This window comes from Vombatus ursinus, unplaced genomic scaffold (assembly GCF_900497805.2).
Source record: "Vombatus ursinus unplaced genomic scaffold, bare-nosed wombat genome assembly UNPS02007855.1, whole genome shotgun sequence".
Lineage (NCBI taxonomy): Eukaryota > Metazoa > Chordata > Mammalia > Diprotodontia > Vombatidae > Vombatus > Vombatus ursinus.
The window spans coordinates 279475-348384 of NW_020947633.1; the positions used below are offsets into that span (position 1 = coordinate 279475).

At 35.8% G+C, this 68910-nt stretch overlaps 5 protein-coding genes and 1 pseudogene across 5 annotated transcripts; all 6 read left to right on the forward strand.

Moving 5' to 3' along the window:
• The first annotated feature begins 1019 nt into the window (after nt 1–1019).
• LOC114034057 (olfactory receptor 480-like) lies at nt 1020–4468 on the forward strand. Its single transcript, XM_027849673.1, has 2 exons — nt 1020–1036; nt 3541–4468. Exons 1-2 carry the CDS (start codon nt 1020–1022, stop codon nt 4466–4468), a joined length of 945 nt encoding a protein of 314 aa, XP_027705474.1.
• A 10621-nt stretch (nt 4469–15089) lies between these two features.
• Nucleotides 15090–16016, forward strand: LOC114034063 (olfactory receptor 508-like; the record flags this gene model as incomplete). The annotated part of the gene is made up of 1 exon (XM_027849679.1): nt 15090–16016. A coding segment is annotated over exon 1 (927 nt), but the record flags the coding sequence as incomplete, so codon positions are not given.
• Nucleotides 16017–17494: 1478 nt separating this feature from the next.
• LOC114034047 (olfactory receptor 508-like) lies at nt 17495–26966 on the forward strand. The gene is made up of 2 exons (XM_027849665.1): nt 17495–17539; nt 25995–26966. Exons 1-2 carry the CDS (start codon nt 17495–17497, stop codon nt 26964–26966), a joined length of 1017 nt encoding a protein of 338 aa, XP_027705466.1.
• Nucleotides 26967–37599: 10633 nt separating this feature from the next.
• LOC114034054 (olfactory receptor 508-like) lies at nt 37600–38544 on the forward strand. The gene has a single exon (XM_027849669.1). The coding sequence runs from the start codon at nt 37606–37608 to the stop codon at nt 38542–38544; it is 939 nt and encodes a 312-aa protein (XP_027705470.1). The 5' UTR covers nt 37600–37605.
• A 13292-nt stretch (nt 38545–51836) lies between these two features.
• Nucleotides 51837–52780, forward strand: LOC114034048 (annotated as a pseudogene).
• An 11041-nt stretch (nt 52781–63821) lies between these two features.
• LOC114034065 (olfactory receptor 480-like) lies at nt 63822–64766 on the forward strand. The gene has a single exon (XM_027849681.1). The coding sequence runs from the start codon at nt 63828–63830 to the stop codon at nt 64764–64766; it is 939 nt and encodes a 312-aa protein (XP_027705482.1). The 5' UTR covers nt 63822–63827.
• Nucleotides 64767–68910: the final 4144 nt, after the last annotated feature.

A 68910-nucleotide genomic window follows, 5' to 3' on the forward strand; every position in this document is an offset into this window, starting at 1 on the left:
AAGATATATTTTTCTCTGCTTACTATGCACGGAGCCTTGTCCTAAGCATTGGGGATAGAAAGGGAAAATACAAGCAAAACAGTCCCTAAACTCAGGGAGCTTCCATTCCATTGGAGAGAAAGGGATAAGACATTTACTCAAATAAGTAAATAGAAGATAAGTTGAGAAGGGACAGACTTTTGGAAACTAGGCTTCCCATAAGTGGTGACCCACTATCTGAGCCACAAAGGAAGACTGAGGTTCTAAGAAGCAGAGATGATGTAGGCCATTTGGAGCATGGAGGATGGCCTGTGCAGAGGGCCAGAGATGTGGGTAGAATTCTGAATCTGGGGAATGAGCAGTAGGCCAGCTGGGCTGGAATATAAAGTACATGTCTAAGAGCAAAGTGAAATAAATCTGAAGAGATAGGCTGGACTCAAATGGTGTAAGACTCTAAATATCAAGGGGAAAAATTATTATTTTTTACTCAAGGCAATAAAGGATCCATTCAAGGCTTGAGAAAGCAAGTAACTTGATTAGCCAAGTGCTTTAGGAAGACCATTTTTGTAGGTTTTTAGAGGTAGTTTAGAGGAAAGAGAGACTGAACTTCTACTGAAGAGGCTTTTGCAATAATCCAAGTGAGAGGAGACGCAAACCTGAGTTAGAGCAATGGCTATTTAAGAGGACATGAGAGGATATGAGATACATGTTGTAGATGAAGAAGTGGCAAGACTTGTCAGCTGACTGGTTAGGAAATGGAAGATGGAGAGAAGAATAGAGATAGATTTCAGGATCACAAACTAGGCTTCTTGGAAGGATGACGAGACCCTCAACAGAAACAAGAAATTATCTAGATAAGTTGTTTTAGGTTGAAGGTTGGTGATAAGATGATTCCTCTGCTGAACTTGTTGAACTTCACATGCATTTGAGACAACTAGCTACAAATGTCTAACTATTGGTGATGTGTGGATTGGAGTTGAGGGCTGGATGTACTGATTTAGGATTCATTTGGATGGAGATGTTAGTAGTAGTGGAAGCTAATGAGTTCATTGAGAAGGTATAGAAGAAGAGGAGAGAGTCTAGGACAGAACCTGAGGGAACATTTATGATTCAGAGACAGCACAGGGATAATAGTCTGCCAAAGGAGGCTGAGAAGGAAAGGTCAGACAGGTAGGAGGAATACCAGGAGGGCCAGTGTCATGAAAATTCATGAGGGAAAAGTATCCAATAAGAGTAGGTGGTCCATGCTGTAACATGCAGCAAAGAGGCCAAGAATCAATCAATCAACAAGTATTTCATAAGTACCTACTGTTTTTAGCCACTTTCCTTGGTGCTAATGATAGAAATACAAAGTCTGTAACAATCCTTTCCACCTATAAATTTAAATGAAGATTACAAAAACATCATAATTTGGACATTATTGGTAACTTTTCAGAGGATAGTTGTGGTGGAGTGACACAGTGAGAAACCAGATTAAAATTCTTTAACAACTGAGTGGCGGGGGGACAGAAGTGGACCCAACAAAGGTAGATTTTTCCCCCCTGTGAGCTGATAGGGAAAGAGCAGAGATGTAGCATGATAACTTCAAAGACTGTCAGGGTCAGAAATAGGTTTTAAAGGATTGGATTGATCTGAGCACATTTATAGGAAGAAAGGAAAAAGCCTATAGATAAAAAGATTGAAGATTATAGGGTAGTTTTTCAATGGGGGAAGCTGAAGGTTGAAATAAGAAGGATAGGAGCAATGGGACAAGTAGAGGAATTGGTCCTGGAGAAAAGGACTCTCTGTTTTTCAGAGATTGTTGCAGAGACAATAGGGGATGATATTGAGTAATATTGAATTGTAGAAGAGGAAAGAAAAGGGGTCTCAGAGAGGAAGGTTTCCTTTGTCACAAAAGGAAGTTGCAAAGTCCTTTCTTGAGAGGAAAATGGGAAGTAAAAGGTGTTGAAAAATTGCCTGATCACTCTACAAATTTTTACTAAGTTAAGGCATTCTCTCTTCTTGTGGTCACAAAGAAAAAGTTGAACCATAGAGCTATAAATGTGTGTTATAGACAGTCTTCTCTGAGATAAACAGTATCTCAATATTTTGTATCATTTTTACTGGACTGAGAAGAGAAGAAAAATGAGTTTACAGTTGGGAGTAATAAAAAACATTTCAGGAAAAAGTAACATTTAAGACAATTTCTTGCACTTGGAACTTAGCAAAGATGAACAAATGTAAACATTTCAAGGTAGTTTGGTCTTTAAAAGAAATGTCACATTTATCCATACATATACATATGTGTGTGTGTGTAGATTTGAAGGTCTACTTCCTTTATTCTTTTCTGCCTTTTGAAAATGGTTTATTCTTGTTCCCTTCATGCACTCATGTCTGTCACCATGTCCATCACTACTTCTCTTGCTACTCACAGAGGAAACCTCCCTCGTAAGAGATCTGTATAATCAAAGAAACTAAATCAACAGATTCACCATGTCTGAGAATCCATACCTCATTCTGTGCCTCTGGCCCATCACTTTTCTGCCAAGAAGCAGTAGATAATATTTCCTCATCAGTGTTATGACATAATTTGTCGCTCATGTCTTCCAACTTCTGAGATCTTTCAAAGTGGTTTCCCCTCTCATATTTATTGTGATTTTCATATAAATTGTTGTTCTAGTTCTACTGAGTTCACTCTGCATCAGTTTATTAAAGTGTTTCCATATTACTCCAAAGCAATGTTTTTCATCACTTCTTATGGCACATAAAATTGCCACTACTTTCCTATACCACAATTTACTCACATATTCTGCAATTGAAGGATGCAATAAGTAAACAGGATATAATTACAGCAGATTGAGCAAGTGTTTTCCATTTTTACTCCAAGAAATAGCAGTATATCCATGGGAAATTTTCCATAGTATTTCAGGCTAGCAATATCTAGCTTAATGATTCCTCTTTGCAGAAATGCTAAGTTTTAGGAGCAAAATACAATGAGAAGACTCTGAATTGAGATTTTCCATTCCTCTTCTCTTGTGATTTTAGAAAATAAAGGTGCTCTTGGAAACCAGGACTTTCCTCATTGTCAATTACCATGAGGTGGATAAAATCTTCAGATGGAGAAAGTGGTCCTGTGAGAGGTGAAGGGACATAGAGCAGACTCTATTTCTTTGGAGGGGGCTTACAATGATGGTTAGTTGACAGAACATCATTTACACATTTGGATATAGTCTCTGTATATAGTTAAGAAAGGTTTCAATGATGTGACTAAACAATCCTCTTCACTCTGATAGCCTTTTTCAAATTCTTACAATGGTAAAATCGGCAAATCATATAGTAAGTTTGGCCCAGGGCAAAAATTTGGAGGCAAAAAGTATATTCATCTCTCCTTTTCTTATGGGCACATTGCCATGATGAATAGGAGCAAAGTAGGATAGCATGATAGTAGGATGGGCATGTAGGAGGTGGCCAGTGAATGTTTCCTGAATACATCAATGGACATATCCAAATCTTAGTCCTGCATTCTATTTTAATCTCCTTTTCTTCTGTCTAACAGGTTCTCTTTCCAGGGCAGATGTCTAGCAATAACTGCACTGCTGTGACTGAATTCATTATTTTGGGGTTAACAGATGATCCAACCCTTCGTGTCATCCTCTTTGTGGTATTTCTGGGTGTCTACGCTGTCACCTTAATTGGTAACCTGAGCATAATCACATTGATCAGAAAGAGCTCCCAACTTCACACCCCAATGTACCATTTCCTCAGCCACTTGGCATTTGTGGACATTGGATATTCCTCATCTGTCACACCTGTTATGCTCAAGAACTTCCTTGTGGACAAAACCATAGTGCCTACTGGAGGCTGTGTGGCCCAGCTGTTCTTTGGAGGCATCTTTGGGACCACTGAGTGCTTCCTGCTGGCTGTGATGGCCTATGATCGGTATATGGCCATCTGTAACCCTCTATTCTACTCCACCAACATGTCTACTAGGGTCTCCACTGTGTTACTCATCACATCCTACCTGGGTGGTTCTGTGAATGCTTGGGTCTTCATTGGTTGCTTATTGAATCTGTCCTTCTGTGGACCCAATAAGATCAATCACTTTTTCTGTGATTATTCACCACTTTTGAAACTTTCCTACTCCCAAAATGATCTTGCTGAAATTCTTCCTGCTGCCTCTGCTGGGTCAATAATTATGATTACAATGTTAATTATCCTAATCTCTTATGTATGCATCCTCTTCTCTGTCCTGAAGATAAGGTCCACTGAGGGGAGATCCAAAGCTTTCTCAACTTGCACCTCCCACCTCACAGCAGTCACTCTCTTCTATGGCACCCTTACCTTCATATATGTGATACCTAAGTCCAGTTACTCAACAGATGAGAATAAAGTGGTGTCTGTTTTCTACATTGTAATCATCCCTATGTTGAACCCCTTGATCTACAGTCTAAGGAACAACGAAGTAAAAGGGGTCCTGCGAAAACTTTTGAGTAGGAAACATCCTTTTTAATGAATTCAACTCAATACAACAAGTATTTATTAAGTACATACTATGTCCCAGGCATTGTGTTATGTTTCAGGGATATGAGGAAAAGATGAAACATTCCATTCCTTTAAGGATCTAATATTCTACTGACATAATGTTGTACCAACAATTAGGCTTTAGAAAAAATATATTTTCATTTTGATGGGTTAAATTTGTGAATTTAAATGTTGATTGCAAAAGTCTGAAAATGCATGCAGTGTTCCACAAACAAAGATCTCTGACCTCTGCAAAGGTGTATGGAAAAGTATCTGATTGATCTTCTTGGGTCCATGATTTTTTTTTTAATCTTGCCGCACTCATTTTCTATTGATTTGTGGGAGTTGTTCTTTCAATTTCCATTATTATGTTCATTATGAGTGTTGCGTTCTTGGCTCTACTGTCATGATTCTTTAACAGATTATGTGAATCTTTTCTATGTTCTTGTATTAATCATATTTGTTGTTTCTTATGGCACAGTCATATTCTGTTATGTTCATGTGCCACAATCTGTTCAGCTATTCCTCAGTCACTGGTCATCTGCTTTGTTTCTACTTACTTGCTACCACAAAAGTGGTGGTGTAAATGTTTTTGTGCATGTGTAAACTTTCCTTTTATCAATGACAACCTTTCGTCATGACACACCTGAAAAAATGTATTATTTTTCCTCTGGGATAGCTCTTTGTGAGATGTGAAGAGGGAGAGATAATAGAAGAAATTTAGGTCATGAAAAAACAAAATAAATCAATAAAGAATCATTTAAAAAATAAAAATTTCCTCAACCTGACCCCTTTTGACCTGTTCAGTCTTGCACTGTATTCCGTCCATGCAGTGTCCAATCTAGCTACAGTGGACTATCTACTTTCCCCACACCTGACACTCCTGTCTTCTGTGTCTTTACGCTGGCTGTCTCACAGGCCTGAGATGCTTTGCTCCCCCACCTCTGCCACTTAGTTTTATGGAATTTCCTCAAAATAACTCAAATCCCACTTTGTACAAAAAGTCTTTCTGGGCCTGTCAAGATAATAGGAACTACCTCTCTAAGATGACCTTCCATCTACTCTGCCTATAATTTGTATGAGTAGCTGGCTACTTACGTGCTGTCTCTCCCAATAGAATGTGAGCTCCTGGAAGGCTGGTGCTTTTGCTTACCAATTTATGGCATAGAGTCTGGTATATAATAAGCCCTGAAAATCCTTGTTGACTGACCACCATCTCAGCTCTCCTCCTCTAGATGCCCTCCCTATTCTCAGTATTTTCTTTTGGTGAGGCAATTGGGTTTAAGTGACTTCTCCAGAGTCACACACTGCTAATGAGTGTTATGTGTATGAGGCTGAGTTTGAACTCAGGTCCTCTTGACTCCAGGGCCAGTGCTCTATCCACTGCACCACCTGGCTGCTCCAATATTTTCTTAAAATAAGGAGACCAGAGCTGAAAACAGTATTTCATATCTGGTCTTGTCGAGGCAGAAATCAGTGAAATTATCAGCTTCCTAATTTTGGATTCCTGCTTCTCTTAATTCAGTCTAAATTTCTACTAGTGTTTCTGGTTGATATGATGCACTACTCAAAAATGATTACTTTTCCCACTTGCTTTGTAATCTTTATCTTTTTCAAGCACTAGTTCAACATTTAACTTTAATTATAATTCTGTGTCATTTATTTTGTGGTATAGTTCTACCTTTTACCCAACCTGATATCATTTGGTAAATAATCACATTGTAGTATAAACTGATCATAATCAATTGCATAGAATAATTTACCATCAGACAATACTAGTCCTTCTTTCTCTCTTTTTTTCATAAATTCCCATTATACTATTGTATGGTTCACATAGGCTCTTAAGGTACTCATCCAATTCTCACACACAAACTAATAAGTCAGGGCCCATAGAGCAAGTCTGTCTATATTTTCCTTCAGGATTCTATGGGATGACCTTAAGGAATTGTGCTTTTTTTCTAATACTATCAGCTTGAGCCCCTGTCCCCATTTCAATGTGTTTTCCCAATATTAATCTGTAGTACCAATTAATATGTCCCCAAAATCATCATTTGATGTGATATCTGGTTTTCCAATGTCATTTAACCAATCATCATCAATTAGCTTTATAAAGATATATTTACTAAGAAGATATAGCACAACCATAAGTTTGAAGCACATGCCAATGGACCATCACTATAGTGTTGCCTATATCACCCCGTCCCTGGAAGAATAGGTTCAAACTTAAAGAAGTTACCACAGAGCTATGGCTGCACCAATTCACTTCCAAATGTAGTATAGTTAATGCATAGTCTCTTCTTTGTTTATAGTATCTGAGCTCCTAACTGTGAAATCAAGGGTTTTAATTTATACTTAGTGCTCCACTGGTGGTCTGGAACTGGTTGCCCATGGACTCAAGTACAAACTGACACATCCAAACTTACAGAATTTTGCTCTTCTAACCTTTTGACACTCACATGGTCTCAACTTTCTATAATAGTTCTCCGTCTAACAAGTGAGAATAGAAACAACAAATGCAGAAGCAACCAGAAGGCCATGTGTGCATGGATTAATGCCAACTTGAGTGGAGAGATGAGGCCACTGACTCTATTTGGAATGTTAGAATTTTCCTGACTGGGGACTTGGAGAAATACTGAATGAAGTTATAATATTCTTATCTAATACACTTTCTGAAGCTAAAAAGGAAGAAACTACACAGTCCTTTGGAGACAAAAAAGTGATATAATTGGCTTAGAATGACTTAATTTTTGTTACAGATGTTACCTGAGGTTGGTGACTGGAGCTTTAGGAGAATAACCTGACATGCTTTTCAGGAATAAGGACAGTATTGTTTTGATTATCAGTCCAGATCAGGTTAGTGAGGAGGTGGAGTGGGATATATTGGAGATATATGTTGTGAAAGTACTCCTGAGACTAACATGTCTGTTTTCCAAGAGTTACCTTACTGTATAAATGTAGGGGACATAGATTAAGGCTGTTTGCTGAAAGGTGTTCACTGAACCTACAGTGAGCCAAATGTCTCCCTCACTCCCAGACACCTTTGCTGGTGTGTGCTCACTGATCTTGCTGAGCAGTACACCTCAAACCAGTTTAAATCAGCCTTGAGGTCAACTGATGCTGCAAAACATCTTTCTTTTGTGTCCCATCAGTTCCTGGAAAGGATTGTCCATTCTCCAACCCTTCATGGTTTTCAAGCATAATTTGCCTCTGCTCCTCCTGTGCTGGGGGTTCTTTTGTAATTTGGATTTAGGGTGCTGACATGCATGTCTTCTTTTCCTTTTAGTGAATAATTTTGTTCTGACTCAACCAGAACTCCCCTACATTTGAGGGGTGGGTTTTGCATATTAACAATATGGTGGCAAGGTGGCTCTTGAAGACATGTCCAGACAGCAGTTGGGGCATAACTGGAGTTGACTTGGCCTGATATAGTGAAACAACTGAGGCACTTATTATTTTATACTGAGGTAGAAACTTCTTAAGTAGGAGAGATAGTAATAGTGAGTAGGGTTTATTGTAATCACTTGAATGTTGAGTTCAGAGCTTTCTTTGAAAACTTTTGTAACCACAAATGTTGTAAACTGAAAGTTTAACAATTTTTTTGTCTTTATAACTTCTGAAAAAATCTTGAATGGGCTATGTTCTTATCCCTGAACTCAAACCATAACAAGTATAAAACAATACAAGATTCTTCCCAGGTCACCTTTAAAATAATTATTATCACCTGCTGACCAAGAGATAACAGTTACATCCCATGGTCACTAAACATATTTCATCCTTAGACTAATTTTGAAAAAAATGCTCATTGTAAGTCTTCTGTCCAACTAACTGTAACATGTTTCTAAATCCACAAAGTTGAATGTATGCCAAGGCTGAGTCTCCACTGTTGGCCAATGTTGAATTCAAACAGACTCTTCACAATCTTGGTTATGCATTCCCTGGCCCATTATCACTCCTAAGCCTTGGAGGCCTGTTGTGCAACAAAATGTTGATGACAAATAATTTAATGAGAAAATATTTTCTCTGTTTAGAGAAGAATAATTCAGGTTCAAATTGCATTGCAAGTAAAGTTTTGTCCTATGGCAAAGACTAGTCCTTGTATTAACATGTCTATAGCAGGCAAAAGAGTAGCAATGTATGAATAAACAAGGGATAAAGAGCATTATGGGATATAAAATGGATAGTTATTACATAAAATTAAAAAGATTTTGCACAAACAAAATCAATGAAGCCAAGATTAGAAGGAAAGCAGAAAACTGAGGGAAAATTTTGCAGCAAGTTTTTCTGATAAAGGCCTCGTTTTTCTTTTTTTTCTCTTTTTTTATTAATTTATTTTGATTTATCAATAATCACTTCCATATGCTTTTGAGTTTAAAATTTTTCTCCCCCTTCTTCCCCACCACCCTCCACAATACAGCACACAATCTGATATAGGCTATACATTTACATTCATATTAAACATATTTTCACATTAGTGATGTTGTAAGTAAAAATCAAAACCAATAGGAGGAACCATCAGAAAGAGGAAACAAAACTCAACAGAAGAGAAAAAAAATAGCAATTCGACTTCCATAGTTCTTTCTTTGGCTGTGGATAGCATTTTCCATCACAAGGCCTCTGGAGGTGTCTTAGATCCTTGTATTGCCAGGAAGGGTTGAGTTTATCATTATTAGTCATCACACAACATGGTTGTTATTGTGTACAATGTTCTCTTGCTTCTGCTCACTTCACTCAGCATCAGACCATACAAGTCTTTCCAAGGACCTCATTTTTCAATAGCTATGTGACCTTGGGCAAGTCACTTAACCCTGATTACCTTGCAAAAAATGAAAAAAAAATTGTAAAAAAACCACAATTGATTAGAGAAATTAAATTAAATTAAAACAACTCTGAAGTGCCACCTCACAGCCATCAGATTGAATATTATAAAAGAAAAAAAATGATGAGTGTTTAAAGGGATGTGAGAAAATTGGGACACTAATGTACTATTGGTAGAATTGTGAAGTTATTCAACATTTATGGATAGCAATGTTAAGCTAAGTCCAAAGGCTATCAAACTGTGCATACCTTTTGAATTAGAAATACAACTACTAGATCTGTACTCCAAAGAGATTAAAGAAAAAGAAATATATATATATATATTTGTATGAAAATATTTATAGCAGCTTTGCTTGTGGTGAGCAAGAATTGTAAATTCAAGGGATGACCATCAATTGGGAATAGCTGAATAAATTGTGGTATATGATTGTGATGGAATACTATTGTGCTCTATGAAATGAGGAGCAGGATGCTTGTAGAAAAACCTAGGAAGACTTTAATGAACTCATGCAAAGTAAAGTAAGCAGAACCAGGAGACCATTGCACACCATAATGGCAATATTGAACAATGACCAACTGTGAATGACTTTGCTATTTTCAGCAATACAATGATGCTAGACAATTCTGAAGAACTTATGATGAAAAATGCTATTCACCTCCAGAGAAAGAACTGATGGAATCTGAATGCAGATTAAAGCATAGTTTTTTACTTTCTTTCTCATTCTCGGTTTTTTTGGTGTGCATTTTCTTTTGCACCATTGCTAATTTGTAAATGATTTGCATGGCTACATATATATTACCTATAACAAATTACTTGCCTTCTCAATCAGGGGAAAGGGAAAGATGGGAGAGAGAAAATGTGGAATTCAAAATTAAAATAAATTTTTAAAATTATTAACATGAAATCAAGAATAAATAGATTAGAAAAAATAAAAATTAGTTGTAATTTATGTAATTCTTTTACAATGAATGAGACAGTAGGGAAATATTACTAATGACTCAATAAGCCTATCTAATTTTAAATTAGGTTATTTCAATGTGAAGGTGAGCATAGATGAGAAGAGTGAAAAACATATTGGGAAACATGGCTCAAGAGTAAGAAATGAAAGAGTACAAAGGCTTATGATATAATTGTGAAGTTCATAGAACATGTGTCATGTAACAGAAAAAATACTACATCTGGAGTAGCACCTTTGGATCTGAGCAAGCCACTGAATGGCAATCTAAGCTTCAGATACAGTGCATCAACCAATTGAACAAGAAGAAAAGCCCCTAGAAAGCTCTAGCCCTAAGAATCCACCTTATTTTCTCTGAAAATTTGCAGATTTACTCACATGTCCTAGACTTTACCAACCTTTATATTTTTCTACTATCTGCTTAGGTTCTTGTCTATGGTTTTGGATATTCCAAGAACTCATAATTTGTCTGGCTCAAGGGTCCCTACATACTGGATTCTCCATCTTGATTTCCTCCTTAGCTTGATCCTCCCTCCAAAAAATTCACTCAAATAAAATTATATTTAATATACTGAAAGTAAAATACAAATATATCACTGAGGTCTAAAGCAGTTGAATACACATGCTCCAACTGGTGCTTTGGTGTTCTGTAACTGAATAAACTAACACATCTGAAATTTTTTATGAGGAAGTTCTTTCAAAAGTCTCTGTTTCAAAGACAGAAAGGATAAGACCATATCATCTTACCAAGCTTCAGAACTTCTTTTCCCTTTCATGACCAGGAATGAATGATCCTTATCTCCTGGCCCTCAGCTGACTCACAGCATATGTCAATTGTCCTACGGAAAATTTATGTGTCATATATCATACATGCTCTTATATTCCAGGGAAATGATATCAGGAGCCTTGAAATATTGTCTATACTGCTTTCACACATGGATGATTGCCCTTACTGTGAGTAGTAACTCTATTCCAGGATCTGTAATTTCTACTAAACTAAATTTCATAGATTGTATTTTCAGTCTCAGTTGTATATATGTGTAATTAGTATGGTTGGGGCCTGACTCAAACTGAATCAGGTGAGGTGATGAGGACCAGTTTTCATACTTGGTCAACATTATCAAAATCACAATTGCCATATTTTAATCCTAAAACATTTTTTGAGAGCTTCCATAGTGGATCATACTATGTTGCTATCCAATCTTGTTTTCAATTTTTTAAAAATCCTAGATAAACACAGACGAAGAAAAATAAATGAAGGCCTTTGAGAATTTAGAAAACTCAGACAACTCATCTGCATGTTTGTAATTTTCTCAATCCCAGTGGATTTCAAATGGCATTTTAATAATGTAGGCTACATTTGGAGTTAAGGTGCTCAAGGGCTTACATACCAAATGCTACTAGACTCAACATTAATATGGAGCTGCCATGCAAAGATAATTATTTGGAATCTCAAGTTATCACCTTCTTACATCAATAGGTACCACTGCTGTTCTTGGTTTGGCCATAACAACACTAAGATATAATTTTTGATTTGTATCTCATTTCAAAGGAGCCTATCTATTCTGATTTCAATTTTATATGGGACTTTAAAGTATCTCTCTGTTTCTCCGTCTCTCACTCTGTGTCTGTGTCTGTCTGTGTCACTCTTTAAGATTGACTCCTGATTTAAGTCTTCATGTTTCTGGTCCCTTGTAGTACCATATAAAGTCAAAGATTTGGAGGTAAGGTATATGCATGGAGCATTATTACAGCAAATTAATAAATAAAATTCTAAACTCCCACAGCTCATATTGTGTATCCTGAAACATCACTAAAAACAGTAAGTACCTGATAGAATATGATAAGAACACCTTCAGTAAAGATATCTGTGTATACATCAGTACATTTGTTTCAAGTATTACTTTTCCCCCACTTCTCAAATTGAGGCTTTGATAGGAGTAATTTCAGTGACATATTTGTTGATTGATATAGTGGAAAGAGAATTAAAATTGAAGTCAAGAGAGATGTCTGGGTCTTACTAGCTATGACTGTGATAACAGATAAATGACTGAACCTCAGTGAGCTTCATTTATCTCATAGATGAGATAAAAATATTTTTCTCCAAAAATTGTGAGAGGAAAGTAATATATGAAATTTAAATTGTGGCATTTAGTTCTTACAATTCCTGTAACCTGATTATTATGATTGTGTTACCAGTATAAATGAGACTTGAGGTTTTCAAAAATAAAATGTTGCCTTTCATTCAATTAATATTTTGATATGCCCACTGTGCACAGGGCCCCGTCCTAGTTACTGGGGATACAAAAAATGCAAAAGTCCTTAAACTCAGAGAGCTTACATTCTATTGGATACAAAGGGATAAAATATTTTCACAGACAAGTAAGTGCAAATGAGGAGGGACAGAACTTTAGAAACTAAGTTTCCTGTCAGAGGCGACCCAATAGCTGAGACATGAAGGAAGCTTGAGATTCTAAGCAAAGATGTGGTAGGACATTTCAAACATGGAGGATGTCCTGTCTAAAGGTACCTTGATAGGGATAGAATTCTGAATCTGGGGAAGAAGCAGTAGACCAGTTGTGCTGGAATATAGAGTACATGTCTGAGAGCAAAGTGAAATAAATCTGAAGAGGGAGGTTAGATTCAGATTATGCAGGACTCTAAATATCAAGTTGAAGAAGTTATTTTGTCCTCAGGGCAATAAAAGATCTGTTCAAGGCTTGAGCAAACAAGTGACATGGTCAACCATGTGCTTTAGGAAGACCATTTTTGTAGGTTTTTAGAGGACAATTTAGAGGAAGGAGAAGCTGGACTTCTAACTAGGGGGCTTCAGAGGGAGTACAAACCTGAGTTAGGGTGGTGGCTGTGAGTGTACCTAAGAAGAGATGTGATATATGTGGTTGATATCGAAGTGGCAAGATTTGACAACTGACAAATTGGGATGGAAAGATATAGAGAAGAGTAGAGATTAATTTCAGGATCTAAAGGTCAAGAATATGAAATGAACTAATGAAAAAACGTAAAGGAAGGAAGTTTCACAACATCAGATATTAAACTATAGTACAAGGCAGTAATTATCAAAACTATCTGGTAGAGGCTATGAATAGAAAAGTAGGTCACTGGAATAGAGTAGACATAGAATTTACATCAGCAAATAACTATATTAGCCTTCTGTTTGACAAATGTAAGGACTTAAGAATTGAGAATAAGAATTAATTACATTGTAAAACTTGTTAGGAAAACTGGAAAACAGTCTGGTAGAAATTGGGAATACACCAATATCTTACACAATTTACCAAGATAAGAAGTGTTATAATGACATTCTTTCTGAGTATCTTGATATTTTATACTCTTTCTTACTGTAATTAGAAGAGAAGAAAAATGAGTTCAGAGTTGAGAGTAATAAGAACATTCCAGGAAAGAGTAATATTTAAGATAATTTCTTTTATTTGGAACTTGCAAAGCATCAAGAAATGCAAACATTTCAAGGTAGTTCAGTTTTTAAAGGAAAAATTATACATATGTATATGTATGTATGTGTATATATATGGATGTGTATGTATATATATATGTATATATATAATTCCAGTTGTACCTCCCTTGTGTCTTTTTTTTTCATTTTGGAATGCAAATGTTGTTGTTCCTTCCCTCCCTTGTTTTCTATCACTACTCACTTAGCTACCTCTCCTGACTCAGTAGAAGCCGTCCCTTGTAAGTGATATGTATAGTCAAAGAACACAAATCAACAGACTCCCCATGTCTGAGAATGCAGGTGTCATTCTGTACCTCTAGTCCATCACCTCTCTGCCAAGAAGTGATAGGTATTACTTTCTCATTATTCTTTTCAGGAAGTGATTTGTCACTATTTTGGTCCAAGTTCTCAGGTCTTTGAAAGTAGTTTCCTCTCTCACGATTGTTATAGTCATCACATAAATTGCTCTTCAAGATCTGCTGAGTTCACTCTGCATCAGTTAATAAAAGCATTTCCATATTACTCCAAAGCAGTCATAGCCATCACTTCTTATGGCACCTAAAATTGTCACTAATTTCCTACATTACAGTTTGCTCAGCTATTCTGCAATTGAAGGATGCAACAAATAAACAGAATAGGGTTATAGCAGGGTGAGCAAGTGCTTCCCATTGTTTTACATAGAAACAGCAGAGGTTCCCATGGGAAATTTCCCATAGTCCTTCAGGCTAGCAATATCTAGTCTAATGATAACCTTTTGCAGTAATACCGAGTTGTAGGAGCAAAATACCATGAGAAGACTTAGAATCCAGATTCCCCATTCCTTCTCTTTGTGCTTTTGGGGCACAAGGATCATCTTTGAAACTAGGACTTTCCTCATAGTCAATTAGCATGAGGCAGATAACATCTTCATCTGTGAAAAGTGGTCCTTTGAGACATCAGGAATCACAAAGCAGACTCAGTTTCTTTGCAAGGGGTTAACAATGGTAGTTGGTTGGCTGAACAGCATTTACACATTTGGATATAGTCTGCACATATCATAGAAAGGTTCCTATGTTGGGAATTCAGCTATTTTCTATACCCTTATGGGTTTTTTCACTTGTTAAAATGGAAAAATTGGCAAATTATAGAGTATTGTTAGTTCACAGGAAAAAATTTGGCAGAAACAATTTTATTCATCTCTACTTTGCTTATAGGCACCCTTCCAAGGTGCATTGGAGCAAAGTATTGGAGTAAGATAATAGAAAGAGCATGTAAGAGATGGCCAGTGAACGTTTCCTGAGTACACCAATAGACATATCCAAATCTTAGTCCTCTATTTAATTTTAATCTCCTTTTCTTCTGCTTAATAGGCACCCCTTCCAAGACAGATGTCTGACAATAATTGCACTGCTGTGACAGAATTCATAATTTTAGGGTTAACAGATGATCCAACCCTTCGTGTCATCCTTTTTGTGATATTTGTAGGTGTCTATTCTGTCACCTTACTTGGTAACCTTACCATAATCATATTGATCAGAAATAGCTCCCAACTTCACACTCCAATGTACCTTTTCCTCAGCCACTTGGCTTTTGTGGATATGGGATATTCCTCATCTGTCACACCTGTTATGCTCAAGAACTTCCTTATGGACAAAATCACAATCCCTCTGGAAGGCTGTGTGGCCCAAATGTCTTCTGGAGGCACCTTTGGTACAGCTGAGTGCTTCCTGTTGGCTGTGATGGCCTATGATCGCTATGTGGCCATCTGTAGACCCCTACTCTACTCTACCAACATGTCTACTAGGCTCTGCACTCTTTTGCTCATCATATCCTACCTAGGTGGCTGTGTAAATACTTGGATTGCTACTGGTTGCTTATTGAACCGGTCCTTCTGTGGACCCAATAAGATAAATCACTTTTTCTGTGATTATTCACCACTTTTAAAGCTTTCCTACTCTGAAGATAATTTTTCTGAAATTCTTCCTGCTGCCTGTACTGGGTTAGTGATTGTGATCACAGTGTTAATTATCCTAATATCTTATGTATACATCCTCTTCTCTGTCCTGAAGATAAGGTCCACTGAGGGGAGATCCAAAGCATTCTCAACTTGTACCTCCCACCTCACAGTAGTCACTCTGTTCTATAGGACCATTACATTCATATATGTGATGCCTAAGTCCAGGTATACTACGGATGAGAATAAAGTGGTGTCTGTTTTCTACATTGTAATGATACCCATGTTGAATCCCCTGATCTACAGTCTAAGAAACAATGAAGTAAAAGGGGCCCTGAGAAAATTCATGAGTAAGAAATATCTTTTTTTCATTAATTCAACTCAATAAATATTATTAAGTACATACTATGTCCCGGACACTGTGATAGGTTTAGGGACATAACAACAGAAATGAAAATGTCTTTTTTTCATAAAGATCTAATCTTTTAATATATATAATGGTTAAAATTGAGTGACACAAATTAATGGGTTTTAGAAAAATATATTTTCATTTTGGTGGGTTAAATTTATGAATTTAAAGGTTGATTGCAAAGGTCTGAAAATACATGTGATGTTCTGCAAACATGGACCTCCCACCTCTGCAAAGGAGTATGGATACGTATCTTCTCACTGCTCCTTTGGAACCATGATTGTTTTTTGGAATTTTATAATACTCATTGTCTATTGATTTGTCGGGATTGTTCTTTCCATTTACATTGCTATAGTCACGGTGCTGTGTTCTTGGCTTTTCTATCATTACTCTGTAACAAATCATGTAAATATTTTCTATTTTTCTGTATTAATCATGTTTGTTGGGTTTTTACAACACAATAATTTTCCTTTATGTTGAAGGCATTCTGGAAAGATGGTGGAGTAGGTCAGAAATTTCCAGGCTCTTGAGCTTTTCTCCAGAAACGGACAGAAAATTGCCATGAAATGGATGTAGAGCAGCAAAAGTATAGAAGGGTAAAAGAGCTGTCCTCCTAAAGACAACTTGAGGGGACCTCAGAAAAGACAGGATCTCCAGGCTCTGAGGTTTGGCCTGAGTGAAGCATAGTCACCTCTAGGCTCACTGTGCTCAATCAACTAACAATAGGCCATGGAACAACTAGGTCAGGAAGCAGACTAGGCCTCAGGAAATTTCAGCTGACTAACTTTTACCTCATAGCCTCGGGGACTTTCACCTCATGAACTTTTACCTCATAAACTTTCATCTAAGGAACAGCAAATTGTTGAATATGGGAAGACTTGAAGGACTCCCTTTCTCTGGTTGTTTCCAGATGCTAGGCCTAGGAGTGCTGAACAGAAGTGATCCCAGGCCGTGGCTATAGATGAAAAGGAGTGAGCACATGCTCAGCAAGTGCAGTGCCAGTACCTTAGAGAACAAAAACATTTTTAGCACAGCATGACTGGGGTCACTAACTATACCTTATGGGAGGAGAAGAGTCCCTGAGGTTGAGCCTCTGAACAGAATTCTGAAAATAACAGTAGAGAAGACCTGAGCCCTAAGACAACATTATCCACAATTTAGGATTAAAACTTGATTATAATAATAAGCTGCTAAAAATAAAATAAAATAAAATAAAAATAAAAATGAATAAGCAAAGGAAAAAGAACCCAACCATAGATAGCTACTTTGGTGTAAAAGAAGATCTGTGTTCATATTCAACAGTGTTAAAAGGAACAATTATGTCATAAAAATGAGGTGTGAAAGGAAGAACTAATACAGAAGAAGCAGGTGGGAGTGGAGGGCTAGTAACATTGGAATCATACTCTCATGTGGGTTGAAGGGGGAGCAACATGTACAGCTGCAGGAGCGTAGAAGTCTTCCGAACTTGTAGAGAGGTGAGAAAACTGGAGTAAAGGGTAGAGAAGGAATTTTTAGAAGGATATATAAGTTAAGATTTAGGAGGATGGGGGGAGAAGATAAGGAAGGAAATTTTGTAGAGGTATTTGGATTTAAGATTAAGAAAGCGATGGGGGAGAAGATAAGGAAGGAACTCTTAGAGGAGTGGGTAAAATAAGGAATAAGAGGGTAAGAGGAGAAGATAAGGTAACAGGGATTGGGCAAAAAAGAGAAGCTGAGAAGGAAAATAGTGAGTAAAAATAAAATGGAGGGAAATTCACAAATAGTAATTACAACTTTAAATGTGAATAAGATAAAGTTGCCCATAAAATGGAAATGGATAGCAGAATTGATTAAAAACAGAATTCAACAATATGTTCACAAGAAATACATTTAAGAATAAGAGATACACACAGAGCTAAAATGGAGGGTTGGAGTAGAATATATTATGCTTCAGATGATGCAAAAAAGGTAGGGATAGCAAAGAACTTTATCAAATCTATAAGAATATGAGCCATTCCCCAATGGTCAAAGTATACAAATAGGCTGTTTTCCAATTAAGTAATCAAAACAATTTATAGACATATCAAAAATGCTTTAAATCATCATTGATTAGAGAAATGCAAATCAAAACAACCTTGAGATATCTTTTTATACCTACCAGATCAGCTAAAATGACTGAAGAGGAAAGCAACAAATGTTGGAAGGGATGTGGAAAAATTGGGACACTGATACGTTGTTGATGGAATTGTGAACTAATCCAACCATTTTGGAGAGCAATTTGGAATTAAGCTCAAAGAATTATTAAACAGTCTATACACTTTGACCCAGCAATATCGCTACTAGGTCTATTTCCAAAGATGATTAAGGGAAAAGGAAAAGAACCTATATGTTCTAAAGTGTTTATAGCAGCTCTCTCCATGATGGCAAAGAATAGAAATTGAAAAGATGTCTATCAATTGGTGAATGGCTGAACAAGTTGTGGTATATGATTATGATATAATGGTACTGTGCTCTAAGAGATTATGAGCTCAGTGATCTTAGAAAAATATGGAAAGACTTGCACAAAATAATGAAGAGTGAAATGAGCAGAACCAAGGGAACATTATATACATTAACAGAAATATTATTTTAAGAATGACTTTGAGTGAATAAGTCACTTTGACTATTATAAATACCCAAATTAACTATAAAGGACACATGAAGAAAGATGCTATCTGCATCTAGAAAAATAACTGATAAATAGAAATATGTACAGAATAATTTTACATACATACTTACATACATATATATACATACATATACATATGTATATATATATACCCATTGGTGTCTAATGGTAGCCATATCTGGGGGGAGGGAAGAAAAAAAGTAAAAAAAAGAAGAAAAATGACAGGATAACTTTATTGAATATTTAAAAGGAATGACAAGTTGTACTAATAGATTTGCAGTTTCATGTGAAATCATCTTTTTTATTTTACCTGTTATGGAAATGCTTGTTTTTTTAATAAATTAAAAATAAAATAAATAAAAAATATTCCATTATGTTCATGTGACGTAATTTGTTCAGCCTTTCCTTAATCACTAGCCATCTGCTTTGTTTCTAGTTCTTTACTACTACAAAATTGATGCTATAAATATTTTGGTGTATATGGGGAATTTCCTTTTATGAATAACTACCTTTGTGGCACAATACACCTGAAAAAAAATGTCTTCTTTCTCCTATTGGATAGCTCTCTGGGAAGGATGAGGAGAGAGAGATGTTAGAAGAAATTTAGATCATGAAAAATAAAAGAAATCAATAAAGAATCATTTAAAAAAGAAAAATTTCTTCAACCTGGCTACTTCCTACCTTTACAATCTTACACTTTACTCCCATTCATGCAATTGTACAATCCAGCTACCAGACTCTCTGCCTTTCAACACACATGACACTCCATCTTCTGTGTCTTTACACTGATTGTCTCACAAGCCTGAAATGCTTCGCTTCCTCACCTCTTCCACCTAGTTTCCTGAGATTTCCTCAAGACAACTCAATGCCCACTTTCTTCAAGAAGTCTTTCCTGACTTAACTTCCTCTCTAAGATGACCTCCCATCTATTTGGCCTATAATTTGTATGTACCTGGTTATTTACATGGTGTCTCTCCAAATGGAATGTGAGCTCCTGAAAAGCAGGGACTATTTTATTTTTGTTTTTGTTGTTTTTATTTTTCTTTGATTACAAATAATAGCATAGATCCTGGCATATACTAGGCCTTTAAAATCCTTGTTGACTGACCACCACTCCTCCAGCTATTCTCCAGATTTTCAATATTTTGCTAAAATGAAGCCAGGCCTGAACATGATCTGGTCTGATCAAGGCAGAATCCAGGCAAATTATCAGCTTCCTGATTTTTGATCCTATTCTTCTCTTAATGCAGCCTAAATTTCTATTAGGTCTACTACCTGACATGGTGCACTCTGCAAAAATGATTACCTTTCCCATTGCTTTGTAATTTTAATTTTTTCAAACTAGTTTAACACTTGACTTTGATTGTAGTTCTGCATTGTCTATTCTGTACTGTAGTTCTACTCTCTCTAACCTTTTACTCAATATGATATTATTTGGGAAATCACTTCTTTGTATAATCTGATCATAGTCACCTCACAGAATAATTTGAAATCTGACCATTTGTCTCTTTCTCTTTTTTCTTCATAATTTCCCTTTACATTATTGTGCAGTTCATACATTGTCTTGGGGGTACTTATCCAACCTCACACACACATTCATGAGTCAGGACCCAAAGAGCAAGGCTGCCCTCACATGTGGACTCCAGTATCCAAACCTCTGGCATTTGACTCTTCTTACCTTTTGAAACTCACATGGTCTCAGCCTTCTCTAACAGTCCTTTCACCTAAGAAAAAGTCATAATAGACACAACAAAGTAGGAGCAATCACAGGGCCAAGTGCGCATGGATTCATAGCAACCTGGGTGGAGAGATGAGGCCACTGACTCAGTGTCTGGAATGTTGGCAATTTTGCTAGTTGGAGGCTTGGAGAAACAGTGACTGAACTTACAACTTTTCATCTAAAAAACTCTTTAAAGCTGAAAAAGAAGGAACCATACAGACCTTTGGGGACAACAAATCATACTATAGTCTTAAAATGATTTAATTTTTGTTACAAACATTGCAAAGAGATGGTGAGTGGAGTTTTAGGAGCATAAACTGAAACATTTTGAGGAGCAAGAGCAGTACTGTTCTCCCTATGGTTCCAGATAAGGCAAGTGAGCAGGTGGAATGGAGTATGATGGAGGTATGTATGGTGGCAAGGTAGCTCTTGAGGAGATGGCCAGGCAATGATGTGAGGAATATCTGGAGCTGGTTTGGCCTGATATAGTGGAAGAACTGAGGCACTTACTATTTTATACTCAAATGGAAACCCTTACTAGGAAAAATATTAATGTTGAGTAAAGTTTATTATAATTTTGTTAACTTGAATGTTGAGTTCAGTTTTCTTTGAAAACTTCCGTAAAACTTTTTTAAAAACTTTTTTATGTTGCATGGTGAAAGTTCAACAACTTTTCTCTAACTTGTGAAAACAAATGCTGAATGGACTATGTTCTTACCAGTGAACTCAATCCACAACAAGTATTCAAAATGATTATTAGCACCTGTATTGAGGATACTGCCCACCAAGATATAAGTTACATTCCACAGTCATTAAATATATTTCATCCTTAGGCTAATTATGAGAAAATACTCACTGAAGGCTTTCCTTCCAATTTACTGTAACATATTTCTAAATCTGCAGAGGCAGTTGAGTATATGACAAGGCTGAGTTGCCACTCTTCATTATGGTACACAAAATGGATAATTTTTATCACACAAAATTAATTTTTTGCATAAAAATACCCAATGCAGCCAAGATTAGAAGGAAAAGCAAAAAACGAAAAAAAATTTAAAGCAAATTTCTCTGATGAAGGCCCCATTTTTCAAATATATAGAAAACTTAATCAAATTTGTAAGTGTGAGTCAGTCCCCAGTTGATAAATGGTCCAAGGATATGATCAGGCAGCTTTCAGAGGAAGAAATCAAAGCTATCTAGAGTCACATGAAAAAAATGCTCTAAATCACAATTGGTTAGAGAAATGCAAATTAAACCAATTCTGAGGTACCACTTCATAGCTATAAGACTGAATATTATGAAAGAAAAGAAAAAATGACAATGTTGGAGGGAATGTGGGAAAATTGGAACACTAATGTTGTGAAGTGATCCAAACATTCTGGATAGCAATGTAGAACTATACCAAAGGAGTATCAAACTGCATACCCATTGATTCAACAATACCACTATTAGGTCTATACCCCAAAGAAATCAAAGAAAAAAAGAAAGGACCAATACCAAGCTCCAAAACCTCTTTTCCCTTCCATGACCACAGAGTGAATAATCCATATCTCCTTATCTCTGGCTGTCAGCTGACTCACAGAATATGTCAACTGTCTTATGGCAAATCTCTGGCATATATCATAAATATATATTATACTCCAGAGAAATTTTATCAGGAACCTTGAAAAGATTGTGAATACTGTCTTTGCACATGGATGATTATCCTCACTGTGAATAGTACCTCTGATCCAGGATCTGCAGTTTCTGCTAAACTTAGTTTCATAGATGGTGTTTTCAACCTCAATTGTGCATATGTGTAATCAGTATGGGTCATAGCCTGACCAAAATGAACCTGGTGAAGTTATGGGGACCAGTTTTCATATCTAGTCAACATGGTCACATCCACAATTGCCACATGGTGATCACAGAACAATTTTTGAGAGCTTCCATGACAGATCATACTGGTTTGGCTATGTTGCTATCCAATCTTGTTTTTCACTTTTTCAAAATCCTGGATAAACATAGACAAAGGAAAATAAAAGAAGGCCTTTGAGAATTTAGAGAATTTCTCACACAACTCATCTGTGTGTTTGTAATTTTCTCAATCCCAGTAGATTTCAAAAGGCATTTTTAATGATATAGGCTATATTGAGAATTAAGGTGCTCAAGGGGTTATAACTCAATGCTGCTAAACTCAGCATAAATACAGTGCTGCCATGCAAAGATAATAATTTGGAATCTAAAGTTATCATCTTCTTGCATAAGTAGGTACCACTGCTGTTCTTGATTTAGCTATAAAAATACTTAGATATAATTTTTGATTTGTAGCTCATTTCAAGGGGGGCCTGTCTATTCCTCTAGCCATGCCAGACTTTGTATTGATTTCAATTTTACAATTATAACATCTCTCTGTCTCTGGTTCTTTTTCCTTCTCTATCTCTGTCTCTCCAACTCTTTGTCTGTGTGTCTATGTCTGTCTGTCTGTCTTTGTCTCTGTCTTTCTGTCTGTCTCTTCTCTCTGGGTCTCTGTTTCTGTGTTTCTGTACATGTGTCTTTGTCTCTTATTATCTCTATCTCTGATTGTCTCTGTCTCTCTGTCTCTTTCTTTCTGTCTCTCTGTCTCTATCTCTCTGTGTCTCTTTATCTCTCTCTCTCTCTCATTCATTCATTCATTCATTCCTGATTTGGGTCTTCATGTTTCTGGTCCTTTGTAGTGCCATATAAATTCAAAGATTTCGAATTGAACTATGTGCATGGAGCATTATTACAACATGATAGTAAGTAAATTCTGATCTACCACAGGTTATATCATATATCTTGAAACCTCACTACAAACAGTAAGTACCTGAAAGAATATGGTTAGGTAAGGAAACAGATCAAGATCTCTGTGTATAGATAGGTACAATTGTTTCATGGATCACTTTTCCCTCACATTGAGGCTTTGGGGGGAGGAGTTTCACTGATATATTTTTTGACTGATTTGGTTAAAAGAGAATTAGACGCACAAAGGAGAGCTGGGTCTTACTGGCTATGAGTGTGATTGTGGGTAAGTGACTGAACTTCGGTGATCCTTAGTCATCTCATCTACAGGATAAGAATAACAATATTTTCCTCCAAAAATTGCGGAAGGAAAATAATTTATGAAATTTAAATTGTGGCTTTCAGTTATTAGTATTCCTGTTTTCTGATTATTATGATTATGTTACCAAAATAAATGAAGCTAGAGATTTCAAAAGTGAGAGGTTGCCTTCCATTCAACTTATATTTTGATGTGCCCACTATGCACAGGGCCCTGTCCTAGGTATGCAGTTACAAAGAAAAAAATGCAAAACACTTCATAATCTTAAGGAGTTTGCATTCTATTAGAGAGGAAGGGAGGAAATACTTAAACAGATAAGTAAATATAAAATGAGGAGGGTAAAAGTTTTAGAAACTAGGCTTCCTATAATTAGTGATTCACTAGCTGAGACACAAAGGAAACTTGAGATTCTAAGAAGAAGAGATGAGGTAGTGCCTTTCCAACATGAAGGATGGTCTGTACAGATAGACAGAGAAAGAGGAAGAATTTTGAGTCTGAGGAACAGACAGTAGGTCATGTGGGCTGAAATTTAGAGTACATGCCTGAGAATAAAGTGAAATAAATCTGAAGAGGGAGCCTGGATTCAGATTGAGCAGGACTCTAAATATCAAGCTGAAAAATTGTTATTTTGTCCCCAAGGCAATAAGGGATCTGTTCAAGGCTTGAGTGCAAGTGATATGGTCAGCCATGTGCTTTAGAAAGACAGCTCTGAGACCATTTGTAGGAAGAAGGGAAGGAGCTCATAGATAAAAAGATTAAAGAGAAATTTTTCAATGGGAAAATTGGGGTTGAAATAGGAGGGATGGTATCAATGGAATAAGTAAAGGGATTGACCCTGGAGTCCACAGATACAGCCTTTATTTTGGGGTGCAAAGTCCTCTATTGAGAGGGAAGGGCTAAGGAGGCATTGAAAAATTCACTCAGTACTGTACAAATTACTGTCTATTTAAGGCATCCTTTTTTCTAGTGTTTACAAAGAAAGAGTTGGACCATAGACCTCAACAGAAGTGTTATAATGAGGTTCTTTCTGAGCAGGACAGTATCTTAATAGTTTATATTCTTTCTTACTGGGACTAGAAGAGAAGAAAAATGAGTTCAGAGTTGGGAGTCATAAGAATATTCCAGGAAAGAGTAATATTTAAGATAATTTCTTTTATTTGGAACTTACAAAGCATCAACAAATGCAAACATTTCAAGGTAGTTTATTTTTTAAAAGGAAAAATATGCATATGTGTGTATACATATACATATCTGTATATGTGTATCTATACAATTCAAGCTGTACTTCCTTTTTGTCTTGTTTTTGCATTTTGAAATACAAATGTTGCTGTTCTTTCCCTCCCTCCTTGTCTATCACTACCCACTTAGCTACCTTTCCTGACTCAGTAGAAGCCCTCCCTTGTAAATGATATGTATAGTCAAAGAACACAAATCAACAGATTCACCATGTCTGAGAATGCAGGTGTCATTCTGTACCTCTAGTCCATCACCCCTCTGCCAAGAAGTGATAGGTATTATTTTCTCATTATCCTTTTCAAGACGTGATTTGTCACTATTTTGGTCCAAGTTCTCAAATCTTTCAAAGCAGTTTCATCTCTCATGATTATTGTGGTTGTCACATAAATTGTTCTTCAAGATCTGCTGAATTCAATCTGCATCAGTTAATAAAAGCATTTCCATATTACTCCAAAGCAGTCTTATCCATCACTTCTTATGGCACCTAAAATTGCCACTAATTTCCTATACCACAGTTTGCCCAGCTATCTGCAATTGAAGGATGCAACAGGTAAACAGGGTAGGGTTATAGCAGGGTGAGCAAGTACTTCCCATTGTTTTATGTAGAAACAGCAGAGGTTCCCATGGGAAATTTCCCGTAGTCCTTCAGGCTAGCATCATCTAGCCTAAAGAAAGCCCTTTGCAGTAATACCAAATTCTAGGAGCAAAATGCAATGAGAACACTTAGAATCCAGATTCCCCAATCCTTCTGTCATGTGATTTTAGAGTACAAGGATCATCTTGGAAACTAGGAATTTCCTCATATTCAATTAGCATGATGTGGATAACATTTTCAGATGTGGAAAATGATCCTATGAGAGATCAGGAATCACAAAGCAGACTCAGTTTCTTTGGAAGGGATAAACAATGGGGGTTAGTTGGCAGAATACCATTTACATGTTTGGATATAGTCTCTGCATATATTGAAGGAATGTTCCTATTTTGGGAATTCAAATATCCTCTATACTCTTATGGGTTTTTTCCACTTGTTAAAAAGACAAATTTGGCAAATTATATTGTTAACTTATAGGGAAAAATTTGGAGGAAACAATTTTATTCATTTCTGCTTTGCTTGTGGGCACCCTGCTGAGGTGCCTTGGAATAAAATATTGAAGTAAGATAATAGAATGAGCATGGAAGAGATGGTCAGTAAATGTGTCCAGAATACATCGATAGAAATATCCAAATCTTAGTCCTCTATTTAATTTTAATCTCCTTTACTTCTAATAGGCTCTTTTCCCAAGACAGGTGTCTGGCAATAATTGCACTGCTGTGACAGAATTCATTATTTTGGGGCTAACAGATGATCCAACCCTTCGTGTCATCCTCTTTGTGATATTTCTGGGTGTCTATGCTGTCACTTTAATTGGCAACCTTAGCATAATCTTATTGATCAGAAATAGTGTCCAACTTCACACTCCAATGTACCTTTTCCTCAGTCACTTGGCTTTTGTAGACACTGCATATTCTTCAACTGTCACACCTGTTATGCTCAAGAACTTCCTTGTGGACAAAATCACAATCCCTCTGGAAGGCTGTGTGGCTCAGATGTTCTGTGGAGGCACCTTTGGGATGGCTGAGTGCTTCCTGTTGGCTGTGATGGCCTATGATCGCTATGTGGCCATCTGTAGACCCCTACTCTACTCCACCAACATGTCTACTAGGCTCTGCACTCTTTTACTCATCACATCCTACCTAGGTGGCTGTGTAAATACTTGGATTGTTACTTGTTGCTTATTAAATCGGTACTTCTGTGGACCCAACGAGATCAATCACTTTTTTTGTGATTATTCACCACTTTTGAAGCTTTCCTACTCCCAAGATAATCTTGCTGATATTCTTCCCGCTGCCTCTACTGGGCTAGTGATTGTGATCACAGTGTTAACTATCCTGATCTCTTATATATACATTCTCTTCTCTGTCCTGAAGATAAGTTCCACTGAAGGGAGATCCAAAGCATTCTCAACTTGTACCTCTCACCTCACAGCAGTCACTTTGTTCTATGGCACCATTACATTCATTTATGTGTTGCCTAAGTCCAGCTACTCAACAGATGAGAATAAAGTGGTGTCTGTTTTCTACATTGTAATTATCCCCATGTTGAACCCTGTGATCTACAGTCTAAGGAACAATGAAGTAAAAGGGGCCCTGAGAAAATTCATGAGTAGGAAACATCTTTTTTTCATGAATTCAACTGAATAAATATTATTAAGTACATCCTATGTCCCAGGTACTGTATATGTTTGGGGATACAAGGACAAAAATAAAACTTTTATTTTAACAAGGATCTAATATTTTAACATATATAATGGTTATGATTAAGTGATGCAAATTAATGGGCTTTTGAAAAGGTATATTTTCAGGTTGATGGGTTCAATTTGGGAATTTAAAGGTTGATTGCAAAAGTTTGGAAATACATGTGATGTTCTACAATCATGGATTTCCCGCCTCTGCAAAGGAGTATGGAGACGTGTCTTCTCACTACTCCTTTGGAACCATAATTGTTTTTTGGAATTTTATAATACTCATTATCTATTGATTTGTGGGGTTGTTCTTTCCATTTATGTAGCTATAAACACTGTTTGTGCTGTGTTCTTGGCTTTGCTATCATTATTCTGTAACAGATCATGCAAATATTTCCTATTTTTCTGTATTAATCATATTTGTTGTTTTTTTTTTACAGCACATTAATATTCCATTACATTGGTGTGCCACAACTTGTTTAGCCTTTCCTCAATCACTGGCCATCTACTTTGTTTCTAGTTCTTTGCTACCACAAAAGTGGTGTTATAAATATTTTGGTCTATGCAGGGAATTTCCTTTCATCAATGACTACATTTGTGGCCTAATACACTTAAAAAAATGTATCTTTTTTCCTACGGGACAGCTCTTCAATAGGGGTGAGGAAGGAGAGATATTAAAAAAACTTTGTTCATGAAAAGCAAAAGATAACAATAAAGAATCATTTATAAAACAAAAATCTCCATAACATGACCCCTTTCTACTTTTTCAGCCTTACACTTTAATCCCATCCATGCCTTGTCCAATCTAGTTAGGCTGGACTATTTGCCTTTCCCCACACATGATACTCCATCTTCTGTGTCTTTATATTGCCTATCTCACAGGCCTGAGATACTTTGCTGCCCCATCTCTGCCACTTAGCTTTCTTCAAGACAGTTCAATGCCCACTTTCTGCAAGAAGTACCTTCCTGTCTAAGATGATCTTCCCTCAACTTTGTCTCTGATGTGTATGCACATGGTTATTTACATGATGTCTCTCACAGCAGAATGTGAGTTCCTAAAAAGCAGGGACTGATTTTTGCTTTTCTTTATATTCTAAGTTATAGTATAGAGCCTGGCATATAGTAAGCACTTAGAATTCTTGTTGACTGCCCACCAACTTGGCTACCCACCTCTAGATGCTCTCCAGATTTTCAATATTTTGCTGAAATGAGGAAGACATACCCAAACATGGTTTTCCATATAAACTTCCAGATTCTGGATCCTATGCTTCTCTTCATTCAGCCTAAATTTCTATTAGTGCTACTGGCTATGATGCACTCTGCAAAAATGATTACCTTTTCCATTGCTTTGTAATCTTTATTTTTTTCAAACACTAGTTTAATATTTAACTTTGATTATAATTCTGCATTGTCTATTCTGTGATGTAGTTCTACCTTTTCCCCAATATGACATCATATGGGAAAAATTCCTTTTTTGCATATCTGATCACAATCACATCATAAAATAATTTTAAATCTGATAGTGTTAGCCTTTCTTAATCTTTTTTCTTCACATTTTCCCTTTATTTTATTGCGCAATTAATATAGGCTCTTGGGATACTTATCCCAACTCACATAAACACTAATGAGTCAGAGCTCACAGACCAAGGTTCCTGCCCTCATGGTTCCAGGTTTAATTTTAAAGGATAGAGCAATTTTTCCTAATTCTGTCAGCTTGAACCCCTGTCCCCATTTCAGTGTTTTTGCCTAACATCAGTCTATAGTACCAGTTACTATCTCCCCAAATTCATTATGGTGTTTAGTTTTCCAATGTTATTTAACCAATCATCATCAATTAACTTTACAAGAAGATATAGAACAACCAAAAGTTATAAACACATGCCAGTAGACCATTAGCATGCCCTCCCCTTTATGAATCCCGTCTCTGGGAGAGCAGGCTCAAATATAAAGCCACTACAAAGCAGTGACTCTACCAACTTCACTTCCAAATGTAGCATAGTCAATGCATAGTATTTTCCTTGCTTGTAAGAACTGGCATCTTGACTGTGAAATCAAGGGTTCTGGTCTCTTCGTGGTAGTGCTCTCCTGGTGGTGTAGAATTGGTTGCCCAGAGACTCTAGTATAGACTCCGGTATCCAAACTTCTGGTAGATTGGTCTTCTGACCTTTTGAAACTCACATGGTCTCAACATTGTCTAACTGTCCTTTCACCAATGAACAAGTCATAATAGATGCAACAAATGCAGAATGAGGCTAACAATTTTGCACAGCTCTGCCTCACTTAAATCTAACTCGTGTACAAGTCAAGCCATCCCCCTCCTGATGTCATGGCCCTCTTTGAGAATGAAGGATGAACAACAACAACAATGCAGGAAATCCAAGTCCAATTCCTCCTTCTAGCATGGTGGGATTCCTGGGTGCTCAAAAGATAAAAGCTTGAAATACAATACTGGCAAAAGACCATATCTGCATTTTGAGAACCTGCCTAGCTAAGTACAAAGAAGTTTATCACCAGTAGACTGACCACCTGGGATAAAGACTGGCTGTCACAACCCATGAAGCAAAGAAAAATGTGAAGCAGCATCTCTGGGAGGGGTTGTATGTAGAAGGTAAAATGATTCAGCTAGGCTGCAGCAGGAGGTAAAGGATTAGTATTCTTAATCTATTCCTGTCTGTTCCTCACCTTTCTAATGTGGACACTGAGTCTTTTTCAGCTACACCCCTCCTCCTATCACCAAATGAGTCTTTCTTTTTTGTCCCCACCCTTGGGTCTACTCTTGGAGACTGGGGTTGTTTGTGAGCATGGGCAGAAAGGGGAAGACAATGTGCCCTACTGTGTAAGCTGGTTGGTTCTTTCACCAGACAGAAATTGTTGTTGGGCTCACCTTTTGCCTAAGGGCAACAATTAGATTCATGCTTTTACCCCATTTTGGGAAATTATAGAGTAAAAATCAATGTGATCTTCTTTATTAATCTCAGAGTTCTGGGGTATGAAGAGTCTGACACTTTTCAACACAATATTTTCTCTGTCATTTTTTCTGGGTAACCTGCCACTGCCCCTCTCTCTTACATCCCATTTCCAATAAGGAAACATACATGAACCAGAAATTGCTGTGATCAACCATACTTTTAGCTGATGCCATATTGCAATGCTAATTGAAGAAAAATATAAACAAATCAGATGAAACAAGAAAACTTCTGAGTAAACACAAGCATTCCTAGCTAGGGAGAGAGAGCTGAAGATCTGGTAAGTCAATGATTTCATTTGTTCTGAGTGGAAGGGTAACAATGATTAGTTTTACCAGACAAGATTTCCAGGCTGCTTTCCCTGTCAAAATGGATGGCACTCTAGTTGCTGTTCAAATGCTACCACCATACCTGCTCCAGTCCCTCTTGAAATTCTTGTGCATTGGGGCTAAGTCCACTCTCTTATTTGTGCACAACTTCTCACAGAATTTTTCTACGGGAAGGGGAAGGGTCAATTGAGTAAACCATGTGGAGGTCCAGGAGTAGAGGAGTGAATTCAGTATCTAGCTTTTGAGGAGGGACCTTCAGGATGCAGTCTAGCACTATCTAAGTCTCAGACTGATCCAATTGCTATGCCATATTTGGATGTGAACTTGGTAGGGAAGAATGCTATGTAGAAATTATAGCAAGTCTGAGCCCACTCACCCCAGGGACAGAGGTGCTTTAGAAGATAGTGTGTTCCTCCTCTAGGGATTGGGGAGTGGTGAATATTGGTACTTTTGTATTTGTTATATCTTCAGAGTAAACATCCCTGTGTAAGACCTTATTGATATTATTTGGAGAAATGGAACTAAGGCAGTAATCACTGTAAGCTAACAGTAGAGAAACACATTGCAATGGAGGCTTCAGCATATAGAATTAGATAAAAAAACATTGCCATAACCACTCAGTTGTACCTTAGAAAGCTGAGGGGAAGAGTTAGTTGGCATATCTGTGAAACAATAAAGCCAGACCATGCCTGTGTATAAATATTATCTTAACTATTATTACTCTAAATGTAATGGAATGCTTGTCCAGTGATCAACTAATCATGTCATGTATTTTTGCTATGAATCAAACCAAAAAACACGAGGAAGTTATAGCTAAATGGAAGATGATTCTGAAGGTTTTTTTTGGACAGATAAGAAGTAAGTTGGTAGAGCTGCTATTACCTTTACCCAAAGATAATGAGAAACATTTCATGAGACTTTCTTTTCATTTTATATTGTAGAACTTGTTAAAAATAATTTGCAAAAAGACCACCATGAAAATGACTGTAGCTTATGTGTCAACATCTTTTAAAGAACAAGACAGTAGAGAACTATTACATATGAATCCATATGACTATCTCATTTAAAATTAGATTATTTCATTGAGAATAGCAGAGAAGAGTGAAAAATGTTTTGGAAAATATGGTTCAAGAGGAAGCAATGAAAGAGTACAAGGACTGGTGATATAATTGTCTGGTTCAAGGGTGGGAAACCCGTGGCCTTGAAGCCACATGTTGTCTGGTGGTCTGGTTCATAGAACACGGTCATATAATAGCTAAGAGGCTGCACCAGGAGTAGTGCCTTTGGATATTATGTCTCAGCAAGTCACTAATGGCAAACTAAGCTTCAGATGCACAACATCATTCAATTGAACATGTATAAAAGCCCCTGGAGAGCTCCAGCCCTGAGAATCCACCTTATTTTTCTGAAAATGTGTAGATTGTACTCCCATCTCCTAGATCTTCCCAATATTTATATTTCCCTAGTGTCTTCCTGGGTTCCTGTCTATGGCTTTAGATATTCCAATAACTCTCAACTTGCCTGGCTAGAGTCTCCACCTATTAGATCCTCCATATTGATATCCTCCTTGACTTGACCCTCCCTCCAAAAAAATAATTCAAGTAAAATTATATTTAATATACTGAAAGCAAACTAAAAATATAGTGTTGAGGTTTAAAGTAGTTGATTGCCCAAACTCCAACTTGTCCTGTGGTGTTCTGTTAATACGTTTGCAGGTCTTTTTTAAGGAAGTCCTTTCAAGCTGCTCTGCTTCAAACACAGAGGGAACAAGACCCAATCATCTCATCAAACTCAAGAACCTCCTGTCCCTTTTCATGACCAGGGAGTGAATGATCCTTAGCTTCTGAGCCTCAGTTGACTCACAGCATCTGGCAACTATCCTATAGAAAATCTCCATGTCATAAATGCTGTTCTAGGCCAGGGAAATTTTATCAGGAGCCTTAAAAAGATTAATACTGCCTTCACATATGAATGATTGTCCTCACTGTGAATAGTACGTCTGTTCTAGGATGTGCAATTTCTATTAAACTGAATTTTGTAGATGGTCTTTTCAACCTCAGTTTTGTATATGTGCAATCAGTGTGTATTATGGAGTGACCAAAATGGATCTGTTGAGGTGATAAGGACAAATTTTCATATTTAATAAACACTGCGATAATCACAATTTCCTCATGTTGATCCCAGAACAATTTTTTAGAAATCCTATGGCAGATCAAACTAATTTGGCTATATTTCTATCCAATCTTGTTTTTTACTTTTAAAAATTTTGTATAACCGTACACAAAGAAAAAATAAATGAAGGCCTCTGAGAATTTTGAGAACTTAAAAACTTCTTCTGTGTGTTTGTAATTTACTTGATCCCAGTGGCATTTTAATGATGTAAGTTACATTTGGTGCTAGGATTCTCAAAGGCTTATATCCCAAATGCTATTGTCTTCTTCTAGTTATCTTCTTCTGGCATCAGTAGGTACCACTGCTGTCCTTGGTTTTCCTATAAAAATACTAAGATCTTTTTGATTTTATATCTCATTTTTGATTTTTGATATATAGCTCATTTAGGGAGGCCTGTCCTTTCCTTTTGCCATGTCAGACTTTATACTGTTTTCAGTTTTACATGAGGCTTTAATGCATTTCTCTCTCTCTTTCTTAGATCCATTTGTGATTTGGGTCATCAAATTTCTGGTTTCTTACAGTGCTATATAAAGGCAAAGATTTGGAAGTAAACTATATGTATGGGTAATTATTACAGCATGTTAGTAAGTAAATTGTGATTGACCACAGGTCAGATCACATATCTTGAAATCTCACTAAAAATAGTAAGTACCTGATAGGACCTGGTTAGGTAAAGATACCTTAGGTAAAGATCTCTGTGTGTACATGGGTGCATTTATTTCATGTACACTTTTCTCCCACTTTTTGGATTGAGGGTTTAGGGGGAAGAACTCAGCTGATATATTTGTTATTTGATGGGGTGGAAAAAGAATTGGACTTGAAGTCAGCAGAGCTGGATTTGAATCCCACATCTGAGTCTTACTGTCTCTTCCTGTCATTGTAGGTAAGTGACTGCACCTCTGTGATCCTCAGTTACCTCAACTGTAAAATGAGAATAACAATATTTCCCTCTAAAAATTATGGGAGGAAAATAATTTATGAAACTTAAATTGTAGTATTGAGTTATTAGAATTCCTGTTATCAAATTATTGTGATGTTATCAATAAAAATGAAACTTGAGGTTTTCAAAAATAAGTTGTTGTCTTCCATTCAACTAATATTTTTCTGTGCCCACTATGCACAAGGATTTGTCCTAGGTACTGAGGATGCAAAGAAAAAAATGCAAAACAGTTCTTAATGTCAGGGAGCTTACATTCTAGTGAAGAAGAAGGGATAAAAGAGTTACACAGATAAATAAATACAAGATAGGTTGAAGAGGTAGAGTTTTGGAAACTAGGCTTCCTGTAAGTGGTGACCCACTAGTTGAGAAATAAAAGAAGCCTTAGATTCTAAGAAGCAGAGATGAAGTAGTTCATTTCAAGGGTGAAGGATGGCCTGTGCAGAGGGACAGAGATGGGAGTTGAATTCTGAGTCTTGGGAAGAGAAAATAGGCCAGTGGGGCTGCAACATAGAGTATATGCATGAGAGTAAAGTGAAATAAATCTGAAGAGGGAGACTGGATTCAGATTGTGCATGACCCTAAATACCAACTGAGGAATTATTATTCTGTTCTTAAGGCAGTAAGAGATCTGTTCAAAGCTGTAGCAAGCAAGTGACATGGTCAGTCATTTGCTTTAGGAAGATATTTTTGTAGGTTTTTAGAAGATGGTTTACAGGAAGGAGAGGTTGGACTTCTAATTAAGAGGCTTTTGTAATAGTGAAAATGAGAAGAGATATAAACCTAAGTAAGGGAAGTGGCTTTATGAGTGGACATAAGAGGAAATGTGAGATATGTATGTATGTGTATGTGTATATACACATACTATATATATGTATATATACACACACATACACACAGCATATGTGTGTGTACATATACATATACATATATGATATAGAAGTGGCAAGATTTGGCAATTTTCTGGTTGGGATAGGGAAAATGGAGAGAAAAGTAGAGATTTATTCCAGGATTGCAAACTGGAGTACCTAGAAGGATGATGGGGCACAGAACAGAAATAAGAAATTATGGAGATAAATGGTTTTAAAATTGAAGGTTAGGGATAAGATGAGTTCTCTTTTGCACTTGCAGAGTTTGAAATGCCTTTGGGACATCTAGGTACAAATGTCCAAATATTGTCAATGTGTGGATTGGAATTTAGAGGTGGATAGATAGATAGATAGATAGACAGATAGATAGATAGATAGATTTGATGGTCATCTAAAAGGAGGTGCTAATGGGATTTGTGGAAGCTAATGAGCTCATTAAGAATATATAGAAGGTATAGAAAAAGGACCTGGGGAGATCCAGGAGGCACATATATAACTAGGAGGCAGTGCAGGGATCAAAATCTGCCAAAGGAGGCTGAGAAGAAAAGGTCAGACAAGTAGCAGGAATTCTAGTACCATTAGAATGAGTGTCATGAAAACTCATGAGGAGAAAATAACCATGGAGAGTAGGTGGTCCACATTGTCATATGCTCACTAGAGATCAAGAATCAATCAATCAGCATGATTTATTAAGTACCTACTATTCTTCAGGCACTTTACTAGGTGCTCATAATGCAAATAGAGCAGCTAGGTGACAAAGTGGATAGAGTGCTTGGCCTGGAGTCAGGGCGACTCATCTTTCTAAGTTCAAATCTGGTCTCTGATGCTTACTAGGTGTGATACTGGGCAAGTCACTTAACACTGCCTCTAACTAGTTCCTCTTTTATAAAATGAACTGGATAAGGAATGGCAAAACACTTTAGTGTCTTTGTTAAGAAAAGCCCAAAAAGGGTCACAAAGAGTTGGACAAGACAAAATGACTAAACAACAAAAAAATGATACAAATACAAAGTTTGAAACAATCCCTACCCTCTAGGAATTTAAATGAAGATAAAAAAATTGGGATTTATAAATTAAGAAATTATTCACAACTTCTTAGAGAATACTTCCAGTGGACTGATGGGATCAGAAACCAGATTAGAATGGGTTACCAAGTAAGTAGGAGGAGAGGAAGTGAACTTAATAAGGGTAGATTTCCACCCCCTGAGAGCTGATTGGGAAAGGTGAGATATAAAGTATGATAACTTGAAAGAATTCCAGGGTCAAACGAATGTTTTTAAAGGATTTGGCAGATCTGTGACCATTTTTAGGAAGAAAGAAAGAAGCATATAGAAAAAAAATATTAAAAATTAAAGGAGAGTTTTCAATGGGGAAAGTTTAGAGTTGAAATAGGAGGGATGGGATCAATGAAACAAGTAGAGGTGTTGGCCTTGGAGAAAAGGACTATCTCTTTTTTTCAGAGATTTTTCCAAAGACAATAGGGGATGATATTGAGAAGTTTGAGATGTAAAAAAAAATGAAAGAAAAGGGAGCCCACAGGGACAGCCTTTCTTTTGTCAGAAAAGCAGGATGCAAAATCCTCTCTTGAGAGGAATGGGTGAATCGGGAGGTGTTGGAAAATTGACTCAACACTCTACAAATTTTTGTTGAGTTAAGGCCTCCTCTTTTCATGTGTTCACAAAGAAAGAGCTGGACCATAGATCCCAAAAGGGATGTTATAGTCAGCTTCTTCCTGAGCTGAACACTATCTCAATATTTTATGTTCTTTCTTACTGGACTTAGAAGTGAAGAAAAAGGAATTTAGAGTAATAAAAACATTCTCAGAAAAATTAATATTTAAGATGATTAATTTGGAATTTATAAAGCATTAACAAATGCAAACATTTCAAGATAGCTTGGCAAGTAAAAGAAATATAATGTATGTACATATTAAGTTGTACTTCCCTGTTGTCTTTCATGCATTTTGAAAATGTTTTGTTAGGGGCAGCTAGGTGGTGCAATGGATAGAGCACTGGCCCTGAAGTTAGGAGGACCTGAGTTCAAATCTGGCCTCAGACCAAGCACTTGACACTTACTAGCTGTGTGACCCTGGGCAAGTCACTGAACATCAATTGCCAAAAAATTTTTAAAAAGAAAATGTTTTGTTGTTGCTTTTTGCCTTTCCCCATGTCTAGGACTACCCACTGAGCTACTTTTCCTGGCTCACAGTGGAAGCCTTCCCTTGTAAAAGACGTGTATATAGTAAAGGCATACAAATCAACAGATCAGCCATGTCTGAGAATGCATGTCTTATTTTGTAACTCTCTGCCAAAAAAGTGGTAGTTAATTTTTCCACATTAGTCTTTTGAAGATATGATTCATCACTGTTTTCATCCAAGTTATAAGGTCTTTCAAAGTTGTTTCCCCTCTCGTGATTCTGTGGTCATCACATATGTTTTTCTTCTAGCTCTACTGAGTTCACTCTGCATCAGTTAATAAAAATGTTTCCACATTACTCTAAAATAGTCATATTCATCACTTCTTATGGCACAATAATTTTTTACTAAATTCCTATACCACAATTTGCTCAGCTTTTCTGCAATTGAAGGATGCAATGTGTAAACAATATATGGTTACAACAGGGTAAGCAAGTGCTTTCTATTATTTTATCTACAAAGAGCAGAGGTTCCCCGGGGAAATTTCCGATAGGCCTTCAGGCTGGGAATATCTAGCCTATTGTTATCCCTTTATAGTAATATCAAATTTTAAGAGCAAAATACAATGAGAAGACATAGAATCCAGACTCCCCATTCCTTCTTTTTTGTGATCTTAGAGCTCAAGAATCATCTTGGAAACCAAAACTTTCTTCATAGTCGATTAGCATGAGGTGGATAACATCTTCCAGTGTGGAAAATTGTTCTGTGAGAGGTGAGGGATCACAAAACAGACTATTTCTTTGGAAGAGATTAACAATGGTGGTTAGTTTGCAAAAGAGCATTTACATATTTGGATATGTTCTTTGCATATAATTAAGAAAGATCTCTTTGTTGGGAATTCAACCATCCTCTATACTCTAATGAGCTTTTTAACACTGTTAAAATGGCAAAATTGGTAAATCATAGAGTATTATAGATTAACAGGAAAAAATTGGAGAAAACAAATTTATTCATCTCTGCTTTGCTTATGGGCACTCTACCATGGTGCATTAGAGCAAAGTATTGGAAGTGGCAGGTAGAAGGTGGCCAGGGAATGTTTCCTGAATACATCAATAGACATTTCCAAAGCTCAATCCTGTATTCTATTTTAATCACCTTTTCTTCTGTCTAACAGGTACTCTTTCAAAGACATGTCTGGCAATAACTGCACTGCTGTGACTGAATTCATTCTTTTGGGGCTAACAGATGATCCAACCCTTCGAGTCGTCCTCTTTGTGATATTTCTGGGTGTCTACGCTGTCACGTTAGTTGGTAACCTTAGCATAATCACATTAATCAGAAATAGCTCCCAACTTCACACTCCAATGTACCTTTTCCTCAGTCACTTGGCTTTTGTGGATATTGGTTATTCCTCATCTGTCACACCTCTCATGTTCGTCAACTTCCTGGCAGATAAGACCTCAATATCTTTGGGAGGCTGTGTGGCCCAAATGTGTTCTACAGCCACCTTTGGGACAGCTGAGTGCTTTCTGCTGGCTGTGATGGCCTATGATCGGTATGCAGCCATCTGCAGCCCCCTACTCTACTCCACCAACATGTCTGCTAGGGTCTGCACTCTGTTACTCATCACATCCTACCTGGGTGGTTGCATGAATGCTTGGATCTTCACTGGTTGCTTATTGAATCGGTCATTCTGTGGACCCAATAAAATCAATCACTTTTTCTGTGATTATTCACCACTTTTGAAGCTTTCCTACTCTGAAGGTAATCTTGCTGAAATTCTTCCTGCTGCCTCTGCTGGGTCAGTAATTATGATCACAGTGTTAATTATCCTAATCTCTTATGTATACATCCTCTTCTCTGTCCTGAAGATAAGGTCCACTGAGGGGAGATCCAAAGCTTTCTCAACTTGCACCTCCCACCTCACAGCAGTCATTCTGTTCTATGGGACCAGTACATTCATTTATGTGTTGCCTAAGTCCAGCTACTCAACAGATGAGAATAAAGTGGTATCTGTTTTCTACACTGTAATGATCCCTATGCTGAACCCTCTGATCTACAGTCTAAGGAACAATGAAGTAAAAAGGGCACTGATGAAACTGATGAGTAGGAAACACCTTTTTTTATGAATTCAACTCAAAAGAACAAGTATTTATTAAGTATGTACTCATCTCAGGCATTATGTTCACTTTGGGGTATGCAAGGATGAAAATGAAACATTCTTTTACTTGAAGGACCTAATATTCTACTGATATAATGTTTTTGATTAAGCAGTACCAATAAATGGGTTTAGGAAAGGCAAGTACTTTAACCTTTTTGCCTTAGTTTCCTCATTTGTAAAATGAGCTAGAGAAGAAAATGGCAAATCATTTCAGTATCTTGCCAAGAAAATCCCAAATGGGGTTGGAAAAAGTTGTACACAATTGAAATGACTCAACAACAATGACAAACCATTTTCATTTTGATAAGTTAAACTTATCAGCATAATTACAAAAGTATGAAAATACATGCAATGTTCCACAAACATGGACCTCTTACCTCTTCAAGTAGTAAGGAGAGGTGTCTTCTCATAGCGCTTCCATGGGTCTGTGATTGGTTTTAGGACTCTTATAAGACTCCTTCTCTATTGATTTGGAGGGTTTGTTCTTTCCATTTACATTGTTACATTCATTGTGTGGCCATTGAGGTGGTGCAGTGAGTAGAGTGCCTGGCTTGGAGTCAGGAAGACTCATATTCCTGAGTTCAAATCTGGTCTCAGACATTTACTAGCTGTGTAAATCCTGGACAAGTCATTTAACCCCATTTGCCTCAGTTTCAACACCTGTAAAATTAGCTGGAGAGGGAAATGGCAAACTGCTCCAGTATCTTTGCCAAGAAAACCTCAAATGGGATCACCAGGTGTCACATATGATTGAACAACAACAAAATTCATTGTATGTGTTGTTTTCCTACTTATGCTAATCACCACTCTGTAGCAGATCATGTAAATATTTTCTATGTTTCTGTATTAATGTAATATTTCCTCATGTTCATGTGCCACAATTTGTTTAGCCATTCCTCAATCACTGGACTTATCCTTTGTTTCCAGTTGTTTGCTGCTGTGAAAGTGTTGCTATAAATATTTTGGACTGTGGGGACTTTCCTTTTATCAATGACCACCTCTGTGGCATAATACACCTAAAGAAGTGTTTTGTTTTTTCTTTGGGATAACTTTTTGCAAGGAGTGAGGAGGGAGAGACAACTAGAAGAAATTTAAGTCATGTTAAAACAAAAGATATCAATAATCATTTAAAAAATAAAAATCTTCACACCCGGCCTCTTTCCTTCTTTCCAGTCTTACGCTTTCCTCCCATCCATGCATTTTACAATGTAGCTACACTGAAATATTTGCTTGTCCTCAAACATGAGACTTCATATTCTGTGTCTTTACATGTGCCTATCTCATGTGCCTAAAATGCTTTGCACCCCCACCACTGCCACTTAGTTTCCCAGGCTTTTTTCAAAACACAACTCAAATCCCATGTTCTGCAAGAAGTGTTTCCTCTCTAGCTAATAGTAGCTTCCTCTCTAAGATTACTGTTCATCTACTCTGTCTATAACTTGTATGCACCTGGCTATTTACATGGTGTTTCTTCCAATAGAATATGAGCTCCTAGAAGGCTGGGACTGTTTTTGCTTTTTTTTGTATTACAAGTTATAGCATAGAACATGGCTTGTAGTAAGCTCTTAAAATCCCTGTTGATTGATGACCATCTTGGTTATCCCCCTCTATGCTCGCCAGATTTTCAATATTTTCCTAAAATGAGGGCAGGACTGAACATAGGGCTCTGAGATCTAGTCCCAAAATTGTGGATCTTTGGATGTGTCAAACCCTAGAATACTATGGTCATTTACTACTGTGTCTTGTGTATTTAATCCATTCCACTGATCCATCACTCTATTTCCCAGCCAGTACCAGATTGTTGGTGATTACTGCTTTTAAATGCAATCTGAGATCTGGTACAGTGAGGCCATCTGCCTTCACTCTTTTTTTTTTCATTGATTCCTTTGATATTCTTGACCTTTTGCTCTTCTAGGTGAATTTTGTTATTGTATTTTCTAGCTCTACAAGATAATTTTTGGTAGTTTGATTGGCATGACACTGCATAAGTAAATTAATTTAGGCAGAATTGTCACTTTTACTATATTGGCTTGGCCTACCCATGAGCAATTAATATTTCTCCAATTGTTTGGATCTCACTTAATTTGTGTAAAAGGTGTTTTGTAATTGTGTTCATATAGTTCCAGGGTTTGTCTTTTTTTTTTTTAACAGGTAGAATCCCAAGTGTTTTGGGGTTTTTGCAGTTATTTTAAATGGAATTTCTCTCTCTATCTTTTCTTGCTAGATTTTGTTGGTAATATCTAGAAAGGCTGATCATTTCTTTGTAAAAGATGTTGACACATAAGCTGAAGTTATTTTCATCGTGGTCTCTTTGCAAATTATTTTAATAAACTCTGAGATATACAATGAAAATGTCTCATGAAATGCTTCTTATTACCTTTGGGCATAAGATAATAGTTGCTCCATCAATTCCCTTTTTTGCCTCTCCAAAAACAACTTCATAACTGTCTTCCCATTTAGTTGTAACACCATTTTGTATTCTGGTTTGATTTGTGGCAAAAAAAAAAGCATGATATGATGCAACTATTCTAGGATTTCTTCTACCTCTTGATAACTGGACAAGAATTCAGTTACCTTTAGAGAAATATTAGCTCAGTTAACATTTATACATAGGCATGGTCTGGCCTTATTGCTTCACAGCTATGCCAGCATTATTTCCCCTCTGTGTAATAAGGTACCACTGAGTGGCTATGCAGATGTTTTTATCTAACTCTCTGGACTTAAGCCTCCACTGCAATGTGTTCCTCTAGTGTTAGCTGACAATAATTACTTCTCTAGTTCCATTTGTCCAATTAATAAAAAGGAGATTTTACAAAAGGGTGTTTTCTTGGAAGATATTCCCCACTCGCCAATCCCTAGAGGAGGAGCACTCTGTCCTCTATACCACCTTGCTCCCTGGAGAGAGTGGACTCAGAATGACCACAATTCTTGTATAGGATCCCCTTCCCACCAAGTTCACATGCAAATGTGACATAGCAACTGGATGAAACTGAGTCTCAATTAATGTTAGGCTGAGTCCTGAAGGTCAGTCCTCAGAACCTGGATGTGAGACTCACTAGTGCACTCCTGGACCTCCATATTATTCACTCTCTTGACTTTCTCAAGTTTATATGAATGGGCCATGTGCTTTTGGTTTACTGGGAAAACTAGAAAGCAGTTTGGCAGAAACTTGATATAGAACTATGTTTCACATTGTATACCAAGATAAGATCAAAGTGGGTACATTGTTTAGACATAAGAGGTTATATTATAAGCAGATTAGGGGAGCATGAAATAATTTACCTGTCAGATTTATGGACAAAGGAAGAATTTATGAATAAAGAAGAGATAGAGAGCATTATGGGACATAAAATGGATCATTGATTACATCAAATTAAAATATTTTGTATAATAACCCCAATGTGGTCAATATTAGAAGAAAAGTAAAATACTGGGGGGGGATATTTTACAGTAAGTATCTCTGATAAAGGCCTCATTTTTCAAACATATAGAGAACTTAGTCAAATTTATAAGAATATGAGTCATTCTCTAATTGAAAAATGGTCCAAGGATATGAGCAAGCATTTTTCAGAAGGAGAAATCAAAGCTATCTATATTGACATGAAAAAATTCTCTAAATCATAATTGATTAAAAAAATACAAACTAAAACAACTCTGAGGTACCAGCTTACAGCTATCAAATTGGTCAATATGACAGAAAAAAATGGCAAATGTTGGAGGGGAAGTGGGAAAATTGGGACACTAACGTATTGTTGGTAGAGTTGTAAACTGATCCAACCATTCTGGAAAGCAATGTAGAACTACTCAAAGAGACTATCTAATTGTGCATAACATTGATCCAGCAATAACACTACTGGGTCTATACCCCAAAGAAATAAAAGGAAAAGGCCCTATATATACAAAAGTGTTTATAGAAGCCTTTTTTGTGTTGGCAAAGAATTGGAAATTGAGAGGATGACCGTCAATTGAGGAAGGGTTGAACAAATTGTGGCATATGATCATGATGGAATACCATTGTGCTCTAAGAAATGAGGAACAAGATTCTTCCAGAAAAACCTGGGAAGGCTTACATGAACTGATGCAAGGTGGAGTAAGTAGAACCAGGAAAATATTGCACATGGTAACAGCAATATTGTACAATGATGAACTGTGAGTGACTCAGCTATTTTCAGCAATACAACAAACCAATACAAATCTGAAGTACTGATGATGAAAAATGCTATCCACGTTATAGAAAGAACTGATGTAGTCTGAATGCAGATTAAAACATTATTTTCAAACTTTCTTCATAGTTCTTGATTTTTTAGTCTGCATTTTCTTTTATAACATTGCTAACATGGAAATAATCTGCATGACTACAAATGTATTGTCTGTATCAAATTGTTTGCCTTCTCAAATCAGGGAAAGGGAAAGGAGGTAGAGAAAAATATGGAATTAATTTTTTAAAAGAATGTTAAAATTTTTTGCTTACATGAAATTGAGAAAAATTAAAATAAATGTAAAAAAATCTTTTACAAGAATGAAGCAGTAAGGAAATATAACAAACAACTCAATAAGATTACGTAATTTAAAATTAAATTATTTCAATGTAAAGTTGAGCATGCATGAGAAGAATGAAAAGTATGTTGGAAAATATGATTCAAGAGTAAAAAATGAAAGAATCCAAATGCTTATGATATAATTGCCAGGTTCATAGAACAGTATCATAAAAGAGAAAAGATGCAATCTGTGGAGTAGCACCTTTGGATCTGAGCAAGCCACTGAACGGCAATCTAAGCTTCAGATACAGGGCATCAACCAAATGAGCAAAAAGAAAAGACCCTAAAAAGCTCTAGCCATAAGAATCCATGTTATTTTCTCTAAAAATTTGCAGATTTACTCACATCTCTTGGACCTGCCCAACCTTTACATTTTTCTAGTGTCTTCCTGGGGTCCTATCTATGGGTTTGGATATTCTAATAACTCGTAACTTGTCTGGCTTGAGAGTCCCTACCCATTGGATCCTCCATCTTGATTTCCTCCTTAATTTGACCCTCCCTCCAAAAAAATTCAAATGAAATTCTGTTTAATATACTGCAAGCAAAATACAAATATAAATGTGAGGTACAAAGCAGTTGATTACCCAAGCTCCAATTTGTCCCACCATGTTCTGTGACATGATAGGCTAACATGTCTGCAGGTCTTCTATAAGGAAGTCCTTACAAACTACTCTGTTTCAAAAATAGAGGGGAAAAGACCAAATTATCTTACCAAGCTCCAGAACCTCTTTTCCCCTTGCATGACCATGAAGTGAATGATATTTATCTCCTGGCCCTTAGCTGACTCACAGCATCTGTCAAATGTCTTTTGGAAAATCTTTGTATCATATATCATAAATGATCTTTTATTCCAGGGAAATTTTATCAGGAGCCTTGAAAGATTGACAATACTGCCTTCACACATGGATGATTATCCTCACTGTGAATAGTACCTTTGTTCCAGGATCTGCAGTTTCTACTAAACTGAATTTCATAGATTGTGTTTTCAACCTCAGTTGTGTATATGTGTAATCAGTGTGGGTTATAGCCTGACCAAAATGAATAAGATGAGGTGATGAGAACCAATTTTCATACCTAGTCAACATTGTCACAACCACAATTGCCACATTTTGATCACAGAAGAGCTTTTGAGAGCTTCCATGGCAGCTCATATTAGTTAGATTATGTTGCTATCCAATCTTGTTTTTCACTTTTTGAAAATCCTGGATAAACATAAACAAGTGAAAATAAATGAATGCCCCTGAGATTTTAGAGAAGTTGTCATAGAACTCATCTGTGTATTTGCAATTTTCTCAATCCCAGTGGATTTCAAATAACATTTCAAATAGGCTACATTTGCAGTTAAGATGCTCAAGGGGTTATAACTCAATGCTGTTAAACTCAGCATAAATATAATGCAGCCATGCAAAGATGACAATAATTTGGAGTCTAAAGTTATCATCCTCTTGCATCAATAGGTACCACTGCTGTTCTTGGTTTTGCTATAAAAACACTTAAGTATAATGTTTTATTTGCAGCTCATTTCAGAGGACCTGTTTATTCCTCTTGCCATGCCAGACTTTGTATTGACTTCAATTTAACATAAAGCCTTAATGCATCTCTCTTTCTCTCTCTGTCTTTCTATTTCTATGTCTCTATCTCTGTCTGTCTCTGTCTGTCTATTTCTGTCTATCTCTTCCCATTCAAATGAATAAGATTCATTCCTGACTTGGGTCTTCATGTTTCTAGTCCCTTGTAGTGCCATAAAAGGCAAAAATTTGGAAGTGAGTTATATGCATGAAACATTATTACTGCATGTTAGTAAATAAAATGTTAATCTACCACTGATCATATCATACATACTGAAACCTTGCTACTGCTACAAACAGTACATACCTGATAGAACATGATTAGATAAGGAAACTTAGGTAAAGATCTCTGTGTATACATGGGCCATTGGTTTCATGTATTACATTTCTGTCACTTCTCAAATAGAGACTTTGGCTGGAGGATTTTCATTGCTTTATTTGTTCTTTGATGGAATGGAAGAGAATTAGACTTGAAGTCAGGAGAGCTGGGTTTGAATCCCACATCTGAATCTTACTGTCTCTGCCTGTGATAGTAGGTAAGTGACTGCACCTCTGTGATCCCCAGTTATCTCAGTTGTACAAATGAGAATAAATTTCTTCTAAAAATAGTGGGAGGAAAGTAATTTATGAAATATAAATAGTCCTACTGAATTTTAGTATAATTTTTATCTAATTATTATGTTACCAATATGAGACTTAAAATTTTCAAAAGTGAGTTATTGCCTTCTATTCAACTAACAGTTTGATATGCCCACTAAGCATAGGGCCCGGTCCTAGGCAATGGGGAGAGAAAGATTAAAAAATGCACAACAGTCCTTAATCTCAGAGAGCTTACATTCTATTGGAGAGGAAGGGATAAAATATTTACAGAAATAAGTAAATATGAGATAAGCTAAGGAAAGATGGAGTTTTAGAAACTTGGTTTCCTGTAAGAGGTGACCTAGTAGCTGAGCCACAAAAGAAGCTTGAGATTCTAAGAAGCAGAGATGAGGTAGGCCATTTGGAGCATGGAGGATGGCCTGAGCAGAGGGACAGAGATGGGGATAGAATTCTGAGTCTGGGGAACAGATAGTAGGCTAATTCAGCTGGAATTTGGAGTACGTGCTTGGGAACAAAGTGAAATAAATCTGAAGAGGGACACTGAATTCACATGCAAAGGACTCTTAATGTCAAGCTGAAGAATTCTTATTTTGTGCTCAAGGCAATAAGGGATATGTTCAAGGCTTAAGTAAGTAGATGACATGGTCATCCACGTGCTTTAGGAAGATTGTTTTAGTAGGTTTGGAGGATAGCCTAGAGGAAAGTGAGACTGAAATTCTAATTAAGAAGCCTTTGCAATAATTCAAGGGAGAGGAGATGTAATCCTGAGTTAGTGTGGCTGCTATATGAAAGGACACAAGAGAAGATGTGACATATGTTGTGGATGTAGAAGTGGCAAGATTTGGCAACTGAATAGTTGGGAAAGGGAAGAGAAGGGTAGAGATTAATTCCAGGATTGTAAACCAGCTATCTAGAAGGAAGGTGTGGTCCTGCACATAAATAAAAAATCATGGAGATAAGTGGCTTTTGGTTGAAGGTTGGGGACAAAATGAGTTCTCTTTTAGACTTGTTGAGTTTGAAATGCCTTTGGGACATCCAGGTACAAATGTCCAACCATTGGAGATGTGTGGATTGGAGTTTAGAGGTGGATATGTAGATGTGGGATTCATTTGAGTAGAGATCTTAATGGCAGTGAAAGCTAATAAGCTCATTGAGAAGGTATAGAAAAAGATGAGAGGACCCAGGACAGATGCTGGAGCACAGGTATAATTAGAAGGCTACACCTGGATCATGATCTGCCAAAGGAGGCTGAGAAGGAAAGGTCAGAAACATAGTAGTTGTACTAATACCAGGAGAGCTAGTGCTATGAAAGACCCTGAGGAGAAAATATCCAAGAAGAATGGATGGTGTGCTGTGTCATATGTTTCAAAGAGGTCAAGAATCCATTAATCAACAAGCATTTATTAAGTACTTATTATTTTTAGCCACTTTCCTAGGTGCTAGTGATACAAATACAAAGGCTGAAACAATCCCTAGCATCTAGGAATTTAAATGGAGATTACAAAAATATTATTATTTTAAAATTAAGAAATCAGGGATAGCTAGGTGGTGCAGTGGATAGAGCACCAGCCCTGGATTCAGGAGGATCTGAGGTCAAATTTGGCCTCAGGCACATAACACTTACTAGCTGTGTGGCCTTGGACAAGTCACTTAACCCCATTGCCTAGCCAAAAAAAATTAAGAATTCATTGGCAGTTTTGTAAAGAATAGTTTGATTGGTGTGATGGGGTAAAAAACCAGATTAGAATGGATTAAATTAGGCAAACATGGGATCTTACAAAACTCCTTTTATGAAACAAATGTGATACTGATGCATAAACCACGAAGAGTAAAAACAGAGAAAGAAAAGTATAGACCAACTTCATTAATGAATACAGATGCAAAAATCTTAAATAAAATGCTAGTTAAAAGATTAGAACAATATATTACAAAAATTATACATCATGACCAAACAGCACTTATACAAGGAACGCAGTGATGGTTTAACATTAGGAAAACTATTAACAATGATGATATCAATAATAAAAGTTTTAAAAATCACATTATTATATCAATAGATGTAGAAAAAGCTTTTGATAAGGTACAACACTTGTTTCTATTTAAAAAAACTTGAAAGTATAGGTATAAATGGATGTTTTCTTAGATTTATATAAGAAAGCATTTATCTAAAACCATCAGCAAGAATTATTTGTAATGGGGATAAGCAAGAAGTCTTCCCAGTAGTATCAGGTGTGGAACAAGGATGCAAACTGTCACCAGTATTACTCAGTATTGTATTGGAAATCCTAGCAGTAGCAAAAAGAGGGGAAAAGAAAATCAGAAAGAAGAATCAGAAGATGGAATGAGATAATACAACTATCTCTTTTTTGCAGATGATAGGATGATATACTTGTAAAATCCCAAAGATTCGACTAAAAAGTTAGTTGAAACAATAATTTTAGCAAAGTAGCAGCACATAAAGCAAATTCATACAAATCATCAACATTCTGATATATCACAAACAAAACCCTACAAGAAGAGATAGTAAGAGATACTCCATTTAAAATGACTCTAGACAGTATAAAATACTTGGGAGTACATCTACCAAAACAAATCCAGGAACTATATGAACTAAATTATTAAAAAATCTTTTTATACAATTAAAATCAGATTTAAACAATTGGAGAGATATTAATTGTTCATGGGTAGGCAGGGCCAATATAATAAAAATGACAATTTTACCTAAGTTAATTTATCTATTCAATGCCATCCCTATTAAATTACCAAAAAAATTATTTTACTGAATTAAAAAAATAACAAAATTTATTTGGAAGAACAAAAAGCCAAAAATATCAAAGGAACTAATAAAAAATGTAAAGGAAGGAGGTTTGGTGGTACCAAATAAACTTTCTGGTGCTGACTGAGAAATAGAAAAGTAGATCAATGGAACAGAGTAGACATACAATTTGCATCAGCAAATATAGTAAAATTGTATTTGAGAAGTGTAAAGACTTAAGACTTGGACATAAGAATTCATTATTTGGTAAAAATTGTTGGAAAAATGGAAAAGAATATAGCAGAAATTGGGCATAAACCAATATCTTACACCATTTACCAAGATAAGGTCAAAATGAATATATGACCTAGATATAAAGAAAGATATTACAAGAAAATTTGAAGCACATGGAACATATTATTATCAGACATATGGGTAGGCAAAAATTTGTGGATAAACAAGAGAGAGAGAGCACAATAGGGTATAATATGGTTAGTTTTGATTAAATTAAATTAAAGGTTTTTTTAAACTAATAAAACAAATATTGCCAAGACCAGAAGGAAAGCAGAAAATTGGGGAGGAAATGTACAGTTTCTCAGATAAAGGTCTCATATCTCAAATATAGAAAGAACTTTGTAAAATCTATAAGAATACAAGTCATTCCATAATTGATAAATTGTCAAAGGAGATGTACAGGAAGTTTTTAAATAAGAAATCAAAACAAATCTATAGTCATATATAAAAATGTTCTAAATCATTATTGATTAGGGAAATGCAAATTAAAACAAACTTGAGATATCATTTTACACCTATAAGATGGGCAGAAATGATCGAAGAGGAAAGTGACACAAATGTTAGAGAGGATGTGAAAAAATTGGGATTGTAATTCTTTGTTGGTGGAATTGTGAAATGATCCAATCATTTTGGAGAGCAATCTTGAATTATGCCCAAAGAGTTATTTAACTGCCTATATGCTTTGACCCAGCAATACCACTAGTAGGTCTATTTCCAAAGATGATTAGGTGAAAAGGAAAAGAACCTGTATGTTCTAAAATATTTATAACAGCTCACTTTGTGGTGGCAAAGAACTGTAACCTGTGGGGATGCTTGTCAATTGGGGAATGTCTGAACAAGTTGTGGTATACGTTTGTGATGGAAATCACAATCTAGAAGAAATGATAAATTCAATGATGTTAGAAAAACGTGGATAGACTTGCACAAAGTAATGAAGATTAAAATGACCAGAACCAAGAGAACATTGTATACAATAACAGTAATATTGTTTTAAGAACAACTTCGAGTGAATAAGTCATTTTGACTTCATAAGGATCCAAATTAATTACAAAGGATATATGAAGGAAGATGCTTTCTGCATTCAGAGAAAGAACTGAAAAAAAGTAGATGTATAGAATACTTTATGTATTCTATACATATTTGTGCTTAATGGTAGCCATGGGGAGAGAAGGGAAAAAATTTACATGATAATTTCATTATATATTTGAAGGGAATAGCTAGTTATACACAATAGATTTGCAGTTTCATATGCAACCATATTTTTTTGAAAGTATACTATGTTACAGAAGTGCTTCTTTTATTCCATAAATTAAAAATAAAATAAAATTTTTAAAAAGTGACTAGGAAGAGAGGAAGTAGATTCAACAAAGGTAGATTCCTGTATCTCCCCCTTGGCCCAGTAGCTGATTGGGAAAGGTAAGGGAGATAGTAGGATAGCTTGAAAGGATGTCAGGGTCAAATGAAAGTTTTTAAAGCATTGGACAGAGCTGAGCCCAATGGTAGAAAGAATGGAAGAAGATAAAAAGATTAAGATAGATAAAAAGGATAAGGATTAAAGGTTATTTTTCAAAAGGAAAGCTTCAGGTTGCAATAGGAGGATGGGATCAATGGCACAAGTAGAAGGATTGGTCCTAGAAAAAAGAAATATTATCTGCTTTTCAGAGACTGTTGCAAAGACAATAGGGGATGATACTGAGGCATTTTGAATTGTAGAAGAAGAAGAGGGAAGTTACAGGAACAGCCTTTCTTTTGTCAGAAAAGTAGGATGTAATTTTTTCTCTTGAGAGGGAAGGGTGAAATAGGAGGTATTGAAAAACTGACTCACACTCCAAAAACTTTTATTTAATTGAGAAATTCTTTGTGTAGTCACAAAGAAAGAATTAGACCACAGACCCATAAATGAGTGTCATAGTATAATTCTTCTTGGAGTTGACAAGCATCTCAATATTTTATATCCTTTCTTATTGGAATTGGAAGAGAAGAAAAATATGAAAGAAAAATGAGTTTTGAGTTGGGGGTAATGAAAACATTCCAGTAAAAAAATCATATTTAAGATAATTTCTGTTATTTGGAACTTACCCAGATTCAAAAAATGCAAATATTTCAAGATAGTTTAATCTTGAAAAAATATACATACAAGTAAAGTTGTGCTTTTTTTGCATTTTGAAAATGTTTTGTTGTTGTTCCTTTGCCCTACTCATGTCTATCACTACCCACTTAGCTACCTCTCCTGACTCATAGGAGGTATGTATGATCAAGTAGCACACATCAACAGATTGGCCATGTCTGAAAATACATGTCTAATTCTGTACCTCTGGTCCATCACCTCTCTGCCAAGAAGGGGTAAGTAATATTTCCTCACAGGTCTTTTGAAGACATAATTTTTCACTATTTTGGTCCAAGTTCTGAGGTCTTTCAAAGTGGTTTCCCCTCTCATGATTATTGTGGTTATTACAGAAATTGTTCTTCTAGTTCTACTGAATTCACTCTGCATCAATTAACAGTAGTGTCTCCATATCATCCAAAGCAGTCATGATCATCATTTATTACAGCACAATAAATTGCCACTACTTTCCTATACCAGTTTGCTTTACTCAGCTATTCTCCAATTGAAAGAAGCAGCATGTAAATAAGGTAGAGTTACAATAGTTGAATGAGTGCTTTCCATTTTTTTTTTTGCCTAGAAATAGCATAGTTTTCCATGGAAAATTTCCCATAGTCCTTCAGGCTAGCAAGATCTAGCCTAGATAGCCCTTTTCAGTAATGCCAAGTTCTATGAGCAAAATACAATAAGACTTAGAATCCAGATTTCCTATTCCTTTTGTGATTTTAAAGCACCAGGGTCATCTTGAAAACCAAAACTTTCCTCATAGTCAATTAGCATGAGGTGGATAATATCTTCAGTTGTGGAAGATAATCCTTTGAGAAGTCAAGGATCACAAATCAGATTCTGTTTCTTTGAAAGGAATCAACAATGGTGGTTAGGGGGGCAGCTGGGAGATGCAATGGATAAAGTATTGACCCTAGAGTCAGGAGGACCTGAGTTCAAATCTGGCCTCAAACACATAACACTTACTACCTGTGTGACCCTGGGCAAGTCACTTAACCCCATTGCCTAGCCAAAAAACAAAAAAACAAAAAACAAAAAAAAACAAACTAAAACAAAACAATGGTGGTTAGTTGGCAGACCAGTATTTACATATTTGGATATAGTCTCTGCATATATTTATGAAAGATTCCTGTGTTTGGAAATGGCAAATCATACAGTACTGTTAGTCCATGAATAAAAATTCGAAGGCAAAAAATTTATTCATCTCTGCTTTGCTTATGGGCAACCTGCCATGGTGCATAGGAGCAAAGTATTGGAGTAAGATCATACAATGCACATGTAGGAAGTAGTCAGTGAATGTTTCCTGAATACATCAATAGATATGTCCAAAACTTAATCATGTATTCTAATTTAATCTCCTTTTCTTCTATCTAATAGGTTTTCTTTCCAAGACAAATGTCTGGCAATAACTGCACTGCTGTGACAGAATTCATTCTTTTGGGGTTAACAGATGATCCAACCCTTCGTGTCATCCTCTTTGTGATATTCCTATGTGTCTACACAGTCACATTACTTGGTAACTTTAGCATAATAATATTGATCAGAAATAGCTCCCAACTTCACACCCCAATGTACCTTTTCCTCAGCCACTTGGCTTTTGTGGATATTGAAGTTTCCTCACCTGTCACCCCTCTCATGAACATGAACTTCCTTAGGGACATAACCTCAATCCCTCTGAGAGGCTGTATGGCCCAATTTTGTTCTACAGTCATCTTTGGGACAGCTGAGTGTTTTCTGCTGGCTGTGATGGCCTATGATCAGTATGTGGCCATCTGTTACCCCCTACTCTACTCCATCAACATGTCTACTAGGGTCTGCACTCTGTTCCTCATCACATCCTACCTGGGTGGTTGTGTGAATGCTTGGGTCTTTATTCGTTGCTTATTGAATCTGTCTTTTTGTGGATCCAATGAAATCAAACACTTTTTTGTGATTATTCACCACTTTTGAAGATTTCCTACTCTGAAGATAATCTTGCTGAAATTCTTCCTGCTATCTCTGCCGGATCAGTAATTATGACCACAGTGTTAATTATAATAATTTCTTATGCATACATCCTCTTCTCTGTCTTGAAGATAAACTCTACTAAGGGGAGATCCAAAGCTTTCTCAACTTGTACCTCCCACCTCACAGCAGTCACTCTGTTCTATGGGACCCTTACTTTAACTTACGTGATGCCTAAGTCTAGCTTCTCCACAGATGAGAATAAAGTGATTTCTGTTTTCTACACTGTAATGATCCCCATGTTCAGCCCTTTGATCTACAGTTTAAGGAACAATGAAGTAAAGGGAGCTCTAAGGAAACTGATGAGTAGGAAACAGTTTCATGAACTCAACTGAATACAAGTATTTTGTTTTAAAAAACATTATTATTTATTTTAAACATTCTCTTATTTTTAAATTTTGAATGTCAAATTCTCTCCCTCCCTCCCACTCCCTGTCTCACACACTGAGAAGGCAAGCAATATATTAATTATACCTTTGAAATCATGCAAAACATATTTTCATATTACCCATTTTTTTTAAAAAAAGCAAGAAAAATAAAGTTAAAGAATTGCACTTCAGTTTATCAGTTTTCTTCTTTTTTCACCGTAAGTCCTTTGAAATTACTTGGATCATTCTTCTGATCAGAGTAGCCATGTCTTTGAGAGTAAACATCATTGCAACATTGCTACTACTGTGCACAATTATTTCTGAGTTCTTACTTTACTTTATCTCAGTGTATATAGTTCTTGCCATGTTTTTATGAAACTACATCCCTCATCATTTCCCAAAGCACAGTAGTACTCCAACACAATCATATGCCACAGCTTGTTCAGCCATTTCCCAATTGATGAGCATACCCTCAATTTCCAATTCTTTGACACTGCAAAAATAGCTGCTATAAATATTTTTGTACATATAGGTCCTTTTCCTTTTCCTTTTCCTTTTATCTCTTTGGGGTGCAGACATTGTAGTGGTATTGCTGGGTCAAAAGGCATGCACAATTCTATAGCCCTGTGGATATAGTTCCAAATTATTCTCCAGAATGATAGATCAGTTCACTATTCCACCAGCAGTTCATTAATATATCTATTATTCCATCATCCCCTCCAGCATTTGTCATTTTTGATAGGTGTGAAGAAGTACATCACAGTTGCTTAATTTGCATTTCTCTAATCAATTGTGATTTTTTCATTTGACATCAGATAGCTTTGATTTCTTCTTCTGAAAACTATTTATGTCCTATGACCATTTATCAATTGAAGAATGGCTCTTATTTTTTATAAATTTGACTCTGTTCTGTACTTAGTAATATTTGAGAAATGAGGCCTTTATCAAGGAAACTTGCTGTAAAAATTTTTTATCTTACTTTGTCTACAGTACCTTCTAGCATAATGTAGTTTCTCTGATTATCGCTTTTATTTAAGTCTATTTTTGCTTTTACTTTGTCTGTGATCATGATTACTACCCCTACCTTTTTCACTTCACCTGAAGCATATTAGATCCTGTTCCTGCCCTTTATTTTAACTCTGTGTGTTTGTTTCTGTTTCAAGTGTATCTCTTGTGAACAACATATTGTTGGGTTTTGGTTTTTGATCCATTCTGCTATCCAATTCCGTTTTATGGGTGAGCTCATGACATTCATGTTCATAGCTATGATTACTAACTATATATTTCACTTTATCCCATTTTCTTCTCTCTCTCTCTCTCTCTCTTTCTCTTTCTCTCTTTCTTTCTCTATCTCATCTATTTTGCTTATAATCACTGCTTCTCTTAATTCATTCTCTCTTTTTTCATTCTCATTTCTCTCTCTTATTCCAAAGCTACCAGGTCAAAGAGAAAATACTTCCAACAGCCAGAAAGAAACAATTCAAATATTGTGGAACACAAGATTTAGTGGCTTCCATGTTAAGGGAGTGAAGGGGTTAGAATATGGTATTTTTAAGGTGAAGGGGCTAGGATTACAACCAAGAACACCCTACCCAGAAAAACAGTAATAATCATTCAGAAAGAAAACAGGCAGTCAATGAAATAGAGGACTTCCAAGCATTCCTAATTAAAAGCTTAATGGAAAACGTGACATTCAAACAGAAAACTTAAGAGAAACATAAAGGGGCAGCTATGTGGTGCAATGGATAGAGTAATGGCCCTGGAGTTAGGAAGACCTGAGTTCAAATCTTGCCTCAGACTTTTCCTAGCTGTGTAAATCCTGGGCAAGTCACTTAACCTCAATTGCCTTTCAAAAAAACCATAATGGGAGCAGCTAGGTGGTGCAGTGGATAGAGAACTGGCCCTGGATTCAGGAGCACCTGAGTTCAAATCCTGCCTCAGACATATAATATTTACTATCTGTGTGACCCTGGGCAAGTCACTTAACCCCATTGCCTGGCCAAAAAAAATTTTTTTAAAAAAACAATAACAAAGAGAAACATAAAAAGGTAAACATGAAAGAGAAATCATAAGGGACATAAGAAAGTTAAACTGTTTATATTCCATTTCTATTTTTCTTGCTGGATCTAAGATATAAAGACAACTTTCCTTGACAACTGTTTGAAAGATGATGTCTAGGCTCTTTTTTGATCATGGCTTTCAGGTAGTCCAATATTCGTAAATTATATCTGGACCTTTTTTCCAGGTCAGTTGTTTTTCCTATGAGATAGTTCACATTTTCTTCTATTTTTCATTCTTCTAACTTTGTTTTATTGTTTCTCAATGTCTCATGGAGTCATCAGCTTCCACTCACCCAATTCTAGTAATTTTATTAATTCATTTATTTTGGTGAATATTTTCCAATTATATTTTGTTAAAAATCATTTAATATTTTATTTTTCCCTGTTATGTGTAAAAACAATTTTAAAATATTTATTTTTAAAACTTTGAGTTCCAAATTCTCTCTTTTTCCCCTTCCCCCCCAAGGCAAGCAATTTGATATAGTTTATGCACGTGTGGTCATGGAAACATTTCCATAATAATCATGTTGTGAAAGAAAACAGGCAAAAAAAAAAACCTCAAGAAGAAAAAGTAAAAAAAAGTCTCAATCTGTATTCAGACACCATCAGTTCTTTCTCTGAGGACAGATAGCATTCATCCCTCAGAGTTGTCTTGGAACATTGTCTAATTCTAATTTTTAAGGAATTATTTTCTTTAGTCAAGTTTCGTACCTCTTTTCCCATTTGGCCAAATCTACTTTGTAAGGAGTTCTTGTCTTCAGTCAATTTTTATATCTCTTTTTCCATTTGGCCAATTTTACTTTTTAAGGAGTTCTTACCTTCAGTGAATTTTTTAATCTCTCTTACTGTTTGGCCAATTCCATTTTGAAGGTGATATTTTCCTCAGTATTTTTGAGTTAGCAAAGAATTGGAAATTGAGGGGATGACCATCAATTGAGGAATGCCTGATCAAATTGTGGCATATGATCATGATAAAATACTATTGTACTCTAAGAAATGAGGAGCAAGATGCTTCCAGAAAAACCTGAGAAGACTTACATGAGCTGATGCAAAGTGAAGTGAATAGAACCAGGAGAATATTGCACATGGTAACAACAATATTGTAAAATGATCATCTGTGAATGACTTAGCTATTCTCAACAATACAATAATCCAAGCCAGTTTTGAAGGAATTATGATGAAAAATGCTATCCACCTCCAGAGAAAGAATGGATGGAGTCTGAATTTAGATTGAAGCACATTTTTTAACTTTCTTTATCATTCTTGGTTTTTTGGTCTGCATTTTCTTTTATAACATGGCTAATATGGAAAATTTTTTATTATCTATATCAAATTGCTTGCCTTCTCAAATCAGGGAAAGGAAAAGAAGGTAGAGGAAAAGCTATGGAAATAAACTTTTTTTTAAAAAGAATGTTAAAATTTTTTGTTTATGTGAAATTGAGAAAATAAAATAAAAATTAAATGTTAAAAAATCTTTTACAAGAATGAGGCAGTAAGGAAATATTATAAACAACTCAACAAGACCATGTAATTTAAAATTAAGTTATTTTAATGTACAGTTGAGCATATATGAGAAGAGTATAAAATATGTTGGGAAATATGGTTCAAAAATGAGAAATGAAAGAGTCCAAAGACTTGTGATATAATTGCCAGGTTCATAGAAAAGTATTTCATAAAACAGAAAAGATGGTGCATCTGGAGTAGCACCTTTGTATTTGAGCAAGCCACTGAATAGCAATCTAAGATTCAGATACAGTGCATCAACCAAATGAACAAAAAGAAAAGACTCTAAAGAGCTCTAGCCTTTAAGACTCCACCATATTTTCTCTGAAGATTTACTCACATCTTCTAGACCTTCCCAACTTTTATATTTTTCCAGTGTCTTCCTGGGGTCCTATCTATGGGATTGGATATTCTAATAACTCATAACTTGTCCAGCTCAAGAGTCCCTACCCATTGGATCCTCCATCTTGATTTCCTCCTTAACTTGACTCTCCCTCTAAAACATTATTCACATGAAAATTTTATTTAATATACTGAAAGCAAAATGCAAATATAAATGTGAGGTATAAAGCATATGATTGCCTAAGCTCTGATTTGTCCCACCATATTCTGTGACATGATAGCCGACCTCACCTGAAGGTTTTTTAAAGGAAGTCCTTTCAAGCTTCTCTGTTTCAAAAATAGAGGAGACAAGACCAAATTATCTTACCAAGCTACAGAACCTCTTTTCCCCTTGCATGACCAAGGAGTGAATGATATTTATCTCCTGACCTTTAGCTGACTCACAGCATCTGTCAAATGTCTTTTGGAAAATCTCTGTCATATATCATAAATGATCTTATATTCCAGGGAAATTTTATCAGGAGCCTTGAAAGATTGACAATACTGCCTTCACACATGGATGATTGTCCTCACTGTGAATAGTACCTTTGTTCCAGGATCTGCAGTTGCTAAACTGAATTTCGTAGATTGTGTTTTCAACCCCAGTTGTGTATATGTGTAATCAGTGTGGGTTATACCCTGACCAAAATGAATAAGATGAGGTGGTGAGAACCAATTTTCATACTTACTCAACATTATCACAACTACAATTGCCATAATTTGATCACAGAACAATTTTTGAGAGCTTCCATGGCAGGTCATATTAGTTAGGCTGTTGCTATCCAATCTTGTTTTACACTTTTTGAAAATCCTGGATAAACATAGACAAAGGAAAATAAATGAAGGCCCCTGAGATTTTGGAGAACTTCCCACAGAATTCATCTGTGTGTTTGTAATTTTCTCAATCCCAGTGGATTTCTAATAGTATTTCAATGGTGTAGGCTACATTTGGAGTTAAGGTGCTCAAGGGGTTATATCTTAGAGATGGGGATAGAATTCTGAGTCAGGGGAACAGATAGTATGCTAATTCAGCTGGAATTTGGAGTACGTGCCTGAGAATAAAGTGAAATAAATCTGTAAAGGGACACTGAATTCACATTGTACAGCACTCTTAATGTCAAGCTGAAGAATTCTTATTTTGTGCTCAAGGCAATAAGGGATATGTTCAAGGCTTAAGTAAGTAGATGACATGGTCATCCATGTGCTTTAGGAAGATTGTTTTACTAGGTTTTTGGAGGATGGCTTGGAGGAAAGTGAGACTGGAATTCTAATTAAGAGGCCTTTGCAATAATCCAAGGAAGAGGAGATATAATCCTAAGTTAGGGTGGCAGCTATATGAGGACACAATAGAAAATGTGACATATGTTGTGGATGTAGAAGTGGCAAGATTTGGCAACTGAATAGTTGGGAAAGGGAAGAGAAGGGTAGAGATTAATTTCAGGATTGTAAACCATCTACCTAGAAGGAAGGTGTGGTCCTGCACATAAATAAGAAATTATGGAGATAAGTGGTTTTAGATTGAAGGTTGGGGATGAAATGAGTTCTCTTTTAGACTTGTTGAGTTTGAAATGCCTTTGGGACATCCAGGTATAAATGTCCAACCATTGGTAATGTGTGGGTTGGAGTTTAGAGGTGTATTTGTAGATGTGGGATTCATTTGAATGGAGATGTTAGTGGCGGTGAAAGCTAATAAGCTCATTGAGAAGGTATAGAAAAAGATAAGAGGACCCAGGACAGATGCTGGGGCACAGGTATAATTAGAAGGCTACACCTGGATCATGTTCTGCCAAAGGAGGCTGAGAAGGAAAGGTCAGAAATACAGTAGGAGTACTAATACCAGGAGAGCTAGTGCCATGAAAAACCTTGAGAAGAAAATATCCAAGAACAATGGATGGTGTGTTGTTTCATATGTTTCAAAGAGGTCAAGAATCAATTAATCAACAAATATTTGCTGAGTACCTATTATTTTTCAGCCACTTTCCTAGGTGCTAATGATACAAATAAAAAGCTAAAACTATCCCTACCCTCTAGAAATTTAAATGGAGATTACAAAAATATTATTATTTTAAATTTAAGAAATTATTGGTAATTTTGTATAGTTTGATTAGTGTGATGTGGTCAAAAACAAGATTAAAATGGGTTAAATTAGGCAAAGATGGGATCTTACCAAATTCCTTTTATGATACAAATATGATACTGATACCTAAACCAGGAAGAGTAAAAACAGAGAAAGAAAATTATAGACCAATGTCATTAATGAATATGGATGCAAAAATCTTAAATAAAATATTAGTTAAAATATTATAACAATATATTACAAAGATTATACATTATGACCAAACAGCATTACAACGGGAATGCAAGAATAGTTTAACATTGGGAAAGCTGTGAACATAATTGATTATATCAATAACAAAATTTTTTTAAAATCATATTGCTATATCAATAGATGTAGAAAAATATTTTCCTAAAATACAATGCTCATTTCTATTAAAAACACTTGGAAGCGTAGGTATAAATGGATTTTTTCCTTAAATTTGTTTTTAAAAAAAACCCATTTATCTAAAACCACCAGCAAGCATTATTTGTGATGGGAATAAGCTAGAAGCCTTCCCAGTAAGATCAGATGTGGAACAAGGATGCTTACTGTCATCAATATTATGCGATATTTTATTGGAAATCCTAGCAATAGCAAAAAGAGAAAAAAAAAGAAACAGAAGAAATCAGAACAGGGAATGAGGTAATAAAACTGTCTCTTTTTTGTGGGTGATAGGATGACATACTTATAAAATCCCAAAGATCCAACTGAAAAGTTAGTTGAAGCAATAATTTTAGCAAAGTAGCAGCATATGAAATAAATCCACACAAATCATCAACATTCTGATATATCACAAACAAAACCCTGCAAGAAGAGATAGTAAGAGATACTCCATTTAATATAACTCTAGACGGTATAAATTACTTGGGAGTACACCTACCAAAAGAAACCCAGGAACTACATGAATCAAATGATTAAAAGAATCTTTATACAATTAAAATCAGATTGAAGAAATATTATATATAATATAATATATAATAAAATAATTGGAGAAGTATTAATTTCATGGGTATGGAGGGCCAATATAATAAAAATGACACTTTTACCTAAATTAATTTATATGTTCAATGCCATCCCTATTAAATTATCAAACAATATTTTACTGAATTTAAAAAATAAAAAAATGCATTTGGAAGAACAAAAAACCAAGAATATCAAAGGAACTAATACAAAATGTAAAGGAAAGAGGTTTAGCAGTACCAAATCTTAAACTATGTTATAAGGCAGTAATTATCAAAACTTTCTGGTGCTGACTAGGAAATAGAAAGGTAGATCAATGGAACAGAGTAGATAGATAACTTCAGCAGCAAATATAGTAAACTTGTATCTGAGAAGTGTAAAGACTTAAGATTTGGACGTAAGAATTATTGTTTGGTAAAAACTGTTGGAAAAATGAAAAAGAATATGGCAGAAATTGGGCATAGACCAATATCTTACACCATTTACCAAGATAAGATCAAAATGAATGCATGACCTAGATATAAAGAAAGATAATACAAGAAAATTTGAGGAACATGGAACCTATTACCTATCAGAATTATGGATAGGCAAACAATTTATGGAAAAACAAGATATAGAGAGCAGAGTAAGGTGCAATAGAGATAATTTTAATTATATTAAAGTAAAAGAAGTTTTTTTTTTAACAAATAAACCAAATATTGCCAAGACCTGAAGGAAAGCAAAAAATTGGGGGGAAAAATGTATGGATAGTTTCTCAGATAAAAGTCTCATATCTCAAATATAGAAAGAACTTTGACAAATCTATAAGAATACAAGTCATTCCACAATTGAGAAATTGTCTAAGGAGATGAACAGACACTTTTTAGATAAAGAAACCAAAACAAATTCATAGTAATATGTTAAAATGCTCTAAATCATTATTGATTAGGGAAATGCAAATTAAAACAACCTTGAGATATCATTTTACACCTATAAAGTTGGCTAAAACAATTGAAGGGAAAAGTGACAAATGTTGGAGAGGATGTGGAAAAATTGGGACTGTGTTTCATTGTTGGTGGAATTGTGAACTGATCCAATGATTTTGGAGAGCAATCTCAAATTACGTATAAAGAGTTATTAAACTGCTTATACCCTTTGACCTGCAATACCACTACTAGATCTATTTCCAAAGATGATTAAGGAGACAGGAAAAGAACCAATATGTTCTAAAATATTTACAGCAGCTCCCTTTGTGGTGGCAAAGAACTGGAAACTGTGGAGATGATTGTCAACTGGCTGAACAAGTTGTGGTATATGATTGTGATGGAACAGTACTGTGCTGTAAGAAATGATGAGCTCAGTGATTTTAGAAAAACATGGATAGGCTTGCACTAAGTAATGAAGATTAAACTGAGCAGAAGCAAGAGAACATTGTATACAATTACAATAATATTGTCTTAAGAACAACTTTGAGTGAATAAGTCATTTTGACTATCATAAGTATCCAAATTAACTACAAAAGACATAAGAAGGAAGACACTGTCTACATCCAAAAAAAGAATTGATAAATAGAAGTATTTACAGAATTATTTTACATATTATATACATATTTGTGCCTAATGATAGCCATGGAGGGGAGGGGGGGAGAAGGGAAGAAAAAAGAAGGAAAAAAAGAAATTTACATGATAATTTTATTATATATTTAAAGGGAATAGCAAGTTATACACAATGTATTTGCATTTTCATACGCAATCATATTTTTTATTATGCTATGTTAGGGAAATGCTTGTTTATTCCATAAATTAAAAATAAAATTAATTTTTTAAAAAAGTGACTAGGAGAGGAAGTGGATTTCATAAAGGTATATTTCCCACCCCCCCCCATCCCCAGTCCCCATGGCTGATTAGTAAAGGGAAGGGATATAGTGCGATAGCTGGAAAGGACTGTCAGGGCCAAATGAAAATTTTTGATGAATCTGAGCCCATTTGTAAAAAAAAAAAAAGGAAGAAGATAAAATGATTAAGATAGATGAAAAAGATTAAGGATTAAAGCTTATTTTTCAAAAAGCAAAGCTTAAGATTGAAATAGGAGGATGAGATCAATGGAACAAATTGAAGGATTGGTGCTAGAAAAAAAGAAAAACTATCTGCTTTTCAGAGTTTGTTGCAAAGATAATAGGGGATGATACTGAGGCATTTGGAATTGTAGAACAAGAAAGAACAGGAACCCAGAGGAGTAGCCTTTCTATTGTCAGAAAAGTAAGATGTAAATTTTTCTCCTGAGAGGGAAGGGTGAAATAGGAGGTGTGGAACAATTAATTCAGCACTCTAAAGATGTTTACTTTATTAAGGCATCCTTCTGTAGTCACAAAGAAGTAGACTATAGACCCACAAAAGTGTGTCATAGACTAATTCTTCTTGGAGCCGACCAGCATCTCAATATTTTACATATTTTCTCATTGGAATGGGAAGAGAAGAAAAATGATGAGAGAAAAATGAGTTTAGAGTTGAGAGTAATAAAAACATTCTAGTAAAAATCATATTTAAGATAAATTCTTTTATTTGGAACTTAACCAAGCATCAAAAACTGAAAACATTTCAAGTTTCATCTTTAAAAGAAATAAAACATATGAACAAGTAAAGTTGTGCTTCCCCTTTTTTTTTGCATTTTGAAAATGTTTTGTCCTCATCTATCACTAGCCACTTAGCTACCTCTCACAGTGGAAGTCCTTCCTTGTAAGAGATACCCCTAGTCAAGAACACAAGTCTACAGATTCACCATGTCTGAGAATGCATCAGAGGTTCCCAAACTTATTTGACCTATTACCCCATTTAAAAAATTACTCAGCGTGCCCCTGGGGTTAGGTTAGGTTAACCCTTATTTTCATTCTATGCTCCCCAATTGCAGCCGAAACTACTACCACCCACCTGGATCATTCCAGGGCCCCTGAGGGGATGGTCTCGCCCACTTTGGGAACCTGTGCAACTGGTCTAGTTCATCACCTCTGCCAAGAAGTGGTAGGTAATACTTCCTCATGGGTCTTTTGAGGACATGATTTGTCACTATGTTGGTCCTAGTTCTGAGGTCTTTCAAAGTTGTTTCCCCTTTCATGATTATTCTGGTCACAACATAAATTGTTCTTCTAGTTCTACTGAGTTCACTCGGCATCAGTTAATAGGAGTGTTTCCATATTTCTCCAAAGCAGTCATATTCGTCCTTTTTCATGGCACAATAAATTCCCGCTGCTTTCCTATACCACAGGTTGCTTGGCTCTTCTGCAGTTAAAGGAAGCAATATGTAAAACAGGATATGGTTACAGCAGGGTGAGCAAGTACTTTGCATTGTTTTTACCTAAAAACAGCAGAGGTTCCCATGGGAAATTTCCCATGGTCCTTCAGGCTAGCCATGTCTCACTTAATGAGAGCCCTTTTCAGTAATGCCAATTTCTAGGAGATAAATACAATAAGACAGAATCCATATTTCCCATTTCTCCTCTTTTGTGATTTTAGAGCACAAGAGTCATTTTAGAAACCTGGACTTTCCTCATGGTCAATTAGCATGAGGTGGGTAACATTTTCAGTTTTGGAAAGTGGACCTATGAGAGGCCAGGGATAACAAATCAGACTATTTCTTTGGAAGGAATTAAAAATGGTAGTTAGTTGGCAGACCAGCATTTACACTTTTAGATATAATCTCTGCACATATTTAAGAAAGGTTTCTATGGTAGGAGCAAACTATCTTCTTCACTCTTACTGGCCTTTAAAAATTGTCACAATGACAAAATTGGCAGATCACATATTACTGTTAGTCCACTGGGAAAAATTGGGAGGAAGCAAATTTGTTTTTCTTTGCTTTGCCATGACTCTGCCATGGTGCATACTAGCAACTCATGGGGATAAGAGAGTAGGATGGGCATGTAGGAGGTGGTCAGTAAATGTTTCCTGAATACATCAATAGATATATTCAAATCTTAGTCCTTCATTCTATTTTAATCTCCTTTTCTTCTGCCTAACAGGCACTCTTTCCAGGACAGATGTCTGGCAATAACTGCACTGCTGTGACAGAATTCATTATTTTGGGGCTAACAGATGATCCAACCCTTCATGTCATCCTCTTTGTGATATTTCTGGGTGTCTATGCAGTCACTTTAGTTGGTAACCTTAGCATAATCACATTGATCAGAACTAGCTCCCAACTTCACACCCCAATGTACCTTTTTCTCAGACACTTGGCATTTGTGGATATTGGATATTCCTCATCTGTCACACCTGTTATGCTCAAAAACTTCCTTGTGGATAAAACCATAATCCCTTTTGGAGGTTGTGTGGCTCAGTTGCTCTTTGCAGCCATCTTTGGGACCACTGAGTGCTTTCTACTGGCAGTGATGGCCTATGATCGGTATATGGCCATCTGTAACCCCCTACTTTACTCCACCAACATGTCTACTAGGGTCTGTACCCTGTTACTCATCACATCCTACCTAGGTGGTTGTGTAAATTCTTGGATCTCTACTTGTTGCTTATTGAATCGGTCATTCTGTGGACCCAATAAGATCAATCATTTTTTCTGTGATTATTCAAGACTTTTGAAGCTTTCTTACTCCCAAGATAATCTTGCTGAAATTCTTCCTGCTACCTGTAGTGGGTTAGTGATTGTGATCACAATGTTAGTTATCTTAATCTCTTATGTATACATCCTCTTCTCTGTCCTGAAGATAAGGTCCACTGAGGGGGGATCCAAAGCTTTCTCAACTTGCACCTCCCACCTCACAGCAGTCACTCTCTTCTATGGAACCACTACATTCATTTATATGATGCCTAACTCCAGCTACACAATGGATGAGAATAAAGTGGTGTCTGTTATCTACACTGTAATGATCCCCATGTTGAACCCCCTGATCTACAGTCTAAGGAACAATGAAGTAAAAGGGGCCCTGAGGAAACTAATGAGTAGGAAACATATTTTTTCATGAATTTAACTCAAAAGAACAAGTATTTATTAAGTATATACTACATCCTAAGCACTGTGTTAGGCTTTTAGCATACAGTGACAAAAATGAAACAGTCCCAGCCTACAAGGATCTAACATTCTACTGACATAATAGTTATGATCAAGTGATATGAATAAATGGGCTTTAGAAAAAGTATATTTTCATCTACTACATTAAATTTGTGAATTTAGAAGTTGATTGCAAAGATCTGAAAATACATGCAATATTCCACAAACATGAACCTCCCACCTCTGCAAAGGGGTAGGGAGAGGTGTCTTCTTATTACTCTTCTTTGGGTCCATGACTGTTTTTTTATAATCTTATAGCATTTATTTTCTATTAATTTAAGGGGGTTGTTCTTTCCATTACATTGGTGTAGTCATTTTATGTATTGACTTCTTGGCTTTACAATCATCATCTGTATGAGATTATGTAAATGTTTTCTATGTTTCTGTAGCAATCATATGTTTTTCAATTTCTTTATCTTTCTTGATTTTATTGGTCTGCATTTTCTTTTGCAACATGACTAATATGGAAATATTTTGCATGAATACAAATGTATAATCTATATCAAATTACTTGCCTTCTCACTGATGGGACAAGGGAAGGAAGGAGGGAGAAAATATGGGATTTAAAATTTTTAAATGTCTAAAAATGTTTGTTTATGAACCTAATAATAAAACTTTTTATACAAATTAAGTCAGATTTAAATTATTGGAGAAATAATAATTGTTCATTTGGTGGGCAAAGCCAATAAAATAAATGACAATTTAAACTAAACCAATCTACTTATTCAATGCTATCCCAATAAATTACCAAAAATTTTTATTCAGCTAGTAAAAATAACAAAATTCATTTGAAGAACAAAAGGTCAAGAATATAGAAGGAATTGATGAAAAAAAATATAAAGTAAGGAGGTTTAGCAGTACCAGATCTTAAACAATATTATAAATCAGTAATTACCAAAACTTTCTGGTACAGGTTAAGAAATAGAAAGGTGGATCAGTGGAATGGAGTAGACATACAATAAACAGTAATAAATTATTATAGTAACTTTGTGTTTGAATAATGTAAAGATTTAAGCTTTTGGGATAGGAATTCGCTATTTGGTCAAAATTGTTGGGAAAACTGGAAAACAGTCTGGCAGAAATTAAGTATAATCCAATATCTTACACCATTTACCAAGGTAAGATTAACATGGATACATAACCTAGATATAAAGGCAGATATTATAAGAAAATTAGGAGAATATGGAACTTATTATCTATTAGATTTGTGGATAAGAGAAGAATTGATGAATAAACAAGTGATAGAGAATATTGTGAGATGTAAAATAATTTCATTTATATTAAATTTTTAAAAATTTTTAACAAATAAAATCAAAGTAGACAAGATTAGAAAGAAAGCAGAAAACTGGGAAAATATTTTCATAGACAGATAAAGGTCTCATATTTCAAATATGTAAAGAACTTAATCAAATATATAAGAATATAAGTTATTTCCTAATTGATAAGTGGTCAAAGGATATGAATAGGCCATTTTTTATGAAATCAAAACTATATAGTCTATGAAAAAATTCTCTGAATCATTATTAATTAGAGAAATACAAATTAAAACAACCTTGAGATATCATCTCATACCTACCAGATTGGCTAAAATGATTGAAGTAGGAAACCACACATGTTGGAGGGGATGTGGAAAAATTGTGTCATGAATATGATCAATGTTGGTGGAACTGTGAACTGATTCAAATATTTTGGGGAGCAATCTGGAATTATACCGAAAGAATTATAAAACTGTGTGTACTCTTTGACCCAGCAATACCATTAATAGATTTATTTCCCAAAGTGATCAGGAAAAAGGAAAAGAATCTATATGTTCTAAAATATTTATAGCAGTTTGTTTTGCAGTGGCAAAGAATGGGAGTTTGAAGGTTGCTCATCAATTGGGGAATGACTAAACAAGTTGTGGTATATAATTGTGATGGAATACTACTGTACTGTAAGAAATGAGGAGCTGATTGATTTTAGAAAAAAACATGTAAAGACTTGCATGAAATAATGAAAGAGTGAAATGAGGAGAACTAAGAAAACATTGTATACAGTAACAGCAATATTATTTGAAGAATAAATAAGAACAACTAAGTTATTCTGAGTATTATAAATACTCAAATCAACTACAAAGGACTTATAAAAGAAGATGATATCCACCTCCAGAGAAAGAAGTAATTAAATAGAAGTATGCATAGTATGATTTTACACACACACACATGCACACACACAAACACATACACACAAACACAGACATATCAAATGGTGGCCTCCTCTAATGTGAGGTGAGAAGGGAGGTAGACAGTTTAGAAATCGAAATTTAACATAAATAAATTAAATTAAACTTGTAAAAGTTTGTTTATGTGAAATTAAGAAAAAATAAAACAGAAATTAAATATAAAAAACACCATCTTTTACAAAGAATGAGGCTATAAAGAAATATTACAAATAATTTACAAAGACAATCTAATTTAAAAATAGGTTAACTCACTGTAAAAGTGAGCATCCATGAGAAGAGCAAAAAATATGTTGGAAAATATGGTTCAAGAGTAAGAAATGGAAGAATCCAAAGGCTTCTGATATAATTGCCTGGTTCAAACAACAGCTTCATATAACTCTGCAGTAGCACCTTTGGATAGTATGTCGAAGTGAGCCACTAGATGGCGATCTAAACTTTAGATACAATACATCACTGAAATGAAAATGCGTAAAAGGGCCTAGAGAGTTGTACCCCTGAGGATCTAGGTATTTTTTTCCTCTAAAAGTGTATGGTCTGTATTCCCATCTCCTAGACCTTCCAAACCTTTACATTTCCCTAATGTCTTCCTAGTTTCCTGTCTATGGGTTTGGATATTTCTCTAACTCATAATTTCCCTGGCACAAGAGATGCCACTCACTGGATCCTCCACCTTGGTTTTTTCCATAGTTTGACCCTTCCTCCAAAAAATGTATTCAAATGAAATTCTATTTAATATCTTGAAAGCAAAATATAAATATAAATGTGAGGTATAAAGCAGTTGATTACTTAAGATCCAATTTGTCCTACCATGTTCTGTGATGCAATGAGCTAATACAACTGTAGGTCTTTGTAAGAAAGTCCTTTCAAGCTTTTTAGTTTCAAAGACAGGGGACAAAACCAAATAATCTTACCAAGCTAGAGAATCTCATGTTCCCTTTCATGATCAGGGAGTCTATGATCCTTATCTTCTGACCCTCATAGCATATGTGAACTATCCTTTGGAAAATCTCTATGGCATGTATCATACATGACCTTATATTCCAGGAAAAAATTATCAGAAGCCTTGAAAAGATTGTCCATACTGCCTTAATATATGGATGATTGTACTTATTGTGAATAGTACCTTTGTTCTAGAATCTATAATTTCTATGTTAAGTTTCATAAATAGTCTTTCAGCCTCATTTGTGTGTAAGTATAATCAATATGAGTTATAGCCTGACTAAAATGAGTCTGGTGAGGTGATGAGGGCCAGTTTTCATACCTAGTCAACAATGTCACAACTACAATTGACACATTTTGATCAAAGAATAATTGTTGAGGGTTCTCATACTAGATCTTACTAGTTTGGCTATGTTGCTATCCAATCTTGCTTTTCATTTTTTAAAATCCTGGATACACATAGACAAAGAAAAAATAAATAAATGAGGACCCCTGAGAATTTAGAAAACTTCTCAGACAATTTATCACTGTGTTAGGAATTTTCTCTATCCCAGTGGATTTCAAATGGCATTTTAATGGTGTAGGTCACATTTGGTGTTAAGGTGCTCAAGGGGTTATATCCCAAATGCTCCAAAACCCAACATAAATAGGGTGTTGCCATACAAAGGTAAGCCCTTGGAGTCTAAAGTTATCATCTTCTTGCATCAATAGGTACCATTCTGTTCTTGGTTTGGCTGTAAAACCACTTAGATATCATTTTTGATTTGTAGCTCATTTCAGGGAGGCTACCCTATTCCTCTTGCTGTGCCAGACTTTGTATTGCTTTCATTTTTACATAGGGATTTAATACATCTCTCTCTCTCTCTCTCTCTCTCTCTCTCTCTCTCTCTCTCTCTCT

Excerpts from the sequence above, each read along its gene's own strand:
- LOC114034054 (XM_027849669.1), top strand. The coding sequence starts at position 37,606 with ATGTCTGGCAATAACTGCACTGCTGTGACTGAATTCATTCTTTTGGGG.
- LOC114034065 (XM_027849681.1), top strand. The coding sequence starts at position 63,828 with ATGTCTGGCAATAACTGCACTGCTGTGACAGAATTCATTATTTTGGGG.
- LOC114034047 (XM_027849665.1), top strand. The coding sequence starts at position 17,495 with ATGTACAGCTGCAGGAGCGTAGAAGTCTTCCGAACTTGTAGAGAG. Across the intron at positions 17,540-25,994 it reads TCTTCCGAACTTGTAGAGAG|GCTCTTTTCCCAAGACAGGT; the intron begins GTGAGAAAACTG and ends TACTTCTAATAG.